Below are 55,966 nucleotides of genomic sequence, written 5' to 3'. Positions count from 1 at the left end.
CAGATTCCAAAACATCGTTCTCGATTTCCCTCAAACTCTTAACCTTCAAATAAAGGGTCCCACATCCCTAGGCCTCCTCTCCCCAACTCAGGTCTCCAAATGGATGCCCCAGCCATAATTCCAAATCCTTACACACGCTCCCCTTAAATGGGGGAGGCTGGCCCCACCCCCAAGTAGGGCACTGCCGCTGGGAGGGGTGGATCCCTGCCATTCCTGGGGTGAGACAGGGCCCCTCTCACCCCACTGGGACCCCCCATTGTGAAGAGGCGCCCCGGGGTCAGGTGGAGCTGTCTGTGCAATTGAACAAGCACAGACATGTGGGATCCGTGAGAGCCTCTCCGGAGAGGAACCTAAGGGGCGTATCCTGGGCCCTGAACTGCCCCCCCTCCCAAAGGGGAAGAGGGAGAAGCCGGCAGCGCCTTCCTCCCGCCTCACAGACAAAGAGTCTCTGTGTCCCTGGAGACGAGGGGTGGGGGCCTTCTGGCCTGTGGGGGAGATAGGGGCCCCCAGGGAGTGAGGAGGAGAGGAAATCTCCCCAAGCCGCCCCTCCTCCTTCCCGGGACATCAGAGGCTAAGACTTCTCCAGCTAAAACTCTCATAAATTTCCTGCCCTGCCCTGCCCTGCCTTGCTGGGAAGTTCTTCCTATAGTCTATCCCCATCATCTGACATTTCTCCACCCATTCTCTCCTTGAAAGAACCCGCGGAGGACCACACTCTCTGTCACCTTCTCTCCCTCTCTTCTTCCAGAGATTCTTTGCCTAGAATAGAGACAGCAAGAGAATGCCCCTGCTAGTTCTCACCCTCCCTGAAACTCCCCCCAGCCCTGAATAATTTACAATCCTAATAAAAAGACCCCAGTTATGAGTGTAGCAGTGGGGAGAGGGAATTTTTGACAGATAAAGGATATGGGGCGTCTTGAGGATAAGGGATTCCCCCCAGCTGCCTGCAGAATCGGAGGCTCCAGGGGCCTCTTCACCCTGCAGGGCATCAGTTGGAGGGGGCCGAGGAGCCAAGGGTGGGTGGCAGGAGTCAGGTGCTGGCTAGCGGAGGTCACGCGTCCAGGGAGGGATCAACATGGCTGAGGCGCCCCGGACGGTACTGATCTCAGGCTGCTCCTCGGGAATTGGCCTGGAGCTCGCAGTGCAGCTGGCTCATGACCCCAGGCAGCGCTACCAGGGTAAGGGGCCCAGGGAGGGGCCAAGGGGGGCCAGGGTGGGCATGGCTTCCAAGGACCCTCAGCCCTCCTGGTGCTATCTCCGCCAGCCCATCCCTTCAGCTGCGTGTGTGTGGGCTTGGAACCATCCCCTTACCCAACAAATATTTCCTGCGCACCTACCGGGTGCCGGGCACTGTTCTAGGTGCTGGAAATGCAGCTGCGAACAAAATACGGAGACAAAAATCTCTGCCCTTGGGAGGGGTGTAGTGGGGGAGAGGAGGGAGGACAGACAACAAACAGATTTTAAGTCGTGTAATGCATCTAGTGCTAATAATTTTGCTAAGAAGCAAAATAAAGCAAGAGAGAATGTGGTAGCGGTGGGGGCGGGTCATATTTTTAGAAGAGCTGGTCGGAAAGACTTCTCTGAGGCTTCACTTAGGCATTCCCTAGGGATCCCCTCCCCCAGTCCTCCCCAGATTACCGCTCCAAGATAAGCCTCTTAAGTGATCCTGACCTTGGGGGTTTAAGGGGGACCTCTAGGTCTAGGGACTTGGCCTCCTGCAATTCTGGAGTAAATTATCCCAATCTGCACCCCGCACATCGGAACCTCTGACCTGGAGGAGGCTGCCGTGGAAGTGGGCGAAGGGCCATTACTTAAGAAGAGGCAGCAGGGGGTGAGGGCATTGCCCCAGCTGGCAGAGCTGCATCTGCCAGCCCTCTGCCCTCTGTCTTAGAGACACACGCAGCTTTGGATGTGACAGTCTGTGTGGCAGTGTGCCAGCAAGTAATTGTGCTGTGTGTGTCCCCGTGGGCAGGCAGATGAGTGTCTACAACTGCTGAAGGATGATGTTTACGGAGCGCTTAGGATGTGCCAGGCTCCGATCTATGTGTTTTGCATCCCCACATCGCCCCTATGAGGTGGCTGCTATCATTTGCCCCAGCTTAGAAATGAGGAAACTGAGGCACAGACTGCCAAATGTGCTTACCCAGGGTCACCCAGCTGGAAAGTGACAGAGTCCAGATTTGAACCCAGGCAGCCCAGCCCCTGGGCCCACACTTGTCACAATACTGCGTGTAGATGCCTGCGGCCCCATTCACCTGCAGGGTATCCATGAAATCACACAAGCCCACAGACAATATGCAAATCCCCCCAGGAGTGTGCATGTGTGATTGTGGATGCACACATGGGGGCGTGCAAATGTGTATACAGGTGCCTGAGCTCAACACCCACAAACTCAGGTTCGAATCTCAGTTCTAACACTTGCTGGGGGTGGGATAGGCAAGGAACTTCAACTTGCTGAGCCTCAGTTTGTTCATCTGTATAATGGGGATAACTTTACCTACCTGTTCAGATTACTCTTGCTAAGTAACAAATCACCCCAAAATTTATAGTGTAAAATAACTGTAATCATTCATCTCTCATGGTTGGTAAAGGTCATGAAATTGGAAGGGCTCAGCTGGGCGGTTCTGGCTCAGGGTCAAAGGCTACAACTAGAACAGAGGAGGCTGCAAGACACCAGGGATGACCAAGCATCTCTCTCCCTTCCAGTAATCTCAGGGTGTGTCCATGTGGTCTCTCTACCTGGACTAGCTTGGGCTTCCTCCAAAAACGGCGGCCTCAGGACAGCTGGGCTGCTACAGCATGGCTGAAGTCTTCAAGAGTGAGTGTTCCAGCAAACAAGGCAGAACCTGCAACATCTTTACTGACCCAAATTTGGAAGCCACACAACGTCACTTTCACCACATCCTGTTGATTCCCAGCTAGTCACAAGATTCAGGAGAGGGGAAGAAGATCTCATGTCTTGATGGGAAGCAGCAAGGTTCTAGAAGAGCATATGCGATGGGAGATATTGTGGCCATCTTTGGAAAATAAGTCGGTGACCTAATCATAGGAGTCTTGAGAGGATTAGAGATAGTGCTTATAAAAGAGTTTAGCACAGTGTCTGGCACATAGTAGGTGGTCAATAAATCAGAACTTATGTTCATGATGTAAATGTGGCTATTCATACTTCATATGCACATATATTGAGCCTAGGTGTGTATGCATTTCTTTTCTCAAGGCAATCTGTTCTATATTTATTTTATGGTCTCACCTACTAGGCTATGAATTCCATAAAGACAGGGACCTTGTCTCTTTTATTTCGTGCAATAATCTCAGCACCTGGAATAGGGCATGGTGTGTAGTAGATGCTCAATAAATGTTTTATGGATGGATGGATGGATGGAGAGATGGACAGATGGATGGATGGATGGATGGATGGATGGATGGACAGATGGATGGAGAGATGGATGGAGAGAGGGATGGATGGATGGAGAGATGGACAGATGGATGGATGGATGGATGGATGGATGGATGGATGGATGGATGGATGGAGAGATGGATGGAGAGATGGACAGATGGATGGACGGCTGGATGGAGAGATGGATGGAAAGATGGATTGATGGATGGATGGATGGATGGATGGATGGATGGATGGATGGATGGGTAGATGGATGGAGGTACATGCAAACATATGTACACAGGTGTGCATTTGTGGTTGTGTGGTGAATGTAAGTGTGTAAACCTGTGGGTCTCCATACCTCTGTGACTGCTCATGCAAGATCACAGAAGCGTGTGAGTCCACACACAGGGGACAGGAGCCCAGTGCCTGCCCCAACTGCTCTCTGTCCCCAGTGGTGGCCACCATGAGAGACCTGGGAAAGAAGGGGATGCTGGAGGCAGCTGCTGGAGAGGCTCTGGGTCAGACCCTCACGGTGGCCCAGCTGGACGTGTGCAGCAACAAGTCAGTGGCTCAGTGTCTCAGCTGCATCCAGGGAGGGGAAGTGGATGTGCTGGGTGAGTCTGAGCAGCACCTGGGGTCACTCGCCCCCTCCCTGGCCTGAGTAAGCACAGATCCTCATCAGAGCAAGGTCTCTCCAGTGTCTGTGCACCAGCCCTCTTACTTTACCAGCAACCCGTGGCCCTGGTCAGAAGGGGTAGACCAGTTGGCTAAGAGCCTGGGATACCAGTCAGTTTCTTAGAAATACAAGGAATAAACTGAGACCTGGGAGTAGGGTGGATTTTATTGGGTAGAACTTCTCCTATATGGAGAAAATTGTGGTCGGGAAAATTATTTTGATGAGACATTTGGGGAAGGGAACAAAATGAAGGAGCAACTCATGGTCCCTGGATGGTCTTCTAAGAAGAGTGGGTGTGGCTGTTTTGATACGATTTGGCGTCAGAGCTGAACTGCTCACGCATTAAAGGGGAGGCTGTTCCCAGAAGCCCTTCCCCTGACCCAGGACTCAGCATTCCCTATAACAAATTCTAAACTATACCTGATCATCAAGACACCCTAGACTGGTCCTGGATTGGGAATGGGGGCGGTGATCCAGACAGTACCACGGGAGGAGTGACACTGGAAGGGTTGGGGGGATTTCAAGGTAACCCCCACCTCTCCCCTCAGTGAGCAATGCTGGAGTGGGCCTGGTGGGGCCCATCGAGGGGCTCAGCCTAGCTGCCATGCAGAACGTCTTTGATACCAACTTTTTTGGAGCTGTCCGTCTAGTCAAAGCTGTGCTTCCCGGCATGAAGAGAAGGCGACAGGGCCACATTGTGGTGGTCAGCAGTGTCATGGGGCTGCAGGGTGAGCCCTGGGAACCCACGCCTGGGAATCTCCCCCAATGTCTGACCCTCCCCAGGCTTGAACAATGGCAAATAGGTTTTAGCTCACATTCCAAATGAGCCTGTGTTGAGAAGGATTCTGAAGCTTAGAAGGCAAAGGTTCTAGGATAGATTAACTATGTCTGCAATGGTGCGGGAGTAGGCAGTGATGGTATTGATGCTGCCAATGTCCATCCACATCCAGCATCAACCCGCTTCTGGACGTCTCTAAAAATCTCTCTCAACCATCCCCCATAACCCAAAGGAACAATCAGAACTCCTTCTTCTGAGACTCTTCCTTGCCAAACAACACTCCCCAGGCCGCAGAGATGTCTAGATTTGGGATTCTGAGGTTCCACAGAAAAGAGATCAGTGATTGACTAGTGATGTCTGCTATGGGCCCACTATGGAGGCCACCTACTTGCCATCCATGCTCCTGAGTCTTTCCTCCTCGAACCCCTCTAGACTCCCTTCCTCTCCCTGGAAATCTCCTCAGATCTGCCCCCCCTCCCCAGCAGTCCCCTAAGAAATCCACCATATTCATTACCCTGCCATGGAAAAGCTGCATCGACTCAGCCCCATCCCTTTGGTGCCTCGTCCAGCTGCTGCTTCCGACCTCGAGGGCCATAGTCACTGCTCAACAGGACTGATAGGGGCCCTGCTGAATGGGGTTTGCCCTCAGGGACCCTGGGGATCCCATGCCCAAGTGGTCCAGGGGGTTAGAGGATGGAGGGAAATAGGGGAGTTTCCGGGGCCGAGGGCAGATAGAGCACTGCTAGGAGGAGGTGGCACCTGGCTCCCCAAGATGACCTCATCCTGACCCCATATGCCCCCATCCCACAATACCAGACGCCCATCATGTTGGCTCCAGATATCCCCTCATTCTGACCCCCAACCCTCTTTGTTCTGTCTCCCAAAGACCCCATCCCTCTGGACCCACAATGTCCATCACCCAGACCCCCAGAGGGCCCACTTTCCTCCAATCCTCTCAGGTGTCGTGTTCAATGAAGTCTACGCAGCCTCCAAGTTCGCCCTGGAGGGATTCTTCGAGAGTCTGGCCGTCCAGCTGCTCCAGTTCAACATCTTGTGAGGGGGGAACGGAGACAGTGAGGGGGGAATGGAGGCAGCGATGGGGCAGTGGCCAGGAAATGGGGGTAGTGGAGGAGATGGGGGAGCAAGGAGGGGTGACACAAAGACGGGAGAAATGGGAGAGCGAGAACGAAAGATGGACAGTAATGGGCACAGCGGGGCAGCGAGAGGGTTGCAGCACCAGACCCCTCTCCCCTCCCCGTTCCCAGTGTCTCCCTGGTGGAACCCGGCCCAGTGGCCACCGACTTCGAGGGGAAGCTGATGGAGCAGGTTTCCACCGCCGACTTCCCGGGCACTGACCCCGACACCCTGCGCTACTTCCGGGATTTCTACCTCCCCGCCTCCAGGGAGCTCTTCCGCAATGTGGGGCAGAGCCCAAGGGATGTGGCCCAGGTGAGTGGGGGGCCCAGAGCCCCAAGATGCAGCCCAGGTGTGTGAGGAGCCCCTCCCTACAGAACGCCCCTCTCCCTGCGTCTCACAGGTCAGGGCTCCACCCCACAGGCCATTGTCAAGGTCATCAGCTCGGCCAGACCACCCCTGCGCCGACAGACCAACGCCCGCTACTCCCCGCTGACCGCACTCAAAGCTGTGGACCCGTCGGGCAGCCTGTACGTGCGAACCACCCACCGCCTGCTGTTCCACTGGCCTCGCCTCCTCGACCTCTGCCTTCGATGTCTGGCCTGTGGCTGTCTCCGCAGCCGGGTACAGCCCCAGTGAGCAGAGCCTCGCCCAACCCTCCCCTGAGCAGCCAGGCCTCATCAGTCCACACCCACACCAGAGGCCAGTACAGACCCTATGTTCACTCATTCATTCAGCAAACTCTGCCTGACCTGCTCTGTGCCTGGGCATTGCTGGGACCCCAGAGAGTCTCCAGCCTCCAGACACACACCCCCTCCGTGGTCAGGGCTGGGGCAGAGAGAGGGACCCCGGGATCCTGGGCTGATGACCCCAGAGCAGAGAGCTGGAGCTGTGTCCAGGAAGGCAAGGGGGGCTCCCTGGAGGAGGAGGCATTGTCGATGGACCTTGAAGGATGAGGTAGACTGCCTCACTCAACCTCAGGACTTCATTATCTTGGGCCAGGAATACAAGAATGACCCAAAACCCCCTCCACATAGAGCTGGTTGACTAAGGGATCTCTTGACTTTTCTGCTCACACACTCCATCAGCAAAATGTGTGCACACACACCAGCAACGTACATATATTTTTTCACAAAATATAGATTTGTAACCACTAGAATGGCTATATTAAATATTTAATAAAGCTCCATTTCTTATGTCTAAATAAAAAATTTTAAAGCAGTAGGGTCCACCTCACACCCATTAGAATGGCTACTATTAAAACAACAACAACAAAGGAAATAACAAGTGTTGGCGAGGACGTGGAGAAATTGGAATCTTTGTGCACCGTTGGTGAGGATGTAAAATGGTGCGGCCACGGTGGAAAACAGTATGGTGGTTCCTCAAAAAGGAAAATATGGGGCCAGCACGGTAGCACAAGTAGTGAAGTGCGCACACTCTGCTTCAGCGGCCCGGGGTTCGCAGGTTCAGATCCCGGGCACGCACCGACGCACCGCTTGTCAAGCCATGCTGTGGCGGCGTCCCATATAAAGTGGAGGAAGATGGGTACGGATGTTAGCCCAGGGCCAGTCTTCCTCAGCAAAAAGAGGAGGGTTGGCATCGGATGTCAGCTCAAGGCTAGTCCTCCTCACAAAAAAAAAAAAAAAAGAAAATGCAATTATGATATGATCCAGCAATTTCTCTTCTGGGTATTATCCAAAAGAGTTGAAAGCAGGGTCTCAAAGAGATATTTGCACACCTGTGTTCATAACAGCATTATTCACAATAGCCAAGAGGTGGAAGCAACCCAAGTGTCCACTGATAGATGAATGGATAAACAAAACGTGGTCCATCCATACAACGGTGTATTATACAGCCTTATAAAGGAAGGAAACTTTGACACATGCTCCAACACGGATGAACCTTGAGGACATTATGTTGAGGAAAGAAGTCTGTCACAAAAAGACAAATACCGTGTGATTCCACTCGTATCAGGTCCCTAGAGGAGTCACATTCATAGAGACAGGGAGTAGAACGGTGGGGCCAGGGCTGGGGGAGGGGGAGGGGGACTTAGTGTTTAATGGGGACAGAGTTTCAGTTTTGCAAAATGAAAACGGTCTGGAGATGGGTGGTGAGGATGGTTGCACAATATGAATGTACTTAACACCACTAAACTTAAATGATTAAAATGGTAAATTTTGTGTTATGTATATTTTACCATAATTTAAAAAGTTTTAAAGCAATAGGGGTCCCATCGGAGCCCCCAAGACAGCGTCCTCCAGTTTCTTAACCCTCCTCGGGAGAATTTGGAAGCAAATGGACTCTGGGTGTAAATGCCGGCTCTGCCTCTTGTTCCCTGGGTGACTCAGGCGGGTGACTCCCCTGGTGTCATCTTCTATAAAGCAGGGCTATAGCAATGACCACGCTGAAACCACAGGAAAAGGCCCCTGCCCTGTTCTGTTTCCCTTGGAGTGGTTGTGGTTCATGTTTAACCACCACCTCGGAATGCCAGGCTCCAGGCAAAGTCTTTTTTATTAGTATTTGCTCTGCAGTCTTATGAGATGGAGGCGCTCAGAACCTCCCCAGTTCATAAAAGAGGAAACCGAGGGTGTCAGAAGCAGAGGGGAGGGGCAGGAATCAAGGTCCATCCAACTCAGTCTATGCTGGTCTTCAGGGGCCTCTAGTGACCTCTTCTAGGAAAAGAGAAACTGAGTCCGGGCCCTAGAAAGAGGTGTCTTTGAGTCAGTGCAGAGATCATGGGGGCTGCTTAGTATGTTTTGTCAAATCAACTCCTTCCTTTCCTTCCCCATACTGGATTTTTGAAGCATTGTTGGAATACCTGCAAAATATATATATGAAATTAGATGGTGATGGTTGCACAACCTTGTGAATATACTAAAATCCACTGAACTGTGCACTTTAAAATGGCAAATTTTATGGTACATGAATTATACCTCAATTTAAAAATTAACTTAATTTTTCAAAAGACTAAAAGCACACATGTGCAAGACACCCTTAGTTTGCCCCAGTAGGCTCACCCCAAGGATTACATCAACAAGTTTCCTCCATCTTTGGCTTCTGGTTGGGTTGGGTTCTGCCAATGGGGGGCATCAGCGGGAGATCAGAGGGTGGGAGGAGAAAGACCAGGGCGTTTATCCCCCAAGCTCCCTCCGTGTGGATTAGCCTCACCCCAAAGGTCTCCACTGTCCTGAATTTTATGTCAAACATCCTCCTGCTTTTTCAAAAACTCCCTTAAATAAATTATTATTATTATTTTTGTGTGTGTGAGGAAGATCAGCCTTGAGCTAACATCCAATGCCAACCCTCCTCTTTTTGCTGAGGAAGATTGGCCGTGGGCTAACATCTGTCCCCATCTTCCTCTATTTTATATGGGACACCGCCACAGCATGGCTTGACACACGGTGCATTGGTGCACACCCAGGATCCGAACCTGCGGACCCCGGGCTGCAGAAACAGAGTGTGCGCACTTAACCACTACGCCACTGGGCAGGCCCAAAATAAATTATTTTAAAAGACAAATTTATCTCCTTGCCAAGAAGAAAAAGCTACCATAGTCACCATAAGTGTAGCCAAACTCCACATTTATTTGCGAGTGGGGTGTTCAGTATTCCAAACCTCCTACTCACAGACTCTTGGTGCAAGAAAATATTAGATCTTCTCTACCAGCTTCCCTTGCAGCTGGCAGGTGAGCACGAGACCCTGATTCCACTTCGCAGATGCGCAGGATTTAGAGTTGAGAGCCAGCCACCCGGAGAAGGGAGCATCAGGAAAGTGAGGTAGCAAAGAGGACAGGAGTGTTGCATTGGCGGGGTTGACAGCAAAAGCTAGAGCTGCCGGCTGGTTTCAGGGGGATGATTCAGGGGTGGGCCCCGCCACCACTTTGTTCCTATCCATCTTCCAAGGCTGGTGATTCCACGAGCCCCCAGCATCCACCAGACAAATTGGTTTGCTGCTTAAATCACCCTGGGTCAGTTTCTGCTGCATATAAGGAGGAATCATCACTGATCCAGCTGGAGACTATAAAAACAAATGCAGTGGGGAAAAAAGCTGTTATTAAATTCTAGCTGGATGCTACTGCTGACCCACAGACACTGGCCAACGTTCAAAGGTGTTAAAGACACGCTAACCCTCGGCTGTTGGTTTCTGCTCCCACCCACCCCCTCTGTCCTCCTCGTCTTAGCAAAGATCAGTCTGTTCTTCTAGTCGCTCAGGTCAAAAATCTTGGAGTCATCTCTGCTTCCTCTCTGTCCTCACAGCTAATCTGTCAGGAGATCTCATTCACTTGACCTGCAAAATATATTCAGAACTAACCGCTTTGCAACACCTCTTGGCCCCAGCCTCGTCCAACCACCATCGTTTCTCACCTGTAGTATTGCACCAGCCTCCTCTCCCCTCCCACCTTCTGTGTTTGCCCCCCTACAGTCCATCCTCCACACAACAACTCAGAGGATCCTTAAAAAACATCTTTTGGGGCTGGCCTGGTGGCGTGTAGTGGTTAAGTTCAGTGCACTCTGCTTCAGCAGACCAGCATTCACAGGTTCGGATCCCAGGCGCGGACCTACACCACTCGTCAGCCATGCTGTGGCGGCGTCCCACATACAAAATAGAGGAAGACTGGCAACAGATGCTAGCTCAGGGCCAATTTTCCTCACAACAAACAAACATCTTTTGACTAAGTAAAAGGTTTACAACATTTTTTTTACAAATTAAAGGATATTTAAAAACATTTCTATTCTCAATTGCCCAATTCCTGACTCCCCACCTGTTATAACTTGCTTAAGTTATCCGTTCAGATTTTATTTCTGATTATACGAAAAAAAACCTGATGGCTGGATAAACAAACTGTGGTCCATCCATACAGTGGAATATTATGCAGCCTTAATAAGGAAGGAAATTCTGACACCTGATACAACACGGATGAAACTTGAAAACGTTATGCTAAGTGAAAAAAGCCAGTCACAAAAGGACAAATCTATTGCATGATTCCATTTATAGAAGGTCCCTACAGTAGGCAGATTCACAGAGACAGGAAGTAGAATGGTGGGTGCCAGGGGCTGGGGGAGGGGGAGGGGGAGTTAGTGTCTAATGGGGACAGAGTGTCAGTTTGGGAAGATGAGAAAGTTCCAGAGATGGATGGTGGTGACAGATGCACAGCCATGTGAATGTACTTAATACCACCGAGCTGTACACTCAAAAATGGTTTAAACGGTAAAATTTATGTTGTGTATATTTTACCCTAGTTTAAAAAATAAATATGGAGTATTTTAATGGAAAAAACTAAATACATACTTTTTTTTTTACTTTTTCACAAAAAACAGCATATTATACACATTAGTATGAACTCTGGTTCTTTCCTTGAATAATATATCTTGGAAGTTTTTTGATATCAGCCCAAGGAGACATCCTCATTCCCTTGCACAGCTGCAATATATTCCATTGTGCAGACAGATGATAATTTATGCAACCAGTCCTGTCCTGATGAATCTTTGGGCTCACTCCACACTTTTGCTATTATATCAATGGCCGCAATGAATAGCCTTTTGTGCATACATCATTTCACATATGTGCAAGTGTTGCTGCCCTGGGAATTCTTGGCCAAAGAAACTATGCATTTGTCATTTTTATGAACATTACCAAATTCTTCTCTATTGGGGAGGACCGATGTCCGTACGCTAGCATGCTCACTTCCCCACAGCCTCACTGCACTGTGCATTATCAGTCTTCAAAATTTTTGCCAGTCTAATGGGTAAAAATTAGTATCTCACATTTCTTTTATTTTCACTTGCATTTCTCTTGTTACGAGGGAGGCTGAATGTCTTTTCATATGTCAAAGAACCGTTTTTGGACATTCTGACGACACATTTTGCTCAATTTTTTTCTACCGTGTTGTTTATATTTTTATTGTTTATTCCTAGAAACTCTTTACATATTGTGTGGATCAGGGAGTCTTAATACGAACTGCAAACACTTTTTCTTGGTTTGTTTTCTTTAAAACTTTTCTGTGATGGTTTTCGGCCTTATTTTTATGTTGTGGAAGTATTTATCGTTTCTGTTGTCGTTGTCATTTTTGGATTTCAAGTCATAGTAACAGAAGACATACCCAGACTAATTCTGTTAAAACAGAAAGATAATGTCAGTCCTCTTTTCAAAAACACTCCAACGGTTTTCCCTCTTATATGATTCAAATCCACAACTATGAGGCCTCCTACATGATCTGAACCTTGAATATTCATCTCAAATGATCGCCCACTCTCTCCCCTACACCCACCCCATTCCAGGAACACCGACCTTCCCGCTGTTTCTTAACACTCCACACATACTCCCACCTCAGGGCCTTTGCACTGGCTCTTCCCTCTCCCTAGAACACTTTTCCCAGACATCCACATGGCTCCCTCCTTCAGCTCACTCAGGTGCTCAGATGTCACCTTCTCAGAGGGGCTCCTCCCTCATCATCACAACATAGCCCCTTGTCGCTCTCTCCTGAGCCTGCTTTATTTCTCATCACCCAACATACACTACATTTATTCGTTTCCTTTTGTTGTTGTTGAGGGAGATTCACCCTGAGCTAACATCTGTGCCAATCTTTCTCTATTTTGTATGTGGGTCACCACCACAGCATGGCTGACGAGTGTTGTAGGTCCACGCCCAGGATCCAAACCCAAGAACCTGGGCCACCAAAGCGAAGCAAGCCGAACTTAACCACTACACCACGGGGCCAGCCCCCGTTTATTCATTTCTTTCCTGTCTCTACTCACAAGAATGTCAACTCCATGGACAGGAGATGGTTGTCTGTTTGCTCAGCCACATCCCCAGCACCTACAACATGTGGCACGTGGTAGACACTCAATAAATATCTGATAAATGAATGAATGAGTGGGTAAATTAATGCAGCAAAATGAGACTCTCCTTGGCCGAATAAGAAGGATTTAAAGACCTTTTTCTTCTCCCCAAACTGCCATGCTCCGTCTTTCTTCCAGGCCTTTGCAATGGCTGTTCCCTTCTCCTGAAACAAAACCATCTTCCCTCACCTCTGGCCCTTCACCTTTTACTTTACTGAGACTTTTGGGTCTCAGCCTAAATATCACTTCCTCCAGGAAGCCTTCCTTGACTGCCCAGGCTAGATGGGTTTGGAGGCCCCTCTGGGCCCTCACAGCTGTTTATTTGTGGGTCATTCTCCCCGCCCAGGCTGTGAGCTCTGTGGGGGCGCATATCATTGTAATTCCACGGTGGTTTCAGACCCGGTAAGCAACCCCAAACCTGACAGCTGGATTATTCTTCCTCCCCCACAGCAACAGGCTTCTCCTGAAAATTCTCACTGCCAGCTGAGACCTCCTTGGACCAGGAGGGGAGGCATACCATGCCCTTAGGGATCAGGAAGTAAGGCGAGTTCCTGAAGGCTTGGGAAAAACAAGCGGGGTGATCAGAAGCCCTTGGGGACCAAGAAATGACCCGAGGAGGCTGGGCTGCGACTGGAAGTGACCAAGCTGGGCACCTCTCGGCCATTCCGTCCACGCTAGGAAGCTCCTGACACCTCCTACCTGAGCAATGAACGGTGCCTCTCTGAGCCTCGGTTTCCTCATCTGTGAAGTGGAATTGTTGCCAGGGAGAACGTCCCTACTACCTGCCGGAGCTTAGTAGGCGTGTCATCAATGACAGCCCTTCGTTGCAGTGTTGATGTGGGTATGATTCCTCGCCTCCTGGGTCCTGGCCCGCCTTTCCCGGGAAGCCTCGGGCTGGAAGCCTGGAGCGGGGCGGGGGTGGTAAACAGAGGCCACACACCCCTGCAAGGCTGCCCATCCCGCCCCCGCCTCCTGGCTGCAAACCCGGGGTCCCAGGGAGGGGAAGGCGGGCGGAATCTGAGCGGCGGCAGCAGCTGCTCCGGGCGGGGGGCCAACACGCCCTCCCTCGGCCACCGGCATTCCTGCGGGGGGGCCGGGCGCCGCTCCGCGCCCGCCCGAGGCCGCCGGCGCCCCCTCGTGGCCAAGCGCGAGAGGGTGGACTTGACCTTGAACGCCTGAGTGGAGCCCGCAGCTGCTCTCCCCACCTCCTACACGCATTGGGCTCCGTCCCAAACCCGGGCTCATGAGCTCAGCTCCATCGCTCGACCTGCCGTGTGACCCTGGGCGAGCCACTTAACCTCCCCGTGCCTGATTTGCTGCACAATTTGGGGCAGGATCCGTCACCTTCTGGTGCCTGGGTTTTTCCATCTGCAAAATGGGCCAATGAGTCATTCGATTGCTGCGAGGATTAAAGGAGACAGTCCAGGTGAATGTGGCTACAGTATATATCTGCTCCCCAAGGGTGGGGTTTTCTTGCCGGGGATGCTGTGTCCCCAGCACCTGCAACAAGACCAGGCACGCAGGAGGTGCTCCAATTTATTTTATTATTAGTTATGGAGCAAATGCTTATCATTCTTCTTTTGCGGGACCTGGATTGGGGTGAGGTAGAGAGTGTATGAGATGGGAGTTCCTGTTATCATTCGTTCACCCGGCGCCCACTGTCACCTCCCTCCGTTTGTTCACTGGCTGAGCCCTGTTTGTTTTGAAGTGTTTCCCTCCTCCTCTGCTGGTACCTAAGGGCAGCTTTTTCCTTTCCCCGGCCCAGCCCCAAGTCACAACAGAAACGCAAGGGAGCGCAGGCCTGGGCATGCCTCATGCAGCTCGGATGCGCCTACCTGGCCAGGCTTCCCGCTGGGGAGCCAGAGACACTGGCCCTGCAGGAGAAAGCCCAGCCTGGAGAGAAAGGTGGGAGGGACTGAGAATAGGGGCCCTGCCGCCCCTCACCTTTGGACAACCCCTGTCCTGGACCCCTGGGAGCCGCTGGGACCGTGAGGAGATGTGGACACGTGGTGTGGGGACGAAGACGTGAAGGGGAGAGCTCACTCCCAGCCAAGGGAGAGCTCAACAGAACCAGCGGAGACTCCCCGAGAGCCTGGGACATCGGTGGAACACGCCTCCCCAGATGGACGCCAATGTTCTAGAACCTTCCAAATTAGGTCTCGCCTGCTCCCCTGATCCAGGCCTTTGTTTGATTCTTTGCTTCATAAGAGATTGTTTGCCATAGACTTAAGAGCATTACCCGTCTTCATGGCTCACCTAACTGACAGAGGGCAAGTTGCTGCCCCTCTCAGGGCCTCAGTTTCCCCGTCTGTACAATGGGTGGTAATTCGTACTGCAGCATGGCTGTGAGGCTTCTGCGAGTGTGCACAGAGCACATAGGACAGTGTCTGGCACACAGGAGGTTCCACCCACCTCCTTTGTGTCTGACACACTTGGTTTTCCAGCTCTCTACAAAGACTGAGTCTGGAAAGTGGGCACACGTTGAACCCAATTCGCAGGAGGCTGTGAGGTTGGAGGAGAAAGTGCACCTCAGGCCCTTAGTAAGTTCTCTGTCAATGTCCACTCCACACAAGCAGGGGCTTTGTCTGTGCTGTGTGTCTGTGCTGTGTCTCCAGCATGCTAAGTAGGGCTGGGCTCGTGGTGAGTACTTAATGCATCTTTGTTGTATAAATGTATATTATCATTGTTTCGGGAGATCCGGGGCCCTCCAGTGGGCCATACTCCCCGAGCTGGAAGTCTTGACTTCGCTGAAGATGAGGAACCAGACAAACTTGTCTGCAACCCAGCTGCTTCTAAGAAGCAGACACCACAAAGTGGGGTCAGAGTCTTTCACAGGCATATTAAACAGCCAGTGAGAATGATTACGGGACAGAGAAAGCCTTCTTCCAGGAATGCTTCAAGCATGATGTGTTTTCGTCCCTGGGTTAATACATATAATTTGGCTTCTGGAAAAGCGATGCCAAGCCCAGTGAGATTGGCATGATTTAGAAACAATGGACAATGGTCACAATTTACCAAGCATATTTGCCCCCCCGCAAGGAAGGAGAAAAACCAGGCAGGGCATGCTGGGTGCTGATCCCAGCCAGAGAAATTGACCCGTGCATTTCCCAGAAGGTTCCATTGTGGTGGGTGCTGGGGCCCGATGGCATGAGCCTATGATTGGGAAATGAAAACATACGCCTCTACTCTCCCCGTTGGAGCAGCTACCCCAGGAACTCTCGCCAATTTCACAAGGGCAGAGGTGGGGAGGTTGTTTCCACCAGCCTATCCCCACCAAGCCTGAGTCCAGTGCTCTGGTCCATGTGGCCCAGGCTCCATGGTGGGGGAGGGGAGGGCTTCAGGATGAGACCCCGTGGCTCAGGGGAAGGTCAACCGCCCTACCACTCTAGCCTCCAAGCGGGGAGACAGCTGGACCACTTCTCAATGCAACTGTGCGCAGCCCCCCCCTTGGAGGCATGGCTGAGAAGGGGGGAGCAGCCCCCCTCTTTGCCCAAATCATTGGATTTATGGGGATTCCCCCCCTCATGTCCGTTTAGATATTAACTCAGCCAGGACAGGCCAAGGCAAACAGACCAGAGTTGGGGCAGACCAGAGGACAGGCACCTGTGGCCTGTCCCCACATCATCCTCCCACCGCCATGGACGTGCCCTGGGCCCTGGGGTTGATTCTACCCCTCTTGGGGACTCCCCTCGCCCATGCTGAGCCACTGTAAGTCTGGAGGACTGAGGGGACTCGGCCGTCTCTGTGAGTCCCTGCATGCGACCCCGTCTGTCCCTGCTGTTCCTTCCCCCACTTGAGTCCCTCCATGCCCCTGTGTTTGTCTGCTGGCAGGTACCTCCTGGTGACCCCCCGAGTCCTGCGGGTCGGCAGCCCCGAGAACATCCACGTGCAGGCTCACCCAGACTCCAGGCAGCCCCTCACCAGGCCCCTCGAGGTGAACCTCACCGTGTGGGACTTCCCCATGAAGAAGACGGTGGTGGCCAGGAGCCAGCTCGTGCTCTCCCAGGAAAATGGCTTTATGGTCCGGGCACCGGTGACGGTGGGTGACGGGCCTGGATGATGGGTGGCCGCAAAGGGAGGCTCTGGGTCTGCAGCAAGAGTGGAGAGGGGCAGACTCTAGAGGGACTCTCCACGAGGGACACTGGAGAATAGATGCAGGGCCTGGATATACTTACAGCTCCTCTGACGTCTTGAACATTTACAATTCCAAAGTCCCTAAGCGTGGGTTCCAAGAAGGGCGGTGAGCAGCTCACAGGCAGCCTCTGTGCAAATTAACAGAAGGCGCCCTCTGCTGGTGGCTTGGGAAGCTGCGCATGGGCAGGATTGCAACCCTCCTTGGCTGGATGCCTTGGTGCAGGAACAACCGATTCAATTGCTGCTCCACTATCTGGCCCAGGGCTTTGCCCCCAGGGGTGGAGACCCCAGCAGGGCCTGAGGAGTGTGGGCGTCTCTCCCCAGATTCCCGAGAGCCTGGTATACCCCCCAAAACCGGGGCAACGGTATGTCATCATCCGGGCAACATGGGCACCCACGTCGGCCTCCTCATTCATGGAAAAGCTGGTGCTGGTGGCTCCCCATGCTGGCTACATCTTTATCCAGACAGACAAGACCATCTACACGCCTGAGCACTTGGGTACAGCCCCCAGGGGCTTGGCCTGGGGCAGGCGCTGACTCTCTCCCCTGGTGTCCCCCAGTACCCGACACGTTCCACCCCCCAAGGTCTCCGTCTGTCCAAGGTCCCCCCACTGCCCAAGGTCCTAAGACCACACACCCCCCCAAACTCTATCCAACGCTCAGCGTCTTTCTTCCTCCTCCAGTTCAATACCGCGTGTTCACCGTGAACCACGAGATGGATCCCGTGACCAGGACGTTCACTCTGGACATCAAGGTGGCCTCTCCCGATGGGAGGGTGGATCCCGGACACTGGGGTTATATCATGGGCTGAAGGCCTGGGGTCATGGAGCACCCACCCCTTGTCCCCGCAGAACCCAGAAGGGATCACTGTGATCAGCCAGGATCTACTGGCCAAGGAAGGTTTCTTCGCGAGCTCCTTTCACCTCCCAGAGCTTGTCAGGTGGCCTCCTGGGAGCCCTAGGGATGGGGGGATGGAGGCTTTTCTTCTCAGTCTCCATCTCTCCTAACTTTCTGTGCCTCAGTCTTGGGACCTGGAGCATCGAAGCCAGTCACCACAGTGCAGCGGAGCAGAAGTTCAAGGCAGCCTTTGACGTGAAGGAATATGGTGAGCAGAGTATGATGGGGAGGGCAAGGTGGGATACACAAGGAACAGGGCTGGAAACAGAAAAGAGGTCTCATGGTGTATCTACTGTGTGCTAGTGCCTGGGCTGGGAGCTGGTGAACAGGACCACATGTTCCAGCCCTTAGGGGTTGCCAGAGTCACCGGGGAAGCAGCAGGACAGAGAGGGGCCACGGGGGGACAGTAAAATGCTGAGGGTGCCCACTGCTTTTCCTCCACTCAGTGCTCCCATCTTTCGAGGTCCAACTGGAGCCAAACAAGACTTTCTTCAGCCTCAAAGATGAGGCTCTGGGTGTGGACATCCAGGCCCGGTGAGTCCCCTTATGCCCAGCCTGGCCGGAGGACCAGGGACACCAAGAAACTGAATGAGTAGAGAGAAGTGAGCCACTTGTATAGCTCTTAGGGTATGGTAGAGGCAGTCTCTGCCACCCGTGAGACATTCTTGGCCACCTACATCATCCTGTGAGGTTGTGCAGACCATCCCTTCAGGTCCTTGGGGGTTGTATAGGCCATCTTGTCTACCTAATGGAGTTGTACCACGTCTCATGGTTTGGACCATCTCTGAAGGTCCACAAGACAGCACAGGCAACTTTGCCATCTTATGAGGTTGTCCAGACCATCTCTGCAGCTCTGTGAAATTGCAGTGGCTCATTTGCTGCCTTATGGGATGTACAGACCATCTCTACAGCTCTATGAGGTTGTACAGGCCATGTGGTCCGTCTAAGGTCGTAAGGGCCGTGTCTGCCACTTCTTGACATTGTACAGACCGTTCCTACAGCTCTGTCATGCAATACAGGCCACCTAGTCTGCCTGAAGAGGCTGTACAGGCTACCTCTACCATCTTGAGGTTGCACAGGCCACATCTGCAACCCAAAAGGCTTTATGGGACATATTTATCACCTCCCGGGTTGTGTGAGTCAACAAGGACACCATTGAAGCTTCCAGGGGCCACCTCCTCCCCCCTCAAAGTTTCACAGCCATTGCTGCAGTCCCGTGAAATCATACAGGCCATCTCTGCAACCACATGAGGTTGTGTGGGTGCTTGAGAGCCAGTGAGATGGCCCTTCCATCCCCCCAGGTACGTATTCAACAAGCCAGTGGATGGACACGCTCTGGTCATCTTCGGGATAAAGCAGGATTCCCGCCGGATCCCCATCCAAAGTTCCCTGCAGAGGGTGGAGGTGACCGAGTCCTGACCCCTTCCCTGCCTCCTCTCTCCCATCTCCCCTCCCCCGCCTGCCCTCCCCCAACTCCCAAGACACCTCTTCCTCTCTCCTGCCCTGAGAGCAGATCTCTGAAGGCCAGGGCCACGTCTCCCTCCAGAGGAACACGCTGATGGCCGCATTCCAAGGCCCAGAGAAGGACTTCAATGAGACCTCAATCTTTGTCAACGTCACTGTGTTCTCTTCAGGTGCCACCCTCACCTGGGCCCCCGCCTGAGGTCATGACTATCTGTTCTTTCCCAGCCCAGACACTCTGCCCAGGTGACCTTGGGCCACCTCCCAGCCTCAGTGTCCTCATCAGAGAAATGAGAAAATACCAGAAAGGCTGGGAGGAGCTGAAATTGTGTTACTGTCTTGCCCTGCCTTCACCCAGATGGGTCTCCCATACCAGCAGCCTCACCCCAGCCCCCTAAGAAATTGAACCTCCTCCACAGATCTCATGATCCCCCTGTCTCTCCAGGGGGTGAGATGGTCCAGGCTGAGATCTCCGGGGTGAAGATCGTCCAGAGCCCATACAACATCAAGTTCACCAGGACACCCCAGTATTTCAAGCCTGGAATGCCCTTCAACTTTAGGGTCAGAGTCTGAGTTCACTCCACCCAGGGACTCAGGGCTTCCTCCCCCAAAAGATGCCCCCCTCAGGAGACAAAAATCCACACTGGACTCACCTGCCCCCTATGACTCATCTCTCTGAGAACTGAATCCATCACGCCCCCCAGACCAATCCCAAGGTTCCCTCAAGTCTCAACCCAGGTCCCCCCAAAGCAAGGAGATGGCTCCAGAATTTCTCTATGGGGAGCTTAGGGGTCACAGTCTGGCGAGAAGGCGTTGCTTAGGAGTTTATCTTGAGGCTGCATTTGCACAGCAAGCATGCTGTTTTTACATGCATTCATTTGGGGTAACTTTGAGATGTCTGACAGCTGTTAGGACAACGAGAAACATCCCTTGGTGTCAATCCTACTCAAGTTTTCCCCAAGCCCTCCACATCTCCTCCTACCCTGTCCACCTCCAATTCCCTCCACCCCCACCCAACCAGCATACCAACACTCAGAGCCTCCACATATGGTTGCGCACTGTAAAACTCTAGGGGGTGCCATTCATAAAGACTCTAATATGAATGGTGTCCCTGGTGTTGTTCAGTACACAACTTGAACAACTATGCAAGCAGCCCTATCCAGATCACGTTGTCAGTTCCCACCTCTCACGCCAGGCCACCCCCTGTCCTGCCCTTCATCTCACCCTAGATTCCCCCCTAGGTCTTCGTCTCAAATCCTGATGGGTCCCCAGCCTCCGGAGTCCTCGTCCACTGCCAAAATCACAAAATGTACACCTCACCCAGTGGGGTGGCCACTCTGACCATCAACACAGAGGGAAATCTGGACAAGCTCCCTATCCTGGTACCAACCTGATGGGGCAGGGATGGTGAGATTGTGTGAACTGGAAGAGTTGGAAGTTAATTGCCCATCACTCTCTCCAGGTGGAAACTGATGAGTATCTCCAGTCAGGTGAAAAGGCTTCAGCCACGATGACAGCTTGGCCTTACTCAACTCAGGATGGGTCAGGGAACTTCCTGCACATCGAGGTGAAGACATTGGGCACAGAAGTTGGCAGCAGCATCCAGCTGAGCCTCAACACAAAGCATCAGGACCCTGCAACCAAGGATCAGATCAGTCACTTCACCATCCTGGTGAGGGGTTAGGACCAGGACTTGAGTCAAGGAATTCTTTCCCTGGAACGATCTTGGGTAGCTGGGTTGGAGGAACTATGAACAATGGTGTGAAGGTGGGAACCATCTGGGTGGGGTCAGACCAAGGGGCAGAAGCAAAGGGACTGTGGGTCTCCCTTGTGGGCTGGCCCTACCCTTCTCATCCTTGGCCTCCCTTGTCTCCAAGGTCCTGAGTAAGGGCCAGATCGTGTATGCCAAACAACAGTTAAAAAGTCATGGGAGTGTCTACACATCAGCTATTATTGATGTGACTTCGAAGATGCTGCCCTCCTTCCGCATCTTGGCCTTCTATTTACTGCCCAGAGGAGCAGGCCGGGACCCCGAACTTGTGGCCGATTCCATATGGATTGATGTGAATGACGTGTGCATGGGGACGGTGAGACAAACTCCTTGAAGTTGTACATCACCATCATAAAGCTGAGGAGAGGGTCTGTCAAAGTTCAAGGACTCCCAGTCGGGGGGCAGGGGAGAGGAAGGGGAGGAGATGTGGCCTTAAAAGCTCAACCTAGGGAGTTGAGAACATACAAGTAAATGTGTGGGGTTGAGACTGGCCTGGTGGAGTTCTCTGATGCTCCATCAGAGCCGTAGGAAGCATGAACCAGATAGCGGACTTGAGGAAGCTCCTTGGTAGCCTATGAGTCCCTTTTTCTGACTTCTCTTTTTCCTGGCTCAGCTGAAGGTTGGCTTGAAAAATGACGAACCCCCAGGGACTTTGGAGCCCAACAGCCAGGTGGAACTGAAGGTGACAGGTGACGCAGAGGCCACAGTGGGGCTGGTGGCTGTGGACAAGGCTGTCTATGTCTTGAACAGCAGACACAAGCTCACACAGAAGAAGGTGAGAGCATGTGGGTTTTGCAAAGAGGCTGCCTGGAGATTCTAAATGAAGTCACAGTTTCTTCAGCTATTGAATGGGCAATACTGGTGTTTGTGAGGGTTCAAGCCAGTGCACAGCACAGACTGGAAGGTGATAAGAGCTCAATAAATGAGAGATGGTGTGAGAATTATTATTTGAGCAGCAATTCAGTGCACCATATGCCTTCCCTGGAGGGGTCGTACAGGCTCCAACTCCAGGCTTCTCTCTCGACCTCCAGGTCTGGGATATGGTGGAGGAACATGACATTGGCTGCACAGCAGGCAGTGGGAAAGACAGGCTTGCTGTGTTCAAGGACGCTGGATTGGACATGAAAATGAGCACAGGGATGGACACCCTAGCAAGTTCAGGTACAGGAAGGGGGTGAGAGCAGGAGGAGGGCAGAGGCAGGGGCTGTGCTGTCTAGTGGTTAGGAACATGGAGTTTGGTGTCAAACAGATGAGCTAAAATCCAACACCCTGACACTTACCATGGGCCTGCCACATTTTCTCTAAGTCTCATTTCTCTGTCCATAAAATGTAGACAATAATAGAAGTAACTCACTGTGTTAGTTAAGATATAGGTTTAGCCATATGTATCAGAGATACAAATTAACAGTAGCTTAAACAAGGTAGAAGTTTATTTCTCTCTCAGTAACAGTCCAGAGGTAATTCTGGGACTCAGATTCCTTCTAGCTTGTTGCTCTATCATATTCCAAGATGGCACCTCACCAGGACCTCATGCCAGGCAGCACGGTGAAGGGAAGAGGAAAGAGGAGGACACTTCTCTCACATCTCATTGGCCAGAACTCAGTCACGTGGCCCCACCTAGCTGCAAGGGAGGCTGGGAAATGTAGTCTTCATTCTGACTGATATGTACAAGTTGAAAGTTTAGTTGCCACAGATGACAGGGGGGATAATGGATACCGAGCACAACTAGGATTGTCTTCTTTAGGCTATCAATAGTGATATTAATAACAGTTTCTATTTACTACAAGTTGGCCTCTGTGCTGAGTACTTTTATACACATGATCTCATTGACAGAACTATGATTATATCATTTTACATAGCTGGGGAAATTAATGCCCAGAGAGGCTAAGTGACTTGCTGAAGATTGCACAGCTTTTAAGTGGCAAATCTTGAATATCAAGAGGCTGTGGGATACATATAAAGCACTGGGCATATAGCCAACTATCAAGGATGTTGATAATGATCTTGACAATTGTCCTCTCACTCTTTCCTCTGACCCCCAGAGTGGCACTGCCCCCAGAGCCCCCCTCCTAGCCGCCACCGCCGCTCCCTGAAGAGGCTGGAGACCAAGAGGAATGCAGGTCAGAGCTAAATGCAGGTCAGAGGGGATGTGCCTCTCCTGGCTCCCTAACCTATCATGTGTTCATCAAGGCTTAGAACAGAAAGCTGAAACCCCTCTATGTACTTCAAGCAGAGAGGGAGGGATTTAATGATGTGAGTTTGGTGCTTTCAAAATCATCAGATGGGCTATAGGAGTAGAAGTTGGAAGGTTGCTTGCTGGGATCCAACATCACCCCACTGCAGTTCTCACAGTGCATGAAATCTCAGGAAACTGCTGCCAATATCTCTCACGAGGCTGGCAGGTAGATAGGGAAACAGAGAACTGTGCCCATTACAAAAACACACATGGACTGGAGTCCACCTACCAGCTACCACTGCTGCAGGGAAAATGGTCTTCTCTTCCCTTCCACCTTCCAAATCTTATGCAAGAGCATCTCGGCGGCAGAATCTAATCCCACCCAGAACCCTAGCAGCAAGGGAGTCTGGGAAATGCAGTTTCTAGATGTCTAGCCCCTGGGATACAGGAGGGAATGTAGTTGAAAGGAGGGATGGGCGCTGAGTGTCGCTGGATAATATGTAGCAATCCCGTCACCCCCAAGGCCCGGGTGTGGACCGGAACAGGAAGCTCTGAGCCTGGAGTTCAAGGAAGGTGGGAGGCAGCACTGGATGGTGTTAGCCATATGGATTCTATGAATATTATATTTTTCAGTCTCTTTGAGCAACACTAATGACTCTGTGGATCTAAATAAAGGGAAAATAAGTGAAATCTAATAAAAATTGAAGTAAAACCCTAATTCTAATTTCCATATCAAAAATCATGCTGACCTTCTGGGAAAAGTTTATAATAGAAACTGTGGTTTTATTTACGGCAATGATCAGTTTTATTATTTAACTATAGATCTTCTAATCATGTGATAGGGTGGAAAATGAGACTTTTGAGTTTCTCTAGTATCTTTATCTTTAAGTGCATTCCTTCAGTTTGCTAATTTAGAAGCACTCCACTTGACATCATGCTTTACAGCAAGTTTTACATTTTCATTTTTTGAAAATACATAATGGAAGTCGGGAATCAAAATGGCATCTTTATAAATAAACATGGCGTTACCAATCCCTGTCAAAAAAGGAGGAGAAGGGAAAGGGGGAGGGAGAGGCAGAGAAGGGAGTAGAAGAAGAAGAACCATGAATTCTAGTCCCAGCTCTCCCACTTGTGAGCTGTGTGACTCTGGGCCAGTGAATTGACCTCTCTGCTGCTCACCTTCCTCATCAGAACTCACCACCTGGGTTCAACGTGAGGCTCCAGAAGGAAGATACAGGCAAAGTGCTAGGACCAGCATCTGCCCGAGTTATGGCTAAATAGAGGCCAGGGGTACACAGCATTGAGGTGGGTGGGTCCCAGTTTCCTGAGGTCCTTCTCAGCCCCTCCTCTGTCCCTCTATCTCTGGCCCACAGTGAATAAGTTCAATACAGAGCTGGAGCGAAAGTGCTGTGAGGCTGGGCTCCGGGAGAGCCCCATGGGGCTGCCGTGCGAGGAGAGGACCCGGCACGTCCGCCACGGGCCGGCCTGCGTTGCTGCCTTCCTGAGCTGCTGCCGTCTGTCTGAGGCCCTGACTCGGGAGGCCCGGGAGGAGCAGCTGCTTCTGGGGACAAGTGAGGGGCCATGGCAGGGGGCACAGGGCTGGGGGGCTCCATGAGGGGCACGGAGTGCCATGGGACAGGTCAAGGGGTGATATGGGCCGGGGGTGGGGGGGATGGGAGGAACCCACTGAGGAGCTGGGTGGGCCGCAGGAAAGACTCAGAGGAGACCCCACCCCATATCCACTCCCTGCAGTGGATGAAGACGAAGACTTTGATGACATCTTTGAGGACGACCTGCCTATCAGGACCTTGTTCCCCGAAAGCTGGCTCTGGAGGAAGGTCACTCTGCCAAAAAGTGAATCGGGGTAGGACCACGACCCCCACAACACCCAGCATCTAGTCGCTGGTCCTTCCACACATCAGCGGACGCCGGCCATGGCCTGTGCCCCCAGTGGTGACATTGAGCTCTCAGGATGGTCCCAAGATAGGAACCTCCCTGGATGGGGTTACAGATCCCAGTAGGTCTCCCCAGTTGATGACCCTCTAGTGATGGTGTCTCTAATGGAGTGACCCCCCTCCATAATGATCATAACCCTTGGACAGTGACCCCCGATCCAGAGGCTCTGTTCAGGCAGCATAAACTCACTGATGTCCCCCCCCCGCACCCCCCCATGTCCCAGCAGCATCTCCCACTACAGCACTATTGTGAACGTGCCAGATTCCATCACCACGTGGCAGCTTGTGGCCATCAGCCTCAAGGCTGGACAAGGTGAGTCCACAAGCCCAGTGCAGAGAGGACGGGAGAAGACCCAGCCCCGGGACAGCGGGCCTCTACTCCACTCCAGCATGTTCTCCTGGTTCTAGGCCTCTGCGTCTCGGACCCCTTTGAGCTGATAGTTCGGAAAGAGTTCTTTGTGGATCTTAAGCTGCCCTCTTCTGTGATCAGGAATGAGCAAGTCCAGATCCAAGCTGTGCTGTACAATTTCAAGGCCCGCCAGGTCAAGGTGAAGCCCCCAGCCCTCCCTTCCCCACCAAAATCTGTCAGTGTGTTTTATAAAGGGATGGAGTGTGTCCATTATTTGAAGGGACCAGTGAAGTGGTGGCCCCTTGGAAAAGCCTCTAAGGTATTTTCTCATTTAAACCTCACAATAACCTCATCAGATGGATGCTATTGTTTTCTTGGTTTGGAGATGAGGAAACTGAGGCACAGAGAGGTTAAAGGGCTCTCCTGAGATCACACAGCACATCAGTGGCAGAGCGGGTTTGAAGTCAGACTGGGTCTTTGCCCTCAACCACTCTGCTGTGCTGTCACCTACTCAGGATTCTCAGGGTGGAGGCAGGGAGGGGACTGTGACTCTAGGGTCCTGGCCACGCCATGCATCAGGACGCCCTAACTTCTCGTCTCCGCCCCAGGTCCGCGTGGAGTTCCCCCACAAGGAACCGCTCTGCAGCGCGTCAAAGCCGGGAACCCCGCTCCGCCAGGTGGTGGTCGTGCCCCCCACCTCCTCCAAGATGGTGTCCTTTGTGCTCCTCCCCCTTGAGATAGGCAAAGTGGACGTGGAGGTCAAGGTCGTGGGCTACGGGGTCCTGGATCACGTGAGGAAGACGCTCCTGGTCCAGGTAATGGGCACCCGCCACCCCTTGCTGCCAGTGTAGACGGCGGGGCTTCCCCTGGGCCCCGGGCTGTGTGATCAATCATTGAGCCCCCGCTTCGAGACTTTGGAGTCAGGTTGAGTTCAAATCTCGTCTCTGCTGTGTGACCTTGGGCAACTTACTTCACTTCTCTGAACTTCCACTTCCTCATTTGCAGGATGGGGATAATCATCATAGCCACGAATAATCAGGGCTGTGAAAATCACACAGGACCAGTGTGTGATCCATCAAAAGTACTTTATTTACTTAACAAACACATGTTTAGCACTTACAATATAGTGCTTTAAGAATACGAACTCATTGAGCCCTGGGAATTATTATTCTCTCCCTTTTATGGATGAGAAAACCGAGGCACAGCGAGGTTAAGTCACTTGCCCAAGGTCACACAACTAGGAAGCAGAAGAGCTGGGATTTGAACCCAGATATTAGGGCTTCGGAGTCTGTGCTCTTAACAGCTGATTGATGCTTCCTCCGACGGTCATCGTGATTGTCATTATTATTATTATTGCTGTTTTTAACTTGCTTCCTTGTTGCATCCCACAGGAAGGAGGGCGGATAGAGCAGCTCTCCCATAGCATCTTTCTGAACCCCCAAGGTTTGTGGGGTCTGCAAGGAGCACGTGGGATCCTGGGGCCACGCTAGGGCAGAGGGAGGGGCTGACATGAGGGGGTACACTCAGGTGAGCCGTCTGAGCTCCCCCCGGACTCTGCACACTCTGAGCTCCCAGCCCCAGGACTGCTTGTCACAGAAGGTTGTGCCTTCTCAGGTCAGACCCAGACGGAGCTGGTGCCAAAAAGGGACTTTTTGAACAAGATGCCCAATACAGAGGCGGAAGTGTTTGTCAGCGTCCAAGGTATTGAGGACAGAGCTGGCTCCTGGGGGTGGGGGGTGAGAGGGGAGATGGCCCCTCCGGGGCCTGCCTGGGCACAGGGGCAGGAGGGGCTAGGGGTGCCCATGTGGGGTGATCAGGGAGCCATGGTGGCTCAGGCCATTCCCGAGGTGACTCTGCGCGCCTGACAGGTGACATCCTTGGCGAGACCATCCTGGGCAGCCTGACACCCAGAGAAACACAGCGGCTGCTGAGGCTCCCGACTGGCTGCCCTGAGCAGACACTGAGCTCTCTGACCCCCGTGGTCGTCCTGACCCGATATTTGGATGCCACGGGCCAGTGGGGCAAGGTCGGGGCGGAGAAGAGGGACAAAGTGATGCAGAACATTGTCAGCGGTGAGAGGGGGTCCCCTGCTGGGACCTCAACGAGGGGGCCCGGGGCTCTCTAGGAGGATGGCTGGGGTACCCACATGGGACCCTTCCAGACAATAACCCCCGAATTCTGACATCATGATACCAAGTCCCCCAGTGGCCCCCAGCAGTGACCCCCAAGTTATGCCTTCACCCTCGCCTCCCTCCCAGGCTGCAGTCCGCCAAGAGACACCCTGAGTTACCCCAAAGCAGCAAGCTCCCAGGTTAGGTCATATTCAGACACCATGTCAGGTTATACCCACACCCTGGGTCACACCCCCAGGGAAGCCCCAAGCAGAAAACTCCAGAATAATCCCAGGTAGTGGCCTCCTGGTTACATCTGAATGCTAACACCTTCCCAGGCTACCTCCAGCCCCCCAGGTAACAACCAGAGATGCACACCCCTCATGACACCCAGACAGAGACCCTCGAGTTGATCTGTACACTGCTCTCGCCGGTTACACTCTGACATCAGCTCTCCACCTGGGTGCTCTCGACAGGGAGCCCCAGATAACACCCACAATATCCCACCCAAAGAGTAAGCCCCCAAGTAACCTTCAGACAGTACCCAAGTAGCCATGCTCAGAATACACTCGAGAGGCACCCCCCCCAGACCACACCCAGGAGTAACCTCCTCCAGGCGACACAGACACACTGACACCCCTAGTTTACAGTCAAGAAACAACCCCCAAGGGGCCGGCCCCATGGCCTAGTGGTTAAGTTCAGCACGCTCCACTTTGGTGGCCTGGGTTTGGTTCCCAGGCACAGACCTGCATCACTCATCGGTGGCCATGCTGTGGCAGTGACCCACATACAAAATAGAGGAAGATGGGCAGAGATGTTAGCTCAGGGTGAATCTTCCTCAGCAAAGAAAGAAAAAAGAAACAAACCCCAAGGAAACTCACAGGTAGTGGTCCCCAGGGTCCCCTCTTTGCTGAGTTTCACCTTCTATGATCCCTCCGAGCATCAATTCCCAGTCACATCCTCCCCAGAGTACCCCGATGGGACAGTTTCCCAGGTTACTCCCAGGTACCACTACACACTGCTCCCACGGTCACACCTGAAAGTGACCTTCGTTTACACCTGGGCCCTGCAGCCCCCTCCCTAATACACCTAAACAGGTCCCCTCCTCCAGGTCACATCTAGATGTGATGCACTCTCAAGTCACGCCCACACCCATCCCCCCTCCACCATGATGCCTGATAACTGACCCTCCTTCACAGCCACACCCAAACACCCACTCTCCCTGCAAGCTCTCCACTGTTTCTCCAGGTTACACTCGGATGCTGACGCACCGGAGTGCGGACGGCACCTACCACACCAGCAAGGGAAGCCCAGGAAGCACCTGGTAAGGACGAGGACACCGGCAGTCCTGCCACCATCCCCGAGGAAGCCCAAGGGGCCAGCGTGGGGCTTGATGACCTGGGAGCATCCACGCTGTGGGGCCTTGGGGCAGACAGCCCGCGGGCCAGCGGCGTTCCATGCTGGCAGACCTGGGGAGTGGCAAATGAGGGGTCAGTCTGGAACAGTGAAGTCCATGGTGTAGACTCCTTCAGAGCAGTGTAGACGCCCCTGTCCTAGCGCCCCCGGGCTCCATTCCCAGTCGTCACGCGCCCTCTCTCCCACCCAACAGGCTCACCAGCTACGTGTTCCGGGTCTTCGCCCTCGCCTACTCCACCATGACGATCAGCGTGGTCGACCTGCCCTCTCTCTGCGCCATTCCCAAGTGGATCATCACCCAGAGGCAGGCAGAGGACGGGCACTTCTTGGAGGAGGGCCCCGTGGTCATGGCGTCCATGCAGGTGCCTGCCGCCCCCCTGCCTGGGCCGTCCCAACAAAACCCAGGGCTCTGTGCGCCAACAGGGGAATTTCAGGCCCCTGAGCTGTTCTCAGGTAGGACGAGAATAGGAAAAAGCTGAGACTTGGTCGCCAGCATCACACCCCCTGCTCTGGACCACCCTGCACTCCACTGCAATCTTGAGGGAGGCTGCGCACATCTGGGACCCCATCTCTCCCTCGCCCGCACATCACGGAGACACGAGTCCTGGCCCCCCCTGCGTCCTCCCCGTCCCCCAGCCAACACAGGCATCCCTACCAAGTGTTCCTCCACGCCAGCCTCCAGAAACAGCTTACAAACCGTCTGAGAGGTCTCTCCCCTGCTCACACACTATCTGTGGCTCACAGTTGCCTATGACAGCATCTCTCTACTATATCCCTTTCTTGGCATCTCCTCCCAAGCCCTCCCTATTCCCTGCTCCTGGGTCCTTCTACCTCAGCTTTGTGTCTTTGCTTATGCTTCCCTCTCTGCGTGGAATACCCACGCCTGGCCAAATTATGTTTTCTCAGATTTAGCTCAGATACCACCTCCTCCAGGAAGTCTCCCCTGAGTACCAGCCCAGTGCCTGTCTCTATCATTGCACCTATCACATTAGGGATGTCATTCATTCATTCAACAAACATTTATCCAGCAACTGCAGTGTACCAGGTCTTGTGCTAGGCAGAGGGGAGACACAGCAGTAAATAAGATAGTTACGAGGTCAGAAGGGAAGACAGAAGTTCACCAAAGAATTATAACTAGTGATTGTTTAAATCACGATTGTGCTAAGGTCCATGGGAGAGAAATACCAGGAGATAGTATCTAATAGGGGTCATGTCTGGCCCTGGGGGTGTCAGGGGAAACCTGAAAAAGGAAGTGACAATAAAACAGCAACCTGAAGAAGGAACAGAGTTGGTGGAGGAAGAATGGGATAGAGAGCTCCAGGCAAAGGAGCAGTGTGTGCAAAGGCCCTGAGGCTCTGGCATGTTTGAGGAGAGGGAAAAGAGACCAGGGTGACTAGACTCCAAAGTCTGGAGAGAGGATAGTCCATTCTGAGGCCTGAAAGGAAGGAAAGACGGCAGATCCTGAAGCCTGCAGGGTGTTGGGAGCCTCAGTGAGGATTTCAAATAGTCTGCTCAGGGTTTGCTTTTTCTACACTGTGAGTCCTTCCAGGGAAGGAAGAGGGTCCGGTTCATTGCAGTCGGCAAGTGTTTGCTGAATAAAACTCTGGATAAATGAATGAACCCAGCAAAGACAGGTTGCACCTCCACAGGAAAGGAGACTTGAGGAGGTGGGGGCACTGTGTGAGTGAGAGCCCCACTTGGTTCAGGAAGGTGGTACAGAGAGGTTACAAACACAGGTTTTACACAAACAGACAAAAATCAGACAGGCGATAAGCATAATGTGGACGTAACCGATGTAGCATGTTAGAAGTGATCTGGGGGAGGATTCAGTGAAAGGGGGATCAAGGTGATGGGGATGTGATTTTGGAAGGCTTCATGAGGAGATGATATTTGTACAGACCTGAGGAGGTGAGGGAGCACGTTACATAGATAATGAGGGGAAGAGTGTTCCAAGCAGAGGGAACAGCATGTGCAAAGGCCCTGAGACTGGAATGTGCCCAGTATGTTTGAGGAACAGTGAGGAGGCCAGTGTGGCTGGAACAGAGTGAGCAAGGGGAGAGGGGGAGAGGTGAGGCAGGGAGGGGACAGGCCAGAGATCCCCTCTGCAAGACCTTGTGGGCCACAGGGAGGACTTGAGCTTTTCCTCTGAGAGAGGTGGGAGCCATGGAAGGTTCTGAGCAGAGGAGGGACATGACCTGATTCAAGAGCTCAGAGGCTTCATTGGCCGCTGTGGGAGGAAAAGACCATAAGGGGTGTGTTCATTTCCTAGGGCTGCTGGAACAAAGTATCACAAACTGGGTGGCTTAAAACAACAGAAATTTATTATTTTGTCAAAGTTCTGGAGACTAGGAGTCCAAAATCAAGATGTCATGGGCCATCCTCCTTCTAAAAGCTCTAGAGGAGAATCAAGTCTTGCCTCTTCTAGCTTGTAGCTACATCACTCCAATCTCTGTCTCTGTCTTCACATGCTTCTTCCTTCTGTGTATCTCCTACGGCCTTCTTAAAAGGACACTAGCCATTGGATACAGGGCCCACCCTAAACCAGGATGACCTCTTCTTAACTAGTTACATCTGCAAAGACCCTATTTCCAAATAAGATCACATTCTGAGGTTCGGGGTGGACATGAATTTGGGGTTGGGGGGGCGCTGTTCAACCCAGTACAGGGGTTGAAAGTGGAAGCTCGGAGACTAAAGAGGAGTTAGAACCTAAGTCAGTCATTTACTAGCAAGGGGGAGACTTCCCCTCTCTGACCCTCCGTTTCCTCAACAGGAAAATGGAGCTGCTGCAAGAATGCTCTGAGATAGCATAGAGAGTTTAGCCCAGCACCCTCCATGGCTGTTAGCTTTAGTTAGTACAGCAGACCCCACACAGGCAAATCTCTAGATGGCTCCTCCTCTATTTCTCTCTCCCCATCCTGCATTCAGCATCCTCCAGCCCAGAGTTGAGCATGTGAGAGTTTTCAAGATCAGGCAGGAGAGGGTGGGGAAGATGTCCCCAAGATGCTGAGGGGACCGTGGGTGTGGTTCTCCATCCACAGGGTGGCTACCAACACTCCGAGGCAGACGTATCCCTCACAGCTCTTGTCCTGATCGCACTGAATGAAGGGAAGGAGTTCTGCAGCCGGGACGTACCGGTAGGACCCCAAGAGGAGGGCAGGACCTGCAGGGTCCCATACCCTCTGCACACAGGGAGCAACCCCACCCTCACATCCCTCTCAGTGGATGCTTCTCTTCTAACTCCCAGACCTCTTTCCTCTGATGACCTCCCTCTAGCCTCCCCTCTCTGACTCTCTAGAATTTGATTGCCAGCATGAAGAAAGCCAGTAACTTCCTGGAGAAACGCCTTCTCAATATTCAGACAACCTTTGCCATAGCCGTAGTCTCCTACGCTCTGGCCCTCACCAACAGCCCCCAAGCCAATCACCGCCTGGACAGCTTTGCCAGCCATGGTGGGTGTGGGTTCACTTCTCAACCAAATGGAGTTAACCACACTTGTAGGGGTGGAGGGAGTGGGATTGCGAGATCTCAAATCCAGCAATGTGTGACTCATCACTCAGCGTTTAATGAGCGCCTATGGTGTGCCAACCCTTGAGCTCAGAGCCTGAGAAACCAAGATGAACAAGATTGATAAAGTCCCTGCCCTCAAAGGGGGAGGCAGGCAGAAGATAAACAGATCAATAGAGAATCACAAATTGAGATAAATGCTGAGATGATGGCATACAAGGGGGGTGGGAGAGATGACACGGGGAAGGGAGTATGGATCGGAGGGCTCAGAGGGCCTGTGTGAAAAGGGACCCCTCAGCTGGAAGGAAAGATGAGAAGACCGCCCTGTGCCAAAGGCCAAGGGCATTCCAAGCTAAGGGAATGAAGCGTGCAAATGCCCTGAAGTGGGAAAGTGCTTGGCGTGGTCAAGGATGGGAAGAAGGTCACTAAAAGTGGGTAATTGAGAGGGGTCTGCCTCCCATGACCTGCCCTACCTCATCCCCAAGGGTCCGATCCCATCTTTTCCATTCCTCAAGTCAAGAGGAGTGGAGTTAGGAAAACTCGCTTGCAGTGGGACTGGAGGGACTTGGAGGAGCCTTTTTGAACCTCGATTTCCCCATCTCTAAAGAGTTAGAGTCCCCGTCTCCTATAGTGGTTCTGAAAATACAATGTCCGTATGTCTCCTCAAAGAATTTTACATAAAGTAAGCGCTCAGTAAAACAGCAGATGAGAAAAATTGGGCCAGATGACACAAGGAGAGGGCAGGTGGGCCCAGACCTGTGACAAGGTGGGCATCCGTTTTCTAGACAAAACCCACTGGCCAGCGAATGACCTGGACAGCAACTCCCTGTACACCATCGAGGCCACAGCCTATGCGCTGATGCAGAAGCTGGAGTTGGGTCGGCACAATGAGACGTACGCCATCGCCAAGTGGCTACTGGAGAAGCGGGAGCTGGGAGGAGGTTTCCAGTCCACCCAGGTGACCTGGGGTCTCGGGGGGGGGGGGGGGGGGGGGGGGGTTGCTAGCCAAGGTGCTGACGCGGCCGGCCCCGGAAGGAGCTGTCCGCGGTGCTGCTCCTGGTGCGCTGTCCGTGGTGCTGATCCGCGGCCTTCATCCCAATACCCAGACCACAGCGGTGGCCATCGAGGCCCTCACTCGCTTCAGCGAAGCTGTCCCCTTCGAGGGTGTCCAGGATCTCCGAGTCCAGATCCAAGCCCCCAAGAGAGCCTTGAGCGTGGAGTGGCTCATCGATCAGAACAATGCCTACCAGCTGCGGTCAGCAAAGGTGAGGCGCTAAGGGGCAGATGAGAAGTCCACACAGAGGTGGCACCGGAGTGGAGGCCAAGAGTTATGTCCCTGCCAATCTCCCTTCCCAAGAGTATCTCACAAACACTGGCCATACTGTCAATGTATTGATTCATTTAGTCCACAAACTTTTCCTGAGCACCTACTGTGTGCCAACCATTCTCCTGAGCATTGGGGATACGTTATAAAAGATCTGTGGTCCCTGCTCTCAGGGGACTTACAGTCTAGAAAGAAACTGAATAAATATATTCTATTTTAAGCTTTCTGAAAACAGGGAAAAGAAATAAGTGTATAAAGGGGAAATTAATCTGGGTGTGGGGAGTAAGGTAATTTCTATGACCTTACTCCATGGAGGAGGTGACATTTACCTTCAGTCAATTGACCCATCTTTACTGAGCACTTACTGTGTGCCAAGCACTGTTCTAGGTGTGAGGAATACGGCCTTGAACAAGGCAGAAAAAAAAATCCCTGTCCCTGTAGAATTTTATATTTTAGTGGGAGAGACAGACAATAAAGAGATGAGAATAAGTAGAACATATAGCATGTTAAATGATGGAAAGTGCTATCGGGAAAAAATTAAGCAGGAAGGGGGGTGGGGACATCAAGGAGTTGCAATTTTAGATAGGATGGGCAGAGAAGGTCTTACCAAGAAGGTAACATGTGAGCAAAGATCTTAAGGAAAGGAAAGAGTGAGCCTTGTGGATATCGAAGCAGAGGAAACAGCAGGTGCAAAGGCCCTGAGGCAGGAGTGTTCCAGAATAGCAATGAAGTTTAAGCAGGGATGATGTGATTGGATGTGAATTTGTAAAACTTTGCTCTGGCTGATGAAGGAAGAATGTATGAGGGAAACAAGAGCAGACGCAGAGATGCCAGGGAGAAGAGTCTTGTGGGGGCTCCACGCACGGGCAACTTTGGAGATGCTGCAAAGCGGACAGATTAGACAGATGTACATTAGGTCACAGCCTGAGTCGGCAGTTGTAGTTGACCCGTGACTGGGTAGACACCACAAATGCCCCATCAAGAAGGAGAAGTAAAACCATCTGCATGGGGAGAGGTGGGCGTTGAGTCACTAGACCCCAAGTTAGGGAATTAATCAAGGCCCCGGCACGTATGCACGCTTTCCTCCCACCCTCCACCCCCCAACGCATATGAGCCATGTTTCGCTGCCTCCTCCATCCTCAAATACTCCTCCCCCTTCCTTCCAGTTCTCCGCTCAGGATGAACTAGAGATCAAAGCCAGTGGCAGCGGGAGAGGCACCATCTCGGTAGGTCCGGTGTCCCATCCTTGAGATACTTAGCTGGAGCCCAGGGGCCCCCTAGTCGGTGGGAATAGAAACAAGTCTAGACTCCAGGACAAGATTGAAATCAGCAATAATTTAGGGGCTGGCCCCGTGATGTAGTGGTTAAGTTTGGTGTGCTCCGCCTTGGTGGCCAGGGGTTCGTGGGTTCGGATCCCGCACGGACCTGCACCACTCGTCAGCCGTGCTGTGGTGGCGACCCACATACAAAATAGAGGAAGATGGGTACAGCTGTTAACTCAGGGCTAATCTTCCTCAGCAAAAAAAAAAAAAAGACTCCATTCAACAGGGGGGAAAATGGAGACTCAGAAAGGTTTTCACTTGCTCTAAGTCAAGAGTCAGGGAAGGAAGAGGCCAGAGGTCCTTGGACCCCTCTGTCCTTCCCATGCTGAGTCCCTGAAGGGGTGTTTCCTTCCTTGCACCCCTCAAGGGAAGACTCTCCCTCTGGGGTGCCTCCCAAGGCCCAGAAGCTAACTCCACCCTTCCCTCAGTATCTGAGCCAGCGGCTCCATTACATCCTCCAGCCCCCTGCCCTGTGGCCCAGGAGGATAGCCCTCTTGTTCACCAAATTTGAGGCAGCCTCTTATCATGTTTCTGGCAATGGGGTCACGGTTGAACCCCTGCCTTTGTGGCGTGACCTTGGCCATGTCACATTCCTCCTGGAGCCTCAGTTACATTTCAATGAATTAAAATAAAAAATTCAATTCCTCACTTGCACTAGCCACATTTCAAGTGCCCAGTAGCCCCATGTGGCTGGTGGCTCCGTATGGACGGAGCAGAAGGAGACCATTGCCATCACTGCAGAAAGTTCTAGTACACAGAGCTGGTCTAGACTCCATGGGCTGTTCTGGCCACTGCACCCACGGATTGAGGGGGCCAGAATTCACCGTGAATTCCCCTCAGGGGCAGAGACCTGGGCAGGCAGGGACAAGAGCGAGGAGGGAAGGGAGTGGGTGCCGATGGGCTCTGACACCTTCCCTGTCCCCGCAGATCCTGACCCTGTACCACAGGTCCCCAGAGTCCTGGGAGGACACCTGCAACCTGTACCACCTGAATGTGACCCTCCAGAATGCCCCGGAAGGTGAGCCTGGACCACGGAGGCCAACCTTTCTTTTTTGTTATTTTATTTTATCTAAGCACAGTTATTGCTTTACTCAGTCATTCAACAAATATTTCTTGAGCATTTACTCCATGCCGTGCCCTGTTTCTTGGCCCTGGGAACATAGGCATGACCAAGAAAAATATCCCTTCTTCTCCTGAAGCCCACATTCTCGTGGGGGGCGGGGACATCTCTGAGGAGCTGGCATTTGAGCTGAGACATGAAAGAAGTGGGACAGTGACCCATGAAGGGTCTGAGGGAAGAGCATTCCAGGCGGGCAGAACAGCAGATGCAAAGGCCCTGAGGCAATAATGAGCTTACCTGGTTTGAGGAACAGTGAGGAGGCCAGTGTGGTCACAGAGGAGCAAGGGGGAGAGTTTTAGGAGAAAGAGTTGAAGAGGTGACAGGGGCACGTGGTGCAGGGACTTGCAGGCCACAGAAAGGACTTTGGTTTTTCTCAGAGTGAAGTGGGAGCCATAGAGGGTTCTGAGCAGACTGGGGTTCCGAACAGACCTAGCAGAGGTTTGCACAGGCTCCCCCTGGTGGCTGTGGGGGAACAGACTGCAGAGGGCAAGGGTGGGAGCTGGGAGACCAGGGAGGAGGCGACTTCACTGGTCCAGCAGGAGAAGATGGAGACTGGACCAGGGTGGGGGCTGGTCAGAAATGGTCAGAAAAGTGACCAAGACTTTGATTTGAGCTCCACTTCTTAATAACCATAGTAATAATGATAGTAATAATAACTAACAGTTATAAAGCACTGATCAGGCGCTGTGTTAAGTGTTTTACTTGTACTAACTCACCTAATCCTTACAACAACGCTGCTGGGTTGGGAATATTATGATCCCCATTTACAGATTAGGAAACGGAAGCACAGAGAGGTTAAGCAACTTGCCTAGAGTCACACAGCAGAGACAGGATTTGAACCCAGGTTCTGGCTCCACAGGCTGTGTTACCCAGCCTCTAAACTCCTGCCTTCTCTCTGCAGCAAACAAAAAGGGGGAAGAGACTTTACGGCTCCGGATGGAAACGAGGTCAGGGCACCAGGGTCTTGGGCTGGGTGGCGGGAAGGCTTCACTTCCTGGTACCCAGACTTCTTAGCAGCTCTCCCTGTGGTCTGAATGGAGGGTGGGGACCGGCCAAGCTTGCCTCTCCAGGCCTCGCCCTCGTCTTATCTCCCATCCTGCCCCCCCCGCCTGTCCCCCATCCTGCCTCTACCCTGCCCTCCCATGCTGGTCTTCCATCCAGCCCCCATCCTGCCAAGTCCCCGGATGCCGGGCTCCACCACAGTGACCATGTTCCATGACCCAGATGCCCAGAGCGGCCTCCAAGCTCCACGGGTCTCCCCCATCCTCATCTTCTCCAGACACCCCAGCTCCTACCCCAGTCCTGCTCTGTTTCCTTGCCCTCGCCCAGGGCTGCCCCAGATAAAAACATGTACTGAGCGCCTACTGAGTGCCAGGCTCTGTTCTAAGAACTGGAGGAACAGCTGTGAGCCAGGCAGCCCCTCCCGGCCTGGTGGAGCTCACAGCCTAACAGAGGAGACAGGCAATAACCAAACTGATCACCCAGAATCAATGTCAAGTGACAGCTGTAATTAAACATGGCAAAAGAGAGGCCCGCGAGCCATGGGAGGGCGAATTAGAGAACGATCTGGTGTGCGGGCCGGAGAAGGCTTCCCAGACAGAGTGATGCATCAGTTGAGATTGCAAAGATGAAAGGATTTTTCAGGGCCAAGAGGGAGAAGCGAGGATTCCAGGCTGAGAGAATAGCATGTGCAAAGGTCCAGTGGCAGGAGAGAGACTGACTCTTAAGACCAATCAAATGGAGGCTGGAGTGGGAGGAGGTGAAGTGGAAGGATGAGACAAGGTGTTTGATAAAGGTTGTTAAGCGAGGAGATGACGTGTCGGATTCCTGTTTGCTAAAACTGTATGCTGTTGGGGGCAGAGGAGTGACCGGGAGACCCAGGAGGAGTCCAGGCAAGAGATGATGGTAGTGCGAGCAAGGGGGGAGAGATGGGAGGACAGTGGGAAGAGACTGGGGCTGTGAAACCCCCAGGTTTCAGGGTGATCGAGAGGCCACAATGACCATCATGGAGGTCTCCCTGCTCACCGGCTTCTACCCCAACCAGGATGACCTCAAACAGGTAATGGAGGTCCCACCTGCCCCCCGATGTTGCCCTGGCAACACCCCACACTCCCCGTGTGGACGCAGGGCAGCGTCTACCAGGGTCAAGGCCCCCAGGTTAATACCCTATGGTCAGTGCCCCATGGTCACTTCTGGTTGTCTCCCTGCATGACCTTGGCCGAATCCTTGCCCTGATTGTACCTCAGTTTCCCCAACACGGGGGCTGATTGGACAAAGGCTGGGAGCTCTGAGAGTTATTTACACTGACTGGGGCTCCTCCGGCTGGGGCCTCGGGGGTCTCGGCCCTCCTGCAATCCTCACCCTCTGCCCCAGCTCACGAGCGACGTGGAGATGTACGCCTTCCAGTACGAGACCAAGACCAGCTCGAGCGACAGCGCCGTCGTCCTCTACCTGGAGAAGGTGGGGAAGGCCAGGGGCCCTCCGCCAGAGCCCTGTGGGCAGAGAAGCCGGGGTCGGCACCTTGGGGGTGTTGCCAGACAGCCATGCCGTCTGAGGCTGGCTCCTCGGTGGTATGGCCGAGGCCCTGTGGTCAGCTCCGACGGGACTCTCCTCCCCCAGCTCTCCCACAAGGAAAACACGGTGCTGGGCTTCCGGGTCCACAGGATGCTGACGGCGGAGTTCCTGCAGGCCGCCCACGTCACGGTCTACGACTATTACGAGCCTTGTGAGCAGGGGCCTGGGGTGGATGGGGATCCCACGAGGGGAGGAGGCCTGCGGTGGACGGGGTCAGGGGGAAGGGGCGAGGGGCGGGCCGGGAGGGAGGGCGAGGGGCGGGGCCAGGAGGGAGGGCGAGGGGCGGGGCCAGGAGGAAGGGGCGAGGGGCGGGGCCGGGAGGGAGGGCGAGGGGCGGGGCCGGGAGGAAGGGGCGGGGGGCGGGGCCGGGAGGGAGGGCGAGGGCGGGGCCGGGAGGGAGGGCGAGGGTGGGGCGGGAGGAAGGGGCGAGGGGCGGGGCCGGGAGTGAGGGTGAGGGGCAGGGCCAGGAGGGAGGGCGAGGGCGGGGCGGGAGGAAGGGGCGAGGGCGGGGCCGAGAGGGAGGGCGAGGGCGGGGCCAGGAGGGAGGGCGAGGGGCAGGGCCAGGAGGGTGGGTGAGGAGGGGCCAGGAGGGAGGGGTGAGGGGCAGGGCCAGGAGGGAGGGGTGAGGGGCGGGGCCAGGAGGGAGGGGAGAAGGGTGGAGCCAGGGAGGAGGATGGGGCTGGGCCAGGAAGGGAGAATGGGGCCTGGATATGGGGGGTGTCAAGAAAGGTACTGGGGGGCCTGCCCCTGGCATAGAGGTTACGTGTGTGCGCTCTGCTGCTGGTGGCCCAGGTTCGGATCCAGGCTGATGCACCACTTGTCAGGCCATGCTGTCGCGCCGTCCCACATAAAGTGGAGGAAGATGGGCACAGATGTTAGCTCAGGGCCAGTCTTCCTCAGCAAAAAGAGGAGGATTGGCCTGGATGTCAGCTCAGGGCTGATCTTCCTCACACACACACACAAAAAGAAAAATGAGTGGATGAAGTTAAACTCATAAAATAAAAGTGTTAAAAGAAAACTGCTGGAAGGGACCCAAAGAGGTGCAGTGATCAGGGGCGTGGCCTTCCTGGGTGGTCAAAGTGGTCAGTGGGGGCCCTGGAAGGGGATGGGGCGGAGCCGAGGCGGGACTGGGCGCGGCCCGCTGAGGATGGGGCGGGCGCAAAGGGGGCGGGGTCTTCAAAGGGGAGGGCCCTGTAGAGGGCGTGGCTGGACAGGGCCAGGCGGGGCGGAGCCTGCGGGGGCTGAGCCCGGGGGGCACCCAGCCCCCAGGAGCGCTGGCCCAAGCCAACCCCAGGCGCTCGCCCCCCTCGCAGCCCGGAGGTGCAGCACCTTCTACAACCTGCCCGCAGAGCGGTCCTCCCTGCGGAAGGTCTGCCACAAAGACGTCTGCAGATGCGCCGAGGGTGAGGTCCCGGGGACGCGGAGGGCCGGGGCTGCCGGGCTAGGGGGCCAGGAGCCCTGCATCACCTCCCGAGTGCCGTCTGGGCTGAGTTTAGACAGAGAGAGACAGTGAGATGGGAAGACAGAGACAAAGGGAGACAGAAAAGGAGACCCAGAGAGAGACTGACGCGCACACTCGGGCTCTGCCAAAGATGGAGCGAGTCGGAGACACAGACACGGAGGGAGACAGAGACTCGGGGGGGAGAGACAGACAAGAAAAAGGCAGAGGAGGAGAGACCATGCCTTGCAGACCAGAGAGGCCACACCCAGAGACCCAGGCGCCTTCGGCCTGGGGCCGGATGGGGGTCGGCCTGGAGGCAGCCCCCTCCCCCAGCGCAGCCAGAGCAGCTGCTCCCTAATCCTCCAGAACAGTGCCCGTCCCGGAGGCGTGACAGCAGCCCGATGAGGCAGGAGGAGTTCCAAGTGGCAGCCTGCGAGGCAGGCGTGGACTTTGGTGAGTGTCGGGGAGTGGAGGCAGGGGGAGGCCCACCTGCCTGCCTGATGTCAACAGGCCGCCCTCTGCCTCGCTCCTTCCCCAGTGTACAAGGCCAGGCTGGAGACTGTGGAGGCCTCCACTTCCAACCCCTATGTCTACTACAACATGCGGCTCCAAGTGATCATCAAGAGTGGTACGTCTGAGGTGGCGGAGGAGGCAGTGTGGGGTCCTCCCCCCGGGGGAACCCAGGGTTGGGGAGGGCCGTGCCCGTGCACCCTCACACAGTGGGTCTCCTCTCCTCCAGGCACGGACTCTACCAGGCCCCTCGCCGTGAAGAAATTCGTCTCCCATGCCACCTGCCACGACTCCCTGGGGCTGCAAGAACAGGAGACATACCTCATCATGGGCCAGACGTCAGACCTGTGGAGAGTCAAATCTGAGTGCGTGGGGGACTCCTGCTGCCCCCAGGACTCAGGCCTGGGCCCTCTTCCCTACCCCAGCCCAGTCCTTGGTGTCAGAATTTCTACTGCACCTGTCTGCAGGACTGTCAGGTTTCAGGGCTGCCCTGTATGGAGGTGCAGGCTGTGCACTGCACAACTCCGGGAAACATCATTCACGTGGAGATGTTGTAGATGTTGATGTAGATTCGGTTTTCCAACACAGGGCAGTAAAGAGTCAGAGGAAGGGGAACCTTTTCTAATCCCCGGATGAATGGGCTAGAGGCTGGGAGACCCAAGATAGCCCTGTGGAGCAGACACCATAAGTTGAGGCTCTGGGAGGCTGCCAAGAAGGGCGGAGGGGCAGGGCAGGGAGGTCTCCATGCCTCTGGGGCACCAGGCTCTCCTCACCCTCCTTGCCCTCTCTCACCCACAGTTACACCTATGTCCTGGGCAAGGAGACGTTCCTCATGCGTTGGCCAGCGAGTGGGGATGTGGGCAAGAAGGAATTGCTGCGCCAGCTGGAGGGATTTTCAGAATATATGCGCACCCACGGCTGCGAGTTCTGAGACCCCAAGACCTCTGCTGCTCTCAGGGGGTGGTCTCCAGGCAGGCCCAGCTCACAGGGCTTAACCCCAAAGAAAGAGCATGGAATATCATACCCAAACTCGAGACATTTGTTCCTGCTCCAACATGCAGAGGGGACCCTGCACAACCTCCCCTGATGTGGCTTGGACCTGCCTCCTCTCTCTCTCTCCTACTCCATTCCAGTCACACTGTCCATCCAACATCCAAGTTGATTCCTACCTCAGGGCCTTTGCACTCACTTTCCCATCTACCAGGTCCACCCTTCCTCCAGATATCTGCGTGGCTTGAACCCTTCCCTTATTTGGACTCTGTTTAACGTTAGCTCCTCAAATATACTTGCTTTAATAACATCTAAAATAGATCCCCTCCTGTCACTTTCTCTCCCCTTACTCTGCTTTATTCTTTCAATAACTCTTATAAATATATTGTATATGACATTTATTGGTTTGATTGTTAAATGGGTGTTTCTTCTGCCCCACAATGTCAGCTCCTTAAGACCAGGGGCAGTGTCTGTCTTGTTCACTGAGTATTTCCAGTTCCTATGGCAGGGCTGGTATACAGTAGGTGCTCAGAAAATGAATGTTGAATGAATGGGTGGATTGATGCATGAATTTGGCGCCCCCTCTGCACCTGGTCCTGATGGAAGCTTTGATGGGCAACCCTAGGCAGCTGGGGAGCCGAGATGAGGGCAGGGGAGGAGGAATGAGTTTCATCACTGTGGGCTGGGGTGGGAGCAGAGGACCCACCAAGCCAGGGCAGCAGCCCATGTGGGTTCAGGGACCCCCTGCTTGCCCTGGACTGCAAGGCATCCAGGATGGCTTGAGCTCAGGATGTAAAGAGGGACTGAAGATGAGAGGGAAAAAGAGAAAGATGGGGCTGGGGGGGCTGCCGGGGGGACTGACTTCCTACAGTGCTTTGAATACGAGGCTAATGGGCTTGGTCATTATCAAGGGCAGTGGGGAGCCGTGGAAGGTGTTTGAGCAGGAGGGGAATTGACCAGCGCTGAGGTAGAAGGCCCAGCCAGCTGATGGGCAGAGACTGAGTTGACGGCAGGAAACCTGAGGAGGAGACTAGAGCTGTGGGGCCACAGGTAGCATGGCAGCAGGCGCCTGAGTTCAAACTTTGCCTGCACCTCTTCCTGGCTGTGTGGCCTTAGCCTGGTTACTCCCCTCTCTGTGCTTTGGTTTCCTCATCTCTAACGGGACTTCCCTCAGAGGGTCCTGAGCGCCCAGCACTTGTCAATGAGCCAGACAAGAAGCCGTGGTGGGGGAGTGAAGTCGCTAGAATCCACGCGACAGTCAGAGAAGAAAATCAGGTCACGGCAACCCCTGCTTACAACCCACCCAGGCTCCCATTGCTCTGACAGCGCAACCCTCAAGGCCCTATACTGTGGCCCTGTCACCTCCCTGACCCCATGTCTCCCCACTCTCCACCTCACTCAGTCCACTCCAGCCACACTGGCTTCCTCGATGGTCCCCAGAAACTCCAAGCTCTTTCTTGCCTCTGTGCCTTTGCATAAGCTGTTCCCTCTGCCCAGAACACTTTTCCTACGGCTGCTTTCTCCTCATCCTTCAAGTCTCCACTCAGAGAGCCCTTCTCCAGCCACCCTGGCTAGATGAAATTGGACCCTTCCTCTGGAGTTCTCTCTGCCCGCAACCTGCTTGTTTCCTTCAGAGTAAATGTCACAGGGCTTAAGGACATACCAGACTCTTAACTGACATCTTTGCTGTCTGTCACCCCTGCTGGCCTGGGAGCCCTGGGAGAGCAGGGAGGCTGTCTGTCTTAGTCACAAATACAATTGCAGCAGCTCAGTCAGGGCCTAGCACATAGTAGGTACTCATTTTGCTGAATAAATGATTGAATAAATGAAAGAGTGAAAAATAATAAGAGAGAAGGAAGGGAGGATGGATAAAAGGGAAGAGATAAAGAGAAAGGAGGAGAGAGATGAGGGAAGGAAGGAAGGGAGGGAGGGAAGGAGAGAAGGAGGGAAGGAGGAAGGCAGGCTCATGATCTGTTTTGTGTTTTTGTTTTGAGCTAAAAATGTTTTTTACATTTTTAAATGGTTAAAAAATAAAAGACAAAGAATGTGTAACAGAGACTATGTGTGACCCACAAAGCCTAAAATATTTATTATCTGGTCCTTTATGGGAAAAAAAAAATGTGCTGACCTCTGAGTTAGTGCGTTAGTTATCTATTGCTGTGAAATAAATTACTCCAAAACTTAGAGACTTAAAGCAATAAATATTTATTATCGTTCACAGTTTCTGTGGGTTAGGAATCCACAGTGAGCAGCTTAGCTGCGTAGTTTTGGCTCGGGGGTCTCTCACGAGGCTACAATCAGGATGTCAGCTGGGGCTGCCATCATCTGAAGGCTCAGCTGTGGCTGGAGCAGCCTCCAAGGTAACTCACTCACCTGGCTGGGAAGTTGGCAGTGGTTGTTGGTGGGAGGACTCGGTTCCTTGCCATGTGGACTGCTCCACAATGCTGCTTGAGTGTGCTCACAAGATGGCAGCTGGCTCTCCCCAGAGCAAGTGATCCAAGAAAAAGAGCAAGGCGGAAGCCACAGTGCCTTTTATGACCCAGCCTCGGAAATCACACACCATCATTTCCGCAACACTCTATTGGTCACGTGAGCCAGGACTATGCAGTGTGGGCAAGGACATGTGTACAGGACATGACTCCCAGGAGGCAGGATCACCAGGGCCATCTTGGAGGCTGCCAACCACAGATAGTAAATGATAGAGCTTGGGACTTGAACCCAAGCAATCTGACTCTAGAGTCCATGCACTCACCACCATGTACAGATGTCCCTCAATAGCAAAGACTGGCTACACTTTTTAAATAGATTTTATTTTTTATACCAGTTTTAGATTTACAGAAAAATTGAGAAGATAGTACAGAGAGTTCTCATATACCCCTGCACAGTTTCCCCTGTTATTAGCATCTTACATTAGTATAATACATTTGTTCTAATTAGTAAACCAATAATGATACATTATTATTACCTCAAGTTCACAATTTAGATTTCCTTTGTTTTCACCTAATGTCCTTTTTTTTTTTTTTTTGTGATGAGGAAGATTGTTGCTGAGCTAACATCTGTGCCCATCTTCCCCCATTTTGTATGTGGGACGCCACCACAGCACGGCTTCATGAGCAGCATGTAGGTCTGCGCCTGGGATCCGAACCCACGAACCCTGGGCCACCAAAGTGGAGTGCACAAACTTAACCACTACACCACCAGGCCAGCCCTCACCTAATGTCCTTTTCCTGTTCCAAGGTCTCATCCAGGACACCACATTACATTTAGTTGTCATGTCTCCTTAGGCTCCTCTTGGCTGTGACAATTTCTCAGACTTCTTGATTTTGATATCCTTGACAGTTTTGAGGAATCCTGGGCAGGAATATTGTAGGATGACCCTTTATTGGGATTCATCTGATGTTTTCTCATGATTAGGATTATGGGTTATGGGTTTGGCGGAGGAATATCACAGAAGTAAAATGCCATTTTCATTGTATTACGTCAAAGGTATCTCTGATCAGCATGATGTATGACTATTGATGTTGACCTCGGTCAACTGGCTGAAGTAGCATTGGTCAGGTTTCTCTATCCCCATTTCCTTTTTCATAATGTTTTCTCTGGAAGGGAGTCTCTCTGCACAGCCCATTCTAAAAGGGTGGGGAGTTATGTTCCCTTTCTTGCAGTATCTACATAAATTATTTGGAATTCTTCTGCATGAGAGTTTTGTCTCTTCTCCTCCATTTATTAATTTATTCAATCCCTTATTTATGTCACTATGGACTTGTGGATACTTACTTTATACTTTGGGTTATAATCCAATACAATTTTATTTTGTTGCTCAAATCATTCCAGTGGTGGGCACTGGGAGCTCCTTCAGTTGGCTCCTAGTGAGTAAATTTAAACTTTCATGTTTATTACTAAATTAGATCATTAAAAGAGTACTGGCTGTTTGCATTTCCGCTCCACCATAGACTGAGGTTTTTATTTTTTATTGAGGTGAAACTTATATAACATATAACTAACCACTTTTTTTTGTTTTTGCTAAGGAAGATTATCCCTGAGCTAACATCTATTGCCAATCTTCCTCTTTTTTTGCTTGAGGAAGATTGTCCCTGAGCTAACGTCTGTACCAATCTTCTTCTACTTTATATGGGACGCCACCACAGCATGGCTTGATAAGCAATGCATAGGTCCACGCCCGGATCCAAACCCGCAAACTCCTGGCCACCAAAGCAGAGCATTAAAAGTTAACCACTATGCCACTGGGCCAGCCCCTAACTAACCATTTGAAAGTGTACAATTCAGTGGCACTTAGTATATTTACAACATTGTGCAATCACCACCTCTGTCTAGTTTTGAAACTTTGTCATCACCCCAGAAAAACACCCTGTACCCATTAAGTAATGACTCTGCACTTCCCCCTACCTCACATCCCCTGGTAACCACTAATCTGTTTTCTGTCTCTATGGATTTGCTGATTCCGGATAAATCATATAAAAGGAATCATGCAACGTGTGATCTTTTATGTCTGGCTTCTTTCACTTAGTACAATGTTTTCAAGAATCATCAAACTCGTAACTTATATCAGTTCTTTGTTCCTTTTAGTGGCTGAATAATATTCCATTGTATGGATATACCACATTTTGTGTATCCATTCATCTATTGATAGACATGTGGGTGGCTTCCACCTTTTGGCTATTGTAAACAATGCTGCTATGAACATGGGTGTACAAATATCTATTTGAGTCTTCCCATCCCCGAATATATCCTGGGATAAATCCCACTTAGCCATGGTGTACAATCAATTTAATGTGCTGTTGGATTTGGTTTGCTAGTGTTATTTATCCACCAGCTCCTGCCCTCCACTGGTTGAGGGTTGATCCAGAGGGCATTAACATATGCGCATGCTGGGGCCCAACAAGACCCAGATGGAGAAAATAGAAAACCACATGCATCCTTGAGCTAGGAGTTTGCGTTGCATAGAACTGTCCACCACAGTGGAGCTGAAGTCCAGGTGCCAAGGAGATGCAAAGCAGACACTTAAAAGTTACACATAGGGGTGTAACGGAGATGTGTTACATATATCTACCTGTGTGCATATGTAAATGCATAATTCCTCTCTCTGAGGCTGCATCATGTCCCATCTCTTCTTCTCTCTGTATGTTTGTTTCACTCTTAAATCATGTCAGTTATACATGAACAATATATAAAATTTAAAAATTAGGAAAGGCTGTTAGCTTAGTCACAGAAACCAACCAACTCTGGCTAATTTAACCAGAAAAGTTTTATAAGAATACTTAGGAGCAAGGGACAAAATATCCGTATAATGGAATGATATTCAGAAATAAAAAGGACTGGCCGGCCCCGTGGCTTAGCGGTTAAGTGCCCATGCTCCGCTACTGGCGGCCCGGGTTCGGATCCCGGGCGCGCACCGATGCACCACTTCTCCGGCCATGCTGAGGCCATGTCCCACATACGGCAACTAGAAGGATGTGCAACTATGACATACAACTATCTACTGGGGCTTTGGGAGGGGGGAAAAAAAAAAAGGAGGAGGATTGGCAATAGATGTTAGTTCAGAGCTGGTCTTCCTCAGCAAAAAGAGGAGGATTAGCATGGATGTTAGCTCAGGGCTGATCTTCCTCACAAAAAAAAAAAAAAAGAAAGAAAGAAAAAGGACTGACATATGCTACAACACGGATGAACCTCAAAAACATTATGCTAAGTAAAATAAGCTAGACACAAGGTATCACATGTTGTATGATTCCATTTATACAAAATGTCCAGAAAAGGCAAAGCTACAGAGATTTGTGGTTGCTTGAGGCTGGGAGTAGGAATGAGAATCAACTGTAAATGGGCACAAGGGCTCTTACTGGAGGGATAAAAATGTTCTAAAACTGAATTATGGCCATGGTTGCCCCACTCAGTAAAGTTACTAAAAATCATTGAAATGTACACTTGAAAGCGATGTTTTTATGATATGTAAAACCTACCTCAATAAAGCTGATTTTTAAAAAATATTTGGGACCTCACTGAGTTTCCAGGAGACTGGTGAAGAAGGCTTCAGGTCTCAAAGACACAGAACCGGTTCTGGAGAAGACTCAACTGCCACGGCCATTGGGTCGAACCATGACTGATAGTGGACACTGATCTGTTACCAGACCCGCTGCCCCAGCAGCCTCAGAAAACTGAACGTTGCTGCTGCTCTCCATCACTGGATGGCTTGCGTGTGGTCCCTTCTTCCCATCATGGCCTCTGATGCAAAGTCAGGAGCTGGTCCAGGGAGGTAGGAGGGGGTGTGGTGGAAACAGCGCTATGTGTTCACCTAACCTGTAGCCTTACTTTCTGGCCACTCTGCTAATGACATTTCCCAGACTCCCCTGCAGGTGGGTGGAGCCATGTGATGGGTCCCAGCCAATGGAATGTGAGCAGAAGAGATGTGGGTCTCTCTCTGGCTGATTAAGAGCAGATGTGCCAAGGGCTGGCCCCGTGGCTTAGCGGTTAAGTGCTGTGAGCTCCGCTACTGGTGGCCCGGGTTCAGATCCCGGGCGTGCAGCGACGCACTGCTTCTCCGGCCATGCTCAGGCCGCGTCCCACATAACAGCAACTAGAAGGATGTGCAGCTATGACATACAACTATCTACTGGGGCTTTGGGGGAAAAATAAACAAATAAAATTAAAAAAAAAAAAAGAGCAGATGTGCCTTCTCCACACATAGCTCATCACAGAAAATCCAATGGTTCCATAAATAAAGGGCATTTTCTAAAGGAAGGGGGGCTATGATAGATTAAAAGACACTTAAGAGAAATATCTACCAAATGATATATGTAGACCTTGTTTGGATCCTGATTCAAATGAGCCAACCAAAAATAAGACATATTTGAGACAATCAGGGAAAATCGACAATTAAGTATGAGAGTGTTAGGTATGAGATGATATTAAGGAACAATGGTTAAATTTCTTGTGTGTGATAGTGATATTGTGGTTATGCTTAAAACAAAAAGTCCTTACCTGTTAGAAAAACGTATGAAATATTTATGGGTGAAATGATATGATGCCTTAGATTTTCTTTAAAATATTCCAGCCCAGAGGTTCTGGTTCTCGTCAAGATGGAGTCAGTGCACAGCCCATCCTGTCTCTCCCACGGAAGGCATGGAAAATCTATCTAAGGACTCTCAAAAATAAATGTATTAAGAGAATGCAAAGAGAGGGCCGGCCCCGTGGCTTAGTGGTTAAATGCACGTGCTCCGCTGTTGGCGGCCCGGGTTCGGATCCTGGGCGCGCACCGATGCACCGCTTCTCCCGCCATGCTGAGGCCACGTCCCACATACAGCAACTAGAAGGATGTGCAGCTATGACATACAACTATCTACTGGGGCTTTGGGGGAAAATAATAAATAAAAATTAAAAAAAAAAGAGAGAGAATGTAAAGACAAACCAGAGATGGGAAAAAACCCAATAAAGGTCTTGTATCCAAAATACATAAAGAGCTCTTAAAACTCAACAATAAGAAAACAAACAGCCGGATTTTAAAATGGGCAAAAATCTGAAAGGTCACCAAGTAAGATGCACAGATGGCTAATAATCATATGAAAATACACTCAACAGCCTATGTCATTAGAGAATTGCAAATTAAAACAGTAACGAGATACTATCACTCACCTATTAGAATGGCTAAAATCCAGAACACTGACAACATCAAATGTTGACAAGGATGTGGAGCAACAGGAACTCTCATTCATTGCTGGTGGGAATTCAAGATGATAGGGGCACTTTGGGAAGGCAGTTTCTTAACAAAGCTGAGCATAATCTTACCACACAATCGAGCAATTACACTGCTTATTGGGTATTTACCCAAATAAGTTGAAAGTGATGTCCACACAAAAACCTGCCCATAAATGTTTATAGCAGTTTTATTCATAATTTCTAAAAATTGGAAGCAACCAAAACGTCTTTCAACAGGTGAATGGATAAACAAACTGTGGTACATTCATGCAGTGGAATATTATTCAGCAATGAAAAGAAATGAGCTATCAAGCTACAAAAAGACATGGAGGAAAATTAAAGATATATTGCTAAGTAGAAGAAGCCATATGAAAAGGCTGTATACTGTATAGTTCCAACCATATGACATTCTGGAAAAGGAAAAACTATAGAGGCAGTAAAAATATCAGTAGTTGCCAGGGGTTGATGAGGGTAGAGGGAGAGAAATGATTCGGTGGAGCACAGGGGATTTTTAGGGTAGTGAAACTATCCTGCATGATACTGTAATGGTGCACATGTGATATTATGCATTTGGCAAAACCCATAGAATGTATAACACAAATAATGAACCCTAACATAAACTACAGACCTTCCTTAATAATAATGTATCCATATTGGTTCACCAGTTGTAACGAAAGTACCATACCAATGCAAGATGCTAAGCAAAGGGGAAACTGGGGTGAGTAGGCGGGTATATGGGAAGTCTCTGTACCTTCCGCTCAATTTTTCTATAAACCCATAACTTCTCTTAAAAAATGAAGTCTGTTTAAAAAAAAAAGCAAGTGGTAGCAGTCAGATTGAGGAAGGAACGCAGATTCCACACTACCACCAAACCACAACAAACAATGAGTCTGTCATTACTTTTCCTCTGGTATTTCCCAGCCTAGAGTTAAAGGCAGCCAAAAACCCAGAACTGCACACTGGATGCAGACAGAATGCGCTCTGAGAAAAGCCCTCTTTCTGGTCCAATGAGCAGGAAAGGAGGAACTATGAGTCAGAGAGTGTGGGTGACATGCACACAGGACAGATAGCACTGCAACACCTTTGAAAACTGAACTGACATTGGAACCACGGCCCGAAGAAACTGGGTTGCAACCTGCAACCTGAACCTCACTGAGTGGATTGCCTGCCAAAGCAAAACCATCAATATTCTCAGTAGGATCTAAGCATCATAAAGATTAGAGTATCATAATATAATATTATGTTATACGTAACCTTCAAAATGTCCAGGATACAATCCAGAATTGCTAGACACATGAAGTTGGAGATTCCCAAACACTCACAAAAGAAAAAAAAATCATGATATGCCAACTCTAAAATAGTGCAAATGTTGGTGTTATCAAATACTTTAAAGCAGCTATTGTAACTATGCCCAAGAAGTAAGGGCAAATACTCCTGAACTAATGGAAACAAAGAAAGTCTCAATAGAGATATAGATTTTTTCAGAAAACACATGGAAATTTTGGAACTGAACAATACTATAATGAAAATTAATAATTCACTGGATGGGCTACATAGCAGAACGGAGATGAAAAAGGAAATAGTAAATGAACTTGAAGACTGAGCAATGGAAATGATCCAATCTCAACAACGGAGCTGTGGGACAACATTAAAAGGTCCAACATTCCTGTCACCAGAGTCCCAGAAAGAGAAGAGAAGGAAGTGTAATGCAGAAAAAATATTTGAAGAAATAATGGCTGAAAATTTCCCCCAAATAGCAAAAGACACAAGCCTACAGATTCAAGAAAGTCAGCAAGCCCTAAGCACAATAAACTCAAAGAAATCCACACCCAGACACATCGTAATCAAACTATTGGAGACTAATGACAAAGAAAAACTCTTGAAAGCAGCCAGAGAGGGACAATCCACTGCATATGGAGAAAAAATGATTTCAATGACTGCAGATTTCTCACCAGAAAACATGCAGGATGGAAGGCAGCTGGACAACATTTCTCAAGTGCTGAAAGAAAAGAACTGTCAACCCAAAGTTCTATATCCAGTGAAAACATCCTTCAGGAATGAAGGCAAAATAAAGACATTCTCAAACAAAAAATAACTAAGAGGATTTGTTGCCAGTAAACCTGCTCTTAAAAAAAATAGAGGAAGTTCTTCAGAAGGGAAATAATGCCAGACGGAAGATCGGAACTTCAGAAAAAAAGGCCAACGGAAATGGTAAATCTGTGGGTAAATATACTAGAGTATTTTTCTCTTCTTAAGTTCTTTAAAATGTTTGGGGTTGAAAACAAAAATTAGAACACCATCTCATGACGTTTTCAGTGTACATAGATGTAACACTTGCGACAACTTCAACATGAAGGGAGAGAACTAAATAATGGTTCTACATTTCACTTGAAGTGGTAAAATATTAATTCTAAGCAAAGTGTGCAAATTTAAGTAGGTATATTGTAATCCCTAGCACTACCACTGAAAAGAGAGAGAGAGAGAATGTGAAAACTCATAGCCAAATTTAAATGGAATACTACAAAATATTCAAATCATACCAAAAAAATGCAGGAAAAAAAAAAGAGGTGAAGAAAACGCAAAAGAGATGAACTGAAAATAAATAATAAAATGGTAGACATAAATTCAACCTATCACTGGAGCCTTGCGATGACGGCAGTCCCAGCTCACACCATGATTGCCACCTTGTGGGAAACCTTGATACAAAGGCACTTTGCTAAGTGGTGCCAAGGTTCCTGACCCATAGGACCCACAAGCTTATAAACGTTTGTTGTTTTCAGCTGCTAAATTTTGGGATAACTTGTTACGCAGCCATAGATAACTAATACAGTGGCCATCTTTGGAAAACTGAGTCTGACACCACCTGGGTCCTGTTCAGCATCTCTGGTCGTTTGAGGTCTCTCAATGAGCCTGTCTCACTCTTCGTTCTCATCGGAAACCTGCTTTCTCTGCCCCACTCAAGCATGGCAAAGTTACGTCGGTCACCCAATGGCCCATAGTGAGTAGGTGGAAGGGGGAGGATGTGATCCCAGGACTGCCTCACTCCAGATCTTGAGTGCTTGGCCACAGTGGCGTGCATCTGCCTCACTATATATTGTAGATGACGGAAAGGAGACATGTCTTAAGAATGACAACCATGGTTTCCTTGTATGCTGTCCACATATCCACCACCATCCCTACGGTCTCACAGCCACCATCAATAAATCTTCATGGGCTAGCCCCGTGGCTTAGCAGTTAAGTGCACGTGCTCGGCTGCTGGCGGCCAGGTTCGGATCCCGGGCGCGCACCGACGCACCGCTTCTCCGGCCATGCTGAGGCCACGTCCCACATACAGCAACTAGAAGGATGTGCAGCTATGACATGCAACTATCTGCTGGGGCTTTGGGGGAAAAATAAATAAATAAATAAAAATCTTTAATAAATCTTCACATTACTCTCCCCTCTGTTAGAACTTGAGTTCCTTGAGGGCAGGGGTTTCTGCCTGTTTCCTCACTCCCAGAGCGATGCCTGGCACTCAGCATCTGTTGGATAGCTAAGACCCCATGTTGTGCGGGACCAGGTGGCTTCTCGCTGTCTGAGCTTTTCCAGTAGGTCTGGGGTGGGCCCTGGAAAGTGGCCTTTTAACAAGCCCCAGTGAGACCCTGATGCTCCAGAAGGTTTGAGAATTCTGGTTGGAATACCTTCTGGAATACCGCCCAGACGCTCGTTCCTCCCTCAACCAGGACATCCACGTGGAGCATTATGGTTGTTTAATGATGCCCCTGGGGACCGCTTGAAGGCAGAGTGGGTCTCTCCTGTGTATCTATCCTTTAATCCTACCATAGGCACCAGGGCTAGCAAACAAAGGGCCTCAGGGGCTTCAGCCATGGGCTCAGCGTCGTGAGTGGAAGACTCTGGCCTCAACCTGTGTCGGGTACCAAGAGTCAAAACGAATATTTGTGGAGTGCCAACTGTGTGCAGGCTCTGTCTAAGCACTTCACACACATTAATGCCTTTTCTTCTCCCAGCACCTCTGCGAGATGGGGACTGGTATTCGTCCCATTTCAGACATGAGAAGACAGAGGCACCGAAAGCATGTGTGTCTTCCTGGAGTGCCCAGCAACAAAGTCCTTCATTTAATCCCGAACTCTGTTTGTTCAGAAATCTGGATTTTTTAAGCTACTGTTTACCTTTGAATATCACCATCATGGGGTCAGACAGAAAAATAAGTAGTTCAGGGGCTGGCCTGTGGCCTAGTGGTTAAGTTTGAGATGCTCTGCTTGGACGGCCCAGGTTCGGTTCCCAGGCGTGGACCTACACCACTCGTCGGCGGCCATGCCGTGGCAGCGACCCACATGATAAATAGAGGAAGATTGGCACAGACGTTAGCTCAGGACGAATCTTCCTCAGCGTAAAAATGAAAAAGTAAAAATAAGTAGTTCAAAGGAAAAAGATCTAGAAGAATATACATCAAATTTAATGGGAGTTATCCCTGGGCAATGAGGAGTTATCACTCCTTCTTTTATTTTATTATCATCATCATCATTATTATTATTATTACTTTTTAATGATACATGAAGACATTCTAGCAAAAAGATTCCCCAAAAGATAGACATATAGGGGCAAGCCCGGTGGCATAGTGGTTAAGTTCATGCACTCTGCTTCAGTGGCCCGGGGTTCACAGGTTCGGATCCCGGGCGTGGACCTGTGCACCACTTATCGGGCCATGCTGTGGCAGGCGTCCCACATATAAAGTGGTGGAAGATGGGCACAGATGTCGGCCCAGGGCCAATCTTCCTCAGCCAAAATAAAGGGGAAGATTGGCAACAGATGTTAGCTCAGGGCTGATATTCCTCACAAAAATAATAATAATAATAATAATAAAGTAAAAAAAAATAAGATCGACATATAGAAAGAAAAAATGTGACAGCCCCCCCATCACAAGCGCCCACTCTTTGCCCCTCCCCAGAAACCAGAACTGTCAATGATTTGCTTGCATGTCCTATAATTTCAGGTTTTATTTTCCTGGGTAGGCAAAGACCTTCTCTTTCTAAATAAAACATTTCTTAATGTTTAACTTTGTCTTTTTTAGAACAAGCACGATTTACTTTTGCAATCAGAAAAAGAAAGGGCAGGGTGTTCTGTTTTGGGGGGGAGGGGAGCTATCTACAAATTCGAAATTTCAAAATATAAAATATAAAGAGGTGAAGTCACCTGTCCCCTCTCCCAGAGCTGAAGATCTGGTGCCAGCATCTCATGTACATTCCCAACGTGTTCTCTGCGAGCTTTCGAGAATGTCAAATGAATAATTAACCGTGGATATTTCTGCTGCCAGGAGCAGAGATGGGGCCACCAGGCCCAGGATTGGAGTAGAGGATCGTTTTCCCACAGTCCACACCTTAAGAAAAGCAACATAAACCAAGAGGGTGTGGTAATAAAAACAGATAGATGCTCCTTTGCATCCTCCAAGTCAGCATAATCCCATAAAAATATAATGCAAGCCACATAAGTAATTTAAAATTTTCTAGTCATCACTTTAAAATCGTAAAAAGAAACCAGTGAAATTAATTATAATATATTTTATTTAACCCGGTATATCCAAACTATTGTCACTTCAACTTGCAATCAATATAAAGTCATTGAAGTGTTATTTGACATAAGTCTTCGAAATCCACGGCCCGTTGCACACTGACAGCACATCTGGGTTAGGACCTGCTACATTTCAACGGCTCAAACGCCACACGTGGCCAGTGGCTACCCTGTCGGACAGTGCAGGTCTAAATGGTTTATCTATATTGACTCATGGAATCTTCGCGACAACTCTATTCCCATTTCAGAGATGGGGAAACTGAGGCCTAGAGAGGTTAAGAAATTGCTCAGAGAGGTAGCAAGTGACTCAAACTCAGACTGTCTGGTTCCAAAGTGCACCCCTTTGATCTCTATACTTCTCACCCTCGATTTCAGCTGGAAAGAGCATTGCAGTCAGCTGGACAGCATTCGAGTTCTGGCTATGCCATTTATAAGTGGGGTGCCGTCCTGCGCGATTTGCTTAATCGCTCTGAAACTCGGATGGTTCATCTGAAAACGGGGCGGTAGCACCTAAGCCAGCCTAAAGACCGGAGGACACCCCACAGAGAGCCCGGCACCCAGTGAGCCCTGGAGACACTCAGAGTATTTTAGCCCCTGCGATTTCTTCACTCCCTGAATTCATTTGTGCTGAGCCTCAAACAAGTTACCCAACTTCTGCTCATAATGTATTCCTGGAAATGTGTTCGAAGCTGATTTCGCAAAACTCGAACAATAGATTTCTGTGCTGTGAGGGACAATTTCATTTCCTAAGGACTCCACAAATTATGAAATCCCAAATTACTTTTCACCTTTTAGGTGTCATTGTGAAAGATGTATTTCCAAGGTTTCAGACG

At 51.1% G+C, this 55,966-nt stretch overlaps 2 protein-coding genes across 2 annotated transcripts; both read left to right on the top strand.

Moving 5' to 3' along the window:
* The first annotated feature begins 1,075 nt into the window (after window positions 1-1,075).
* On the top strand, window positions 1,076-6,606 carry RDH8 (retinol dehydrogenase 8). Its single transcript, XM_004442611.3, has 6 exons — window positions 1,076-1,178; window positions 3,832-3,993; window positions 4,604-4,783; window positions 5,793-5,886; window positions 6,099-6,282; window positions 6,391-6,606. The coding sequence occupies exons 1-6, from the start codon at window positions 1,076-1,078 to the stop codon at window positions 6,604-6,606; spliced, it is 939 nt and encodes a 312-aa protein (XP_004442668.1).
* A 9,837-nt stretch (window positions 6,607-16,443) lies between these two features.
* LOC147912134 (complement C3-like) lies at window positions 16,444-42,671 on the top strand. Its single transcript, XM_087425242.1, has 41 exons — window positions 16,444-16,514; window positions 16,638-16,845; window positions 17,265-17,439; window positions 17,624-17,694; window positions 17,792-17,880; window positions 17,963-18,045; window positions 18,284-18,371; window positions 19,139-19,241; window positions 19,351-19,471; window positions 19,744-19,859; window positions 20,540-20,680; window positions 20,761-20,970; window positions 21,176-21,385; window positions 21,683-21,844; window positions 22,101-22,230; window positions 23,112-23,189; window positions 24,619-24,816; window positions 24,998-25,109; window positions 25,428-25,513; window positions 25,609-25,748; window positions 26,158-26,364; window positions 26,941-26,992; window positions 27,164-27,250; window positions 27,418-27,621; window positions 28,909-28,984; window positions 29,270-29,438; window positions 32,115-32,210; window positions 32,372-32,525; window positions 33,366-33,538; window positions 33,687-33,845; window positions 35,071-35,130; window positions 36,154-36,244; window positions 37,248-37,293; window positions 38,318-38,405; window positions 38,720-38,806; window positions 38,966-39,071; window positions 40,234-40,323; window positions 40,728-40,814; window positions 40,900-40,989; window positions 41,101-41,236; window positions 41,670-42,671. Exons 1-41 carry the CDS (start codon window positions 16,444-16,446, stop codon window positions 41,800-41,802), a joined length of 4,983 nt encoding a protein of 1,660 aa, XP_087281368.1. The 3' UTR covers window positions 41,803-42,671.
* Window positions 42,672-55,966: the final 13,295 nt, after the last annotated feature.

The sequence above is a fragment of the Ceratotherium simum genome, chromosome 39 (genome assembly GCF_057802395.1).
Source record: "Ceratotherium simum simum isolate JZ-2026a chromosome 39, ASM5780239v1, whole genome shotgun sequence".
In the NCBI taxonomy this organism is placed as follows: domain Eukaryota; kingdom Metazoa; phylum Chordata; class Mammalia; order Perissodactyla; family Rhinocerotidae; genus Ceratotherium; species Ceratotherium simum.
This window is presented reverse-complemented; position numbering and strand designations above follow the sequence as displayed.

Coding starts and splice junctions, on each gene's coding strand:
- LOC147912134 (XM_087425242.1), top strand. CDS start 16,444: ATGGACGTGCCCTGGGCCCTGGGGTTGATTCTACCCCTCTTGGGGACT. Junction 17,695..17,791: donor CGTTCACTCTGGACATCAAG/GTGGCCTCTCCC, acceptor TTGTCCCCGCAG/AACCCAGAAGGGATCACTGT. Junction 29,439..32,114: donor TGGTCATGGCGTCCATGCAG/GTGCCTGCCGCC, acceptor CTCCATCCACAG/GGTGGCTACCAACACTCCGA.
- RDH8 (XM_004442611.3), top strand. CDS start 1,076: ATGGCTGAGGCGCCCCGGACGGTACTGATCTCAGGCTGCTCCTCGGGA. Junction 1,179..3,831: donor CCCCAGGCAGCGCTACCAGG/GTAAGGGGCCCA, acceptor CTCTGTCCCCAG/TGGTGGCCACCATGAGAGAC. Junction 6,283..6,390: donor GCCCAAGGGATGTGGCCCAG/GTGAGTGGGGGG, acceptor TCCACCCCACAG/GCCATTGTCAAGGTCATCAG.